The following is a 65,245-nucleotide window of genomic DNA, read 5'->3' as shown; positions in this document are numbered from 1 at the left end:
ATCCTAGAAAATCCGGGCCGGGCTGGTATGGTCGCTGAGGGCGCCCTGCTTTGCTATACATATATGCAGTCTATTTTGTAGTACTTTACATTGGATAGCTCGTATGCTCTTTTAAGCAGAGAATCGAAACCAGAACGTCACTATGAGTGTAATGACAAGAACCAGTCGACAGACTTTGAATGCGATGCGTTATATTCTGGTAAATGTAGACCGTAAATTTGGCCATACTAAAACAAAATTTTAAAACTGACTGTCCCTTCTCGCCAGGAAATAATATATTTAAAAAACATATATTTAAAATAATTTTCTCCGTTCATTATTTGTATCGTAATTTTCCACAAGAAATTATAGTTTCTTGCACAACCGCACACTTTATATTTTTGTCTATCAATGCCTTTACTAATATTTTTATAATCAACTATCAGTTACTTCACACGTTTCACACGCAGTTTTCAAAATCAAAGGCCTTATCATTCTTAATGAAATCACTTGTGATGTAAAATTTTGGAGCTCTTTGATAGCTTTCAAACAGAAGAAAGCATATTGGGAGATATCTGGTCTTTATTGTTTCAGTGTTCATGGTAAAGAGTTTCAAAGGTTAAATATAAGCTTTGCTGGTTGACATTTCAAGTTTTGCGCGTGTAAGAGCATACATTTTTGGTTCGAATCAATTACGTTTCTGGCGCCACAGCTGAGGTTGTCTGACCTAATGACACGATAAAGAAAACCAGAGATCTACACAAAGAGGTCTCGGAAACCTACTTCGGTCAAAAAATGTCTGTTATATTTCCAGTCCCATACGTTGACTTTAATATGAGCGTTGAGTTTAGCTCCAGTTTACCTTCCTCCGGAATCTGATGCAGTTACAGACTTGACTCCTGGAATCTGGAGCTATGTTCGTCTGAAGAGATTGAAAAAAAGTCGACGACGAAGAATGTCAAAACGAACAATTTAGATTGTTTCGACTTCAGAGACACCTAGATTACAAAGTTTAAAACTATAGCGTAATCCAGGTGAATTGGCATTCTCATTGTCTCATCAGGACACAATTGAGTGCAGACGATATTAATGCCACGATCCCTAATCACGGTGGAGTAGGGGTCTTCTACACACAAGACGAACGTGGCTCCAGATTCCAGGAGTCAACTGTGTAACAGTATCAGATTCCAGACGCTGCAATAACAGGAAGCTGAACTGGAGGTATACTCAACATTCATATTAAATCAACCCTTCCCACCATGGCTACGTTGTGTGAAGTTACCTTTGTTTTATTGTCCACATGAAGAAAGTATAATGTACACACGTAGGCCTGAGAAACCACGGCCTTTTTACCAACATGGTTTAAAAGTGTCTACTTCCACTATTTGAATTTACTTCCAGTCTAATGTATTTACGGTACCACAATTAGTTGAGTTTGTATTGATGTCCTGATGAAGAAAAAATACACATATGTTCGTTTTCAACACCTACTTCAGTCAAAAAGCGTCTACTACCGAAAAGCGTCGTATTTCAAGGTTGTTGAGTTTGCCTATTTATAAGTATGAGAAAACACATATACTTATGTACTAAAAATTAGACAGTTACTTCGTCTTGACAATCTGCATTACTCTGCTGATCAAGGACTAATATTTTCTAAAATTTAAATATAAACAAACGTTCTGCCTCTTTGGAAATTTCAGCTGAAAGTGTCAACAGCTGTTTACTGTCAGTTAATTGATTTTGGTTTTGTTTTGTAAATATTAACGTAGGCCTATTTATTATATTTTTCCGAATTCTGAAATGTTCCGAGAAACCTTTCCAATTTTTCTCTCAGCGAATATATTTTTCTTTCCTTTCTTATCTCAAAATTAACGCTTAATAACATATTTAGTGATTCTTTTATATTTATAACACTTACTTTTTCAATGTTTTACTGATTAATATTATTGAATTTATTAGTTTTTTTTTACATTCTCCTGTATTCCGTATGACCTTGATTTTAGAACACAGCAATAATATCAATTGAATAAACTATTAATAATAATTCTCTTTAACGTAGTCTGCATCGATTATGTATTAATGGCCTAGTGAAATAGATAAGTGACACTGGGATTGACCTCGTTTAGTAAAATAATCCTGCAATGTGACCTTACACATTGGCAATCAATTCTGTGATTTCTACCTAATCAACTAGTTTGCTCTATTTTTAATATGAGGATAATCCAAACACATAATCTAACAGTGAACAAAGATAGCGTGATTCAATAGTACCATTTAAATGCTATGCCATTATGGACTTCAGGTTTTATAATTGTAATAAGCAGATATAATTGTATCACTTACAGGAAAAATGTGCATGACATTAAAGTTGCTTTTATCATTAGCCTACATGATATAGTCCTATCTCTAATGGTGTTGAGATTGATAACACCAAGGCTAAGATTAACCATGAGATAGGATAGTCGTGCTAACAATGATATATGACCTAACGAACGCTTCTAATTACCTGGAAAACTGAAGTGAGAAATTAGACAAGCAACGGTTGGTAATAATGAGAGGTTCTTATAAAAAGTAAAGTAGTCTTATTTTACCAAGCGAAGTTAGGGCTAAGAAGCCATCTCTAACACTTAACCTGGGGACCAACGGCTTAAAGGTGACTTCCAAACCACCACCAACGGCCCGGCAGGCGAGCTGCTTGCAAGGACAGGATCGCTCAGCGGTCACTCATCCAAGCAGCAGCCATGCTCGACGTTGCTTGATCCGGTTATCATGCGATAATAGTATACTAAGCCATTGGCTTCCTTGCAAAGAAGTGCCTACCCTTGCCTTGGTAAAAGTACTACCTTGAATAACGGGTAATTTGGAGTTTACTGAGATAAATTCTTGAAAACGTAGATACTTTTATAGTAGTGTCCTCAAAACTGTATAACCTCACCGATGAGGGAATTTTATTTAACTATTTTAGCAATTATGCCAGCTGACGGAACTATATCTCATAAATAATCTATCACAGTTTAATTATTGGTAACTCTTCTAAATATCTATAAATCTTCACAGTTTTAAGACTAAGGCAGTTTTGACCAACATGCCACTTTAAACATTGTTGTGACATTCCAATGAATTCATTATTAAAACTACCGACATTTCACAACCATAAGCTGCATTTTGTTATATACTTTGAGGACTATCATGGGCCTATGTTACTTTCCTTGATAAATGTGCCCGTAATAGAACATTTACGTTGGAATAAAATTTTAATTGCGGTTGAAATATCACATGCATACAATTGAAGTTGTTCTTCATTCAGTTAAAGCATCAGTTCACTGAAGTTTCATAAACATTATTTAAGACAATGGGCAACGGTCAGGTAAAAAAAAGGTGGGTGTGAGAGAGAGAGCGCGCAATTAAAAGACAAGGAGGCATGCCCATTTTACCGAATAGGCACGGTAGACACGTGCCTAGGGCGCTAGGCAATTGTCATTTTTGGGGGAGCGCAAAAAATGGAAAAACACATTGTCGTGGTTATATCTGCATGCATAATCATCAAACGGACTTTTTCTAGGCTGTCTTGAGCTGATAAGTGAATTTGATCTATATCTCGCGAAACTCATAGCAACAGAGGCAAAGGTAGTGTATTATACCTTTCGTCTGACATTTGCAGTGAATTTATTGAGATTATGAGCAAAGAAGTACTGAATCAAATCTTAAATGAAATCAAGCAAGCTCGCTATCTCTCTTTAATCATAGACTCCACACCGTGTCGCACACAGATCAATTGGCTGTAGTACTGCGGTATGTTTCATTGCCCAATGCGTGCGCCAACGAACGCCTGATACAACTCTTACCAAGTGTATGCCACAAATCTGGAAGTTTGTAATAAGCAACCCTCAGTTTACTAGAGAAACTTGAGCTGGATGTCGATAACTGTCGTGGACAAACTTACGACAATGCATCAAACATGTCGGGCATATACTCAGGTCTTCAGGCAAGGAATAACAGCAAAAATGATCTTCCTGACTATGTACCATGTGCAGCTCATTCACTAAACCTTGCTGGGTGTTTTGCTGCCGATAAGGTGTTTCCAGATAACACACAATATTTTTTATATTCGTACAAGGGCTGTATGCTTTCCAAGGGCATCCACTTACAGGTGGAACATCTTAAAAAGTCACATTGAAAAGAGTTACGAAGGAAAATCAAAGAAAGATTAGAGAAAGCTAATGGTAAAACCTCTGAGTGACACAAGATGGTCTGCTAGGGTAGACGCTCTTCGAGCTTTAACAATAAGTCGACATGAATTAATAAATGCTCTTGAAGAGCTAAATAAAGCCGTTACTCAGACAATATAAACACAATGCACAGCCGCTGAGTATCTAAAAACATTTGGAAATTCCTAAACCACATTATTAACTGTGATCTGGGACGAAATTCTCGAGACAGTGTTGATAAAACAAGTAACAAGTTTGACTCTTCAAAATAAAGATTTAAACATATTTGGTTCTACAAAGGAACTTGAAACACTATCCTCGTTTTTGAGGGAAAAGAGAGATTTATTTGATGATGTCGAGTCCAAAGCATTGAAATTTGCAGAAAAAGAAGAAGCTGTAGCCTATATGACAAAGTAAGAGAAAGAAAGCTATTTCCCGATGAAAAGAAGGACAGAAGCATGGAAGAAACATTTCCTCGAGAAAGATTTCGCACTGGGGTGTTTATTGCCATTGTTCACAACATAGCTTCGCAGCTCAACAAAAGAAGGGAGGTCAATAAAATCTCGACACAAGATTTAAGATCTTACAAAATCTACAGGAGAAAAATTCCAAAGAGGTGGCTTGTGAAGTTAAACTGTTAGGAGAAGTATACAAGAACGATATTGATGAACAAGACTTTGCCCAGGAATGTAACCATTTCAAACAATGCATGGTCTTGGAGGACCTTTCTAAGATCAAAGATATGTACGCCTACATAAAATCAAACGGATTGGAGTACACGTTCCCCAATTTGGAGGTCGCTCTCAAGGTATTTCTAATCTTACCTGTGAGGAACTGCACAGCTGAACGTAGCTTTTCAGCTTTGAAAAGAGTGAAGTCATAAATTAGTCCATCAATGGTTGATGAAAAGATTAATGGCTTATCGTTGCTGTGCACCCAAAACGACATTACTTTAAAATTAGACTAACAAACATTATTGACGACTTCGCAATACGGAAAACCAGAAAAAAAGCTATTGCATGAATCTCTAGTCAGTCTAGTGGTAAGCCAACAAACCAAAAAAATCCAAAGAAAATGTGATTAAACGAATACTATAAATAATGTAAATACTTCAAATGTAAAGAAGGGAGAATGGGTGTAACAGGTATGTTACACACATTCCCACCAGAGGCCAGTAGAAACGTCACGGCTACCGTTGCCAGTCCGGGACATGGCGGGTCCATAAGTGGTGGATAATGGGAAGGCTCTCGAAAAGAATCAGGATAATTTGTAAAGGAAAGTTAAGGGACATTAAGTCTAAAGTCCCTCCCGAACCAAAACTGGCATTTCAGGCTAAATCTAAATTTACAGGGTATAGGCATTATGGTAGGGCTGGTGGGAGGGGGGGGGCGTAGTCAGCTGTCAGGGGTATAAAAAGGGGCGCTGGCAGGGTGTAAAACGGGCCTGCAAGGAGGGAATGACATTCGATAACGCTCGCCCCCATTTAGCACTGTGTTGGCGGCCGATCTTTACCGTCTTCTTGTTGTTGGTTATTCCTGTTGACTACAAGCACGGGAGTAGCTACCTTAGGTGGCACCCGGGGCGGAAGTTGGTGGTGTCACCCCAACGAAAGTAAAAAGCAATAAATGTTATATGATAAAGGTCATGGATATAATATATTATTTTCTTTTTATTATCTATTATTATAGAATAATACACGTTTAACAATCCACGCCAACCAAACACAACACACTTCACGAAACAAATGAGAAATATTTCAACTGAAACGTCAAAGATAGCGAGTATGGGACGGGGAATCCCCCACGACACCGTCAGGCTTTTTTGCGGGAATCCCCGAATTATACATAGAGCTGAGCTAGTGCTAGTAGAGGAACGCCCGAAAAAGAAATATATTTTGTGCTTGCGATTTGTTTTTTGTTTGTTTGTACATTGTTCTTAAAGTTGAGAGACCGGGTGGGTGTCACCCCAAAAAAGGTGACACCCGGTGCGGCCCGCCCCCACCGCCCCCCTTTGCTACGCCACTGAGTGACTGCAAGTAATCAAAATATAAAATATGGTTTAGTTTCGTCTTATAACCAGATCGAATGAAAATCTGATGATGATAAACATGTTTTTTTTTACAATACGTGCCTGAAAGTTGGCTGGAGCTTTGTTTCTTTATAAAATGTCTTAAATTGTATTTTATTATTAAAAATGCCATTTTTAAGTTTTATTTCATTTCAAAAACATGTCAATTTCCCAATTAAATAATTATTATATATCGTGTCCTTTCTTTAAATTATAACTTATGTACATCCTGTAAAAATTCACATTTTTGTCTTAATCTGTTTTCATTTGGACCTGATTACACAATTGCCAAAATGTTGTACTTTGAATGTACCTAAATCTAAAAAAAAATTTAAATTGCTCTATTTGTATTTATCATCAACTTATTTCGTTATGCCTTATATAGAAGTAGTATGTGAAAAGATCACTGTTGTATCATATGTTAATGTAGAGTAGCCTATAAAGAGACCTCGGTTTTACCATCTGTCGATGCAAAATATGAATATAATTGAGCCTTCTATGACTTTACATTATGCTGTACGGAAATATCTCTGATGTGCAATATCTAATGGTTTCATGATGAAATATTTCCTCCCTTCTACAGTAACTTTTAATTAGTATTCACTGATTTCTTGCAGTCATGCCAAAAATACAACTAAAATTTACTGAAAGAAACTCTGTATGATCATCATAAATATTACAGCCACACACAGAAAGGACTAAATTAATTAAAGACTAACATAGAATATTACAGTAGATATTTAATCTTTAAAGGGCCGTACAAAAATTAAAGAATTGCACATTGACATCCCGTAGAACTGAAATGGTTTTAAAGATCTAACTTCCAAGAAAATAAGGCGAATTCGATAAAAAAAAAAGATAACACTTACGTCAATTTATTTGTACGCGAATGTTGAGTTCAGTTCTAGTTCACTTTCATCTTTCGTGCAGCATCTGAAATTTGATGCTGTTGCAGACTTGACTCCTGAAATCTGGAGTCGTGTTTGTCTGAAGGGATCCAAAAACAGTTGGCGACGAAGAACGAGGAAGCTCGAAACGAACTCCTCGCATCGTTTCGCTATGAGAGACACCCAGACTACAAAAACTGGTGCAATCTAAGTGAAGAGATATTCTCATTGTCTCATCAGGCGCACGATTGAGTCAGGTGCAGCACGTAAGAGGAAGGTGTACTGGAGCTAAACCCAACATTCGCATTGAATCAACCCTTCCCACCATAATTTATTTGTGTAAAATTTAAGAAGAACGTAATAAATTGTCAAATTGAAAAATTCACAATTTAGGACAGTTAGTATGAGAACCTGCGCAGTTTTAGAAGGTTAGCTAAGGGTTTTGTAAATAAAATGTTAAATGATAAAACCCAATTTGTATTAACTTGGTGTAATGTTCTTATTTATCTCCTAGTGAAATTTCAAGATATCTTTTACCCTAAGCTATAGTTACTCTTGCGACCTCGTGGCGTCGCGACCGGAAGGTGGGACCTTATAGAGGAATAATCCGTGGATCCGCCACTAGATTCCGTCTATTCCAAAACCTAACCAGCTTTGATGACTAAATAAATACTAATAATTTGGGTATAGTTCCGAAAGGTTCCCTAACAAAATACTACTAAAATCTAGACCACCCACGCTAACTTCTCCCCGGTCCACCCTGCTCGAAAGCTGCAACAGACTCCCCGTGTGCACAACCTCCGGACACAGCCTGAAAACCTAGCAGGAACCATCCTACCAGAACTTGTCCGGGAGAATTCCGGATGGTAGGAGGCTCCTATGTTTTTGAGCTAAAGGCTAGAGGTCGGCGCAGCTGGCTTATAGCGTTCGCGGCAACAGACGGATAACGCGCGCCAATTCAAAACTGTAGCGGCACTCGCCGCATCCTCCCCTCCTTCTCCGAGGAGTTCGAAGGCTTAGCCATTAAGAGTGGTAGAAAGGGTGACAGGAAAGTTATTTGGAAGTGAACCAGTTAAAGTTAAATTGAGCCAAAAATCTTAAACTAGAACGCAGAGTTTACTAAAATAATTCAAATAACACTACCATGCAGAAAGGCGGTGCAGAAACCTGCGCCCATTTCTCGCTGAGCAGCTCCAGTCCCTCAACCAACAGACAACTTCAACCCATAAGTGGAAAGCAACTAAGATCTATCTATCACCAATATGTCACATACCTGCTAAATACTTCTAACTCTTCCAAGGTTAAGGTTGGGCTTCTTTAAAAAGTTTAATTCAATTATAGAAGGTGTTCTAGGTAAAAAGGAATCAGGAATCTGGAAACCGTGTTTGACTGAGAATCACAACCTTCATTCAGCCCCATCATCAGACTCAGAATTTCCCTCCAAAAATAGGCCAAGTAGGAAAGGAGAAGTTAAGGAAATTTATATTCTTGTGTAACTCATAGAATATTTCTTCCATCGTAGCTGGCCAATAATCCTAGTCCTGTTTCCCCTTACTTCCCTCCCCCCTCCCGCAGCGGGAGACAAGCCTGCTGCCAACAAGCCAATCTACCGGACGCAGAATGAGAGGAGTGAAAGGTCCCCATGACCTCTCTGGAAGAACATATACAATTCATTGTTTTGTTCATATTCTTTCAATATTTGAAATACAGGAAAGGTGGTGAAAAGATGAAATGGCCATTGGAGAAATAAATCCAAATCTAAATGATGAGGACTCCTAGTGACTACAGTCATAAGAGGCAAGGAAAGAGGAGAATTGGTCTGCTAACAAGTTCTTTAAACTTATCTACCCTATTAGTTTTTCAAGATTGTTTGGTGACATATGGCGAGTAGTATACCCTAAATGGAGTGTTCAGATCGAGAAGGAATGGGCCAAAAAACAATAACTCAAAGAGAAAAAAAACTCCTGTTGGCTCAGAGTTAGTAGGCCAGGAAAAGATTGGTAATAACCATTAATATGTGGATAGGATAAACCACTCTGTATAACTAACACATACAAATAAATATACATATAACTGACCATTATAAGGTCGTAACACGCATGCTCGAAAATACAAAGTAATATCTATCACGAAAAACCATACACGAACACTAAATTACACAGAGATAAACATTTATAGCAATAAATAAGGTTTGACTAACTGGCGTGAGTGCTTCGCTATAAGCTTTAGCCTAGTTGTAATATAGGAGAAAACTTTGTTGAACAGTAGACTATAAGTGGAAATGCTAAATAATGTCGGTTCTAAAGCATTTATCGATACAAATTATTCTCTATCCCTAAATGCCTTAAGTTTATAACTTAACAAAAAAAAAATTAATTAATAGGATAGAGATAGTTAAAGATGTGTTAATGAAGTGTGTTTGGGGTTGCGCATAGGAGGCAAATGAGACTGTCGCTGCTCCCAATATTGATTACAGAAAAAATATATAAATAAATGCTAAATCATGGAAGCTGTAAATACTTCAAACAAACAAAATCTAAACGGCAGATCTCATAACCACCCATCCCCGTGTAAGTGTTATAGTAGACAGTTTTGGGACCAAACATCAGAATTGCCAAACCCAACACCAGGTAAGCAAGAGGAGAGTACACGCAGGTGAACTCCTTAGCCAAATCCACCTCAAGTGTCAGGCAGAGCCACCAATGCAGGGTCCCAAAGAAGAGTAGAAAAAGAAAAGGAAATGTATTTGTAAGGTGTAAAAATGAAAGAAGAATGAAAAATAACTCAAATTAAAACCTAATATCACAATGGCTTTTTCGAATAGAGGAAATATCTAGTGGCAGATCATTGTCGTGGAGTTGGGAGAATGCACTTTTTAAATATGGGATACATGTGCTGACCTCACAAATTTCTTGGTTTTTGGTCACGCAAGGCAACTGTTACAGGGGAAGTAAAGGTCTCAATTTCCCAAAGGTTTAGACCACATAGGCTGCAACTTGGCTGAGGATGTGTTTGGTGCATTACTCAGGTTAAATAGTCGATACATAACTGTATCACCCACTCTAAAGGGAACCTGTGCTCGACCTTTATTATACTGTTTGGATACTTTATCCTTAGCACGGATCAGATTGTCTAGAGCTTTACTCCATCTCTGTTCCAATGTTTCTTGGTTCAGAATTAGGTTCTAGAAGTTGGTCAAGATTCCATTTATTTTCCAAAGGAGTGCGGATAGTGTATCCCAAAAATATTTCAGAGGGTGAAGTGCCAGTGCTCTCGTGTTTAGAAGAATTAAAGGCGGTTTGAAAATAATGTAGGTTTTCATCCCACTGAGTATTGTCTTTGTGGTGGAAAATTCGCAAGGCAACTCCGATGTTTTTGTTCACACGTTCAGCGTGCGAACTTTTCGGGTAATAAGGAGAAGTCCTAATGTGTTTAATCCCGAGCTCATCGCACATGTTTTTGAACTGATGAGATTTGAAACAACTGCCAGAATCAGAGACAATAGACTGGGGAAACCCAAAGTAGGAAAATAGGCCTCGTTTAAGGGCATTTACTGTAGTTAGAGCTGTTGAATTCTTAGTAGGGATCATGACTGAATATTTGCTAAATGCGTCTACAATGGTTAGTAGCCACTGGTGACCACGTTTAGTTCTAGGGAGAGGACCAACATAGTCGATCATGATCTTTTCAAAAGGTCTTTGTGCTAAAACAGACGATATAATAACCATATTTTGTGTTTGGGGGCTTGCTTACAGCGCTGGCACTGCAAGCATGATTTAACCATGTTTAGTTATTGTTGTAGTAAGATCAGAACTGTAAAATATTCTTTTTAACCGATTTAGTGTTTTGGAGATTCCCAAATGTGCTCCAACTGGGGACGTGTGATACATGGCAAATAGCATGTGGTGTAGTTTTTTTGGGAACAACAACACGCGGTCTGCTCTGGAAGGGGTTTTATAAACTAAGACATTATCAATTATTTCATAGTTTGAGGAGGGTGTTTGTCCAGACTTAATTTGACTTAATTATATTTTTTAATTCTGGGTCTGGGGCTTGATGTTCTCTTATGTCTAGGAAGGCTTCTGGTAGAGAGAAAAGAACTAAACATTTTGAGGTAGGATTTTTTGGGTTTGTTTTGTTGAAAGTGTTGAACTTGTGTCATGTTGTTGGGGAGTTGTGGGGTCTTTCCTCGTACAAACGAGAGAGGCAGTCTGCAACAACGTTCTCTTTGCCCTTAATGTGACTGACTTGAAATTTAAATGTGTTTATTAAGGCAATCCATCGTGCTATTTTTCCAATTTGCCTGGGGTGGTTCAGCAAACCAGGAAAGAGCACTATTATCCACAAAAAAGAGAAAATTCTCTATGCTCTAAGTAAGTTCTGAAACTTTTCCAAGGCAAACACAAACAGCGAGAGCTCCAGTTCAAAGGTTGAGTAGTTCTTTTCATGGAGGTTCAGGGCACGACTGGCGTAAGCAACAGGTGCTAGGCTGCCATCCAAAGTTTCCTGGGACAAGACCGCAGCACCCACAGCCGTGCCAGAGGCATCGGTCTGCAACGTGAAGGGTTTTTCGAAGTCGGGTAGCCCTCAAAAACAGATGAAGATACTAAAATTGCTTTAAGTGTTTTGAATGCCTCCTCCTGAGAAGGTCCCCATAAGTATGGAACGCCCTTCCTTTTTAAAGAATTTAAAGGTTTCCGAAATCTGAGAAAAGCTTTTAATGAATCTCGAGTAATATGAGCACATTCCCAGAAACCTAGACAGTTGTTTTTAAATTCTTTGGTGTTGGGTAGGAGTCGATAGGTTTACTTCTGTCAGGATTTAGACTGATTTTACGATTATGAAATATGTGACCCAGGAATTCGATTCTAGGAGATGCCACAACAACCATTTTTTCAGGACTAACCGTCAGACCAGCATCTCTAAGCCTGTCTAAAACTATTTTAAGATGCTGTACATGCTCGTTGAAACTGTTACTGAAGACAACTAGGTCCATCAAAATAAACAAAAAGGAATTTGAATTTTATATCTCCAAAGACTTTGTCAAGTAGATTTGCCAAAACCATGCCACCGGAAGCTAAGCCGAAGGGCAGATAGTTATACTCGTAACAACCTGTGCTTGTGACAAAAGCCGTATATTTTTTGGAATTCTCATCAAGAGGAATTTGATTATAAGCACTTACAAGGTCCAGGTGGTAAAAATGAGAAGCCTTCCCTAAATACTGGAATGCTGACTCCACCGTTGGCATGGGAGTGTTCTCCAGCTCAACCATCTTATTTTATGAGAACGGTAGTCTACCACCATGCGACTTTATACCATTCTTTTTCGGGACTAAAAACGCCGGACTTGAATATGAGAGTCACTAGGACGAATAATACCCTTACTCAACAGGTCTTTAATATGGCTGTTTAGCTCTTTCAGTTTGGGAGGAGCATAATGAAAAGGTTTTTTGAGCGGACAATCTTATTAGTTGTTATACGGATGGTATAAGATATTAAGTTGGTTTTGCCAAGGCATGGTGTTATGGTATCCGGGTACTGCTGCAATAGTTTTTTAAAATGTGTTCAAGTTTTCTCCTAATGTTGGTGTGCTTGTATGAGTTGATTCTATGTTGGGTTGAGCTGACTGATCCTGGAATTGATTAATAATTAAGGTTGTGTCAAAGGAAAAAGTTATTTTACGCTGAGCCGCATTGATCACCATTTTACTGTGATCTACAAAGTCCAAACCCAAAACAACTGCCACCGGTAGGCTATCTGATACAAAGAAAGGAAAAGTCCAGGAAAGGTGTAAAATTTTAAAATGCAATTTAATCTGTTTTTTTTTGGAAATTCATGTAAGTACCATTCGCTGTCATGGCTTGAGTTCTGGTGTTAAGTGAGTTGACGTAAAACCCTTTACCTTTCTGTAGGTCCTTAAAGACTGACCCAGATAATATTGAGTATGTGGAGCCTGTATCAATTAGTGCTTCAAGTTTGATTTCCTTTATGGATAGCCAGATAGTAAGGGGATCTACTTTGGGTAAAGAAGGTGCCAAAGAGCGGACAGGGCGATTCACCTTCGGTTTAGGGGAGACAATTTCCCTGTCTAAAAATGCCTCCCTGGGAAGTTAAATGTTTCGGCCTGGAATTGGACTGACCAGAATAATTAGCTTGCCTATTCTGTTGACCGTTTTGGTAGTTACGCTGACTTGTGTTGTTTTTTGGTGTACTATGTTGGGCCTGAATGGTTATTCCCTGATTTCCAAGTGTGAATGACCGCCATTACGACTATTTTGAGGTTTATATTGATTAAAGTTACGTGACCGGTGATTTTGGTAGTGGTGTTGACCGTTTTAGTATGGTTAGAGTGGCCACTGCTTCGGTTGTAAAAACAATCTGTTGTTTTGTTGAAAACTTTGATTATATGGTATGGAACTATGAAGGATGTAGGTGGGGATACGTTGGTTGTTTGTGGAGTGTCGTAATATGTAAGACGTAAGTCATCTACTGTGGGGGCCAATTTTAAAAGATCATTAATGCAGTGTGGTGTTATAAGTCCTGATAAGCAGGCTCTAGTGGAGGGATTGAGACCTGCCATAATAGTAGTAAAGACAACTGCATTATCTACTGTAGGGTTTAAAAATGTAAACATGGCACTAATGCTGTGTACATAGTCAGCTAAGGACTCTGAGTTAGTTTGCTGGCGGTACAAGAACTGATTCTGAGCTTCCCTCAGTGTTCTATCAGTTAAGAGTGAAGTACGTATTGTCTGGACCAGTGAGAGCCAACTAAGATTAGACGTGATTAGCATTTAACCATATACCACGAAGTCTACCCTCAGTCCGCGGAATAGTATTCGTAATAAATAGATTTGTCACTTACAAGGTTCAAGTTGAATATTTCTGTAGCTTTAATTACAAATTGTACGAGGTCTGGGAGGGACGAACCTGAAGTCATAGGCAGGGCTCTAATCATTTCGCGAACAACAGAAGGAAATGTCGCATCACTATCTCTATTATGGCTTGAGAATAACTCGGCATTCTGTGAAGACACTACTTCTGTAGTGCGTTCAACTGTTGTTTGTGTAAGTTGTTGCATATCCACTATCAAATTTTGTATATTCGGATCTATTATTGTTATTGAAGGTGTGTATGTTATGTTGGACTGTACCTCAGATTGTTTGTGTGACTGTTGTTGTAACATCAGTCGAGGCTGCTGTAGCTTCTAATTTGGATTCATTAATATTTTCGTCTGAGTCGATATCACCTAATTTATATTTTTCTTTAATATAAGCACGAAGCTGAACTCTCCATTCCCTCAAGTGTACCTGCTGGTGTGATGCCCAATAGAGAGCATTGATCCCGGGCCTGAGTTGCTTTTTAACTCTTAATCCACGCTACAGTTTTGGGATATTGTCTGGTTTATACATATTTAAAGAGAGCGAAAATACAGAACACAATAAGCTATACAAGGGAAACTGGTACCAATATGTTCACTTTGTAATTATTAGACTAGAGGAGTCTGAAAACAATAACAGTAAAAAAACAAATATTTCAAACAACTTGGGCTGACCTAGCTTTGAGAAAAATACAGCAAACCAACACCTACTGGGAGGAAAAAAAAATCAGGTAGTTACTTTAATAAATTATAAATTAGTTTTATATTGATGTTAAAAAGTTTAAGTAGTTTAATTTTTATAAAATTTTTACTCTGTAAATTAGCTTGTATATATCTCTTTTGAATAAATAAAAGTTATATTCACATAGCATTGTTAGACTTATAATTATTGTAACAACTGTTAAAGTACCTGAAACAAACGCTCGTATCCAACATTAAACATATTTCCAAGCGAAGTGAAATTTAGAACACAAAGGTTAAGATTCTACCGAAAGTAAAATATTGGCTATAACAAAAATAACAAAGTCACCAACAACCTTACCTGTATTCGTAACTCAAGGTTAGTTACAAATGATCGTCGCAAGCTGTAATTTACACAAAACAAAAGCACCAGTTATTATTATGTGTTTAACACTAACTAATATAACCAACATCTAAACGTATATAAGGCTAAGTCGTAAAATAATTTAAAGAAATCATTCGGTTTACAATTTATTTAAGTGAAAACGAAAACAAATTACCGTTTACTTACAAGGATAACTTACGTAGTACCTTAAAACATTGACCGGAAATTATAAGATATTCGTACTTAACTGTAGTAGTTAAAATAATTAGACTTCGTTATCTACGGAGTGATACAAAAACCGGATCTGAGGAACTCTGCTTACGCAATTACGTGCTTGCACGGCAAACTGACTAAACTTGTGTCGAAAAAATATTACTGCAGTTCCAAAAATAAGAAGATCTAATTCGGATAAAAATATGAAGTAAAATAATTATAACAATTGCGAGCTTAGAACTATAAGTATAATTACAAGGAAAAATGACAAATTTAAAATTTTAAAACTGTCTTAAAACGAAACGAGAAATTCTTGTTTGAAACAGACAGACAGACGGAAATTACGAACTCCGTGATAATAAATTTTAAACGACTTAAGCCTTATGAAAAACTTGAAAAAGGAATTGTGGCTGTAATAAATAATAAATGGACAGTTATGTAAATTAAAGTCAACAAAGAAAAATACTGCATAAACACCTATAATTAGTGAAAAAAAATGGTGTTACAGTCTAATACAAAGTGTACTTCAGGTTACTAGTATAAAAGAAAACTATAGAACTTGGTTAAACAAGTCGTAACCTCTGCTTAGTTTAAAGCTTAAATGAGACTTTACTGTTATTAGTTATTAAAAAAAATACGATTTAAGAATTTATTTATATTTAAGAAATACTTTATAAAAAGGCAAAAAAAAGTACGGTATTTAATTATTAAGGTTGAACTATGAAATTCTATTTAAAGTTAAACTGAGAACAATAAAATAAATGTTTAAATTAATTCAAGTAAATAACGGTTTACACTTTAAGCTTATTTTAAATGACTAGAACTAATTTAGTTATCTGATTCTGTTGGTGAAGGCCGCTGCTTCCTCGTGGCGTCGGTCGCTGCCCTGGGGTGATTTACGCCATAGTTTGAGAAATTACCACTGTTAATACGAAAACTAAAAAAAAAAAAAATGGACGGAAAGCGTGAAATTAAAATTAATGCTGGTTAGGAATGGTGGTTGGGAATCCGAGGCGGACGGCTCGCGCTACAATATTTGCGACCTCGTGGCGTCGCGACCGGAAGGTGGGACCTTATAGAGGAATAATCCGTGGATCCGCCACTAGATTCCGTCTATTCCAAAACCTAACCAGCTTTGATGACTAAATAAATACTAATAATTTGGGTATAGTTCCGAAAGGTTCCCTAACAAAATACTACTAAAAATCTAGACCACCCACGCTAACTTCTCCCGGTCCACCCTGCTCGAAAGCTGCACAAAGACTCCCCCGTGTGCACAACCTCCGACACAGCCTGAAAACCTAGCAGGAACCATCCTACCAGAACTTGTCCGGGAGAATTCCGGATGGTAGGAGGCTCCTATGTTTGAGCTAAAGGCTAGAGGTCGGCGCAGCTGACTATAGCGTTCGCGGCAACAGACGGATAACGCGCGCCAAATTCAAAACTGTAGCGGCACTCGCCGCACTCTCAGCAACAAATACATTTAAGTTGCTCTGTCAGGCTCTTCATAAAATGCAGGACCTTTATTTATTAATTTAATGTCATATTATAAATTAATATAGAAATACTCATTGGAAAGTAATATGCAGCTGGTTTACATATAGTAAAATTGGTGGTTTGAAAGGTAGATACAATTAGTGTATCTATTTCTGATACCTGACCATATTCGAAAACTAATTTTTACCTTTACAGTCGTACTTTGTTTGAAATTCAACATTGATAGTTAGTGTTTTTGAAAGTAATGGGAATGTTGTGGACTTACTCAAGATTGTTTTGACGTGACAACGTCTTAAATTAGGTTGCGGCTCGGAGTCACTCATGAAAAAGTGTAACGCCCGGTAACGTTACGATGCCCGTCCAGTGGGTCCGCCGCACGGGATAAAGCAGATAACTGTGGGTCCGCCGCACGGGATAAAGCAGATAACTATGTTTATTCGTGAAAATGTGGAGTGCTTACAACAACTACAACAATAAAGGTAAATAATTGTACACTGATATTTCATTATCGTAAACTATGATTGATTGATTAATTGTTAGATTGACACAAAAGTTGAGAAACTGAGTTTATAGGTTATGTCATACTATTGACAAATGTTGATAGTGTTAAGTAAATTATTAGTTTAAATCACTCTGCAATCAATCGTAATTCAGTCGATTGAGAAGAAACAGCGCGTATTGCTAGTTAAACATTTAAAATAACAAATTATAACCTCTAACCTGTCATAACAGTGCGACCAAACAAACGAACTAAACCGACCAATCACCACGCGCGGAGTTAGAATTTACTGTGTTTAGCAAGAATTTCAAATTCCAATTTTAGTAAATGTTTTATTCAACTTTACCATTTACAATAACAAATTTTAATTAATTTCAAATTATGTACAATGTTTTAGTAAACAAAATATATTTCTATAGTTAAAATTTGTGCAATTCTTATTTTCATTCAATTCCTTGTTCCTATTGTGCAATTTAATAATATTCATATCAATAAATATATTCTACCGAGAAAAAGACGTTGTCACGTAAAATCTTCGCCCGTAAAACCGACTTTACAGGCAACCATAATTTTTTTTAACAATATTTATATTCTTTTAAACTAATACTTAGCTAATTTGCTGACCACACCGCTACTCAGCTATAATTGAGACGATTTATGCTGAGTGTTCTTCGGGTAAAAATTGGCCATTGCCAATATTTAAGTTAAATTCACTACATGAACTCGATCTCTTAACCAATTAAAAAAACTGTAGTATGATTAAGTACACAGCATGAATAGTTTGGTTCAACTCAGATTGAGTCATGCACATTACTATTTTTATTTATTAGTACACAATACATGGTGTAAAATAATAAATAGTATGTGGTAAAAATAATCTACACTGAAATTCTGTCAGACACAGCATTAAGTTCACATTTTGGTGCAGCATATTGTTTGTTTGGGTTATACATATTGACGCCATAAGCAAACGTCGAAGAAATCATGTAACCTTCACAAACGGTTATATTTTTTTTGTTTACTTAAAATTTAAGAAGAAAATCTGGAATTGGTTTTTTATTACTTGGTTCTTTACAAAATAGAGATAAAAGTTATCATCCAGTGTATAATTTACAATCAAGAAGGAGATGCAGGCCCCTTTTCTTCTTTCACACACCACTAACCTCGCAACCTCGCCATCTTCGGACCAACATTTGCTGCGTAGTCGTACAGTGTATAAAACAGTGCATGTGGCCAAAGGGTTTTATAAGCAACAAAATTAAATTTATAAAGCAAGTTACATAACATTAATACATGCTCAAATAAAATTCATAGGATGATTATTTTAAAGCTTCAATAAGAGGTTAAGTGGGCCAGAAAATGCTGCTGTTTAAAACATGACCAACAACAATGCCTTTTATCCGTAAATAAATAAATAACAATGCTGATACATTATCATAAATAAATCCCAATGAACATTCATAATTAATTGTTATGATTATTATTCAAGGATGCATCATGCGACCTTTCAAAGATTTTTGGAAGCTTAAAATAAATTAGCTAAATCTGTAGAGTAGTGTGTAAAACAAAACTTCTTATCTTAACGTTTATGAGAAATTGTCGTAATGCAAAACTTGGGTTAATTCACATAAGTTATCCGTAGCACAAACCGAGTTTAATTAATATAATTAACTGAACAGCACACATCAAACGCAATTAAATATATCGAATTTAATAAGATTGTTTAAAGTATAAAATTTATACATTAAAAAAATAATAAATATGCTCAAAAATATACAATTTTTAACTCTGTGTTTAATAAGATTTTGCAAAAAGAGTAAAGTGGTAAAAATATAGCACAACTTTCTTATTAAAAGGAACAATTTCCTTGAGATAAGAGGATTCCCTACTGAAAAATTACCAATTTTGAAAAAAATTTAAATTAATTTTTATATATTTTTTTTAATTCTATAGCTTATAAGAAACCATAAAACATAACATTTACTATAATATAACTTTTCATTACTGAGAAAAAACATTTGAAGAGGACCATGCACACCTGATTTTATAACCTAATTATGTCTTTGTGATCATTTACAAAATACCTACATTTTTAGTGATAATATAACAAATATAGCCTTTTCTCTTTCCTATTAGTGGTTTATTAGGCCTACATATGTCTTCAATATATAAATATACCATTCACCGACTACGAGTACCAGTATGGTAAGATACTTTCATCTATAGGTACTAAATAGCTTGAGTAAACTTCAAATGCTGATTCCCGAAGATTTTAAATTTTTATATTTTTCACACAAAAATTCTTATAATTTTTTAACTATTAAAACTAAAGCAGTGAAACTTTTACTAAATATTATTTATAATGCTGTAAAACTTTTTGTACAGGAATATTATTATATGTTAAACAAAAGTTTATATAAAAAAATAAAAATAATATTTATAAAAATAATTTAAAATATATTTGTAAAGCCTTAAATTTAAAACCATTTGTGAAATAAACTTGAACATGCACAAAAAGTTAGTACTTTTCATGTTCTTTAAAATGAGATAATAGACAATAATATTGGTTCATTAGTTACAAGGTTATAAGACATTCAAATTCCCATGTATTTTTCTAAAAAAAAACTAAAAAATTCCAAAAAGGAGGTGAATATATGTATTTTAAAAAATATAACAGTGGCAAACATTATTCTACGACCAAAGGAACCCAAATATATATATATATATATATATATATATATATATATATATATATATATATATATTATAATAATTACACATGTTTTAAAGAAAATCACTAGATTCAGTAGGGAATACCCTTTTTAAGTGATCGTTCTTAAGTTTTTTATGTTGGGTTAGGTCTTTGCACACCAATTAGCCATGTATCATATTTACTTATTAGGCACATTTTATTGAATAGATTGTAAATAATAAATAAATTCTATAAATAAACTTTCCTTATTTTAAAACCGCACAGATTTATAAAAAAGTCGTTGTTCACATTCAACCACGTCTTATATATGTTTGATTTCAGTATATAGCCTAGTATTAATTATTTTATTCGTTCTCTTATTTCCTTTAAAAAAAATGTTTTTTGGTAAATGGGAATCACAGTTTAATTATACGTAATTTTAAAGTTACTCACCCTTAAATAATGGCAATGTAAACGATAAGTAACACACCAACACTGACAGTGTTAATTAATGTTCACTGAACATGCCTACATGCTGGGTCGCCAAGGTGAATGCAACTGCAGTGTGGTGTGTGGTGTACTTGCACCGTACTGTGTACCGAATGCACAAAGTACGGGATCTAATGGTGAGGGGAGGGGTTGAGTATTTAAAAATTATAATGCAGTTAGATTTTTTATGTGATAATTCACCTCATGTTGTCAGTCTGGAAATGACAATTTTGGAGTTATAGCCTGGAAGTAAAATTGACGGGCAGAGTTTGTAGCATAAACGCTTTTTACATCAATAATTGCAAAAAAAAGAAAACGCCTTGACCAAAACTCCATTTCACATCATAAACACCTGCTACAAAAACTTCCAGGAGATTGTTCTCGTGTGTCTAATGGAAATACATGTTTTTCTTTTATAGTCCATGTTTTTGATCAAAATATACATACCGTATTGTATGTCTCATTTGTAAGGTTTTACTATTAAAAGCCATTGCAAACTCTGAAGACTTATTTACTTCAGTCAAAGATAAATAAGACATCGGTGGTGCAACAAACTGCTTACTGCAACGCGTACCTGCAGAAATCATGTTTGAACTTGATTATTTTTATAAATTAATATGTTCTTTTTACAGTTAGTCCCGTTCCATAATTAGTTTGACATGCACATTTCCATCAACAATCCCTTGTGCGACCGTAAAATGTCAAGGTTAAATGTAATTATAATAAAACTAGCCTAAAAGTGGTTCTGTGCACTACTAAATAAGTTTTACTAGGGGACATAACATACTCGTATTATACTCATTTATAGTGTAGCTACTATTTTCTTATTTGGTGCAAGTTGTTGGGAAGAAATTAGGACAACCTGGATGTGAGGATTTGTAACAGGATTGGGAAAAAGAAACTTGGTTTCGCTTGTCATACTGCAGCTGATACACTAAGATGTGTGTTTTTAAAACTTATTACCCGCACCCATGTCATTAAAATGTGTAATTCAGTAAGCAAGATCAAGACTAAAGAACCCGTTCCTTTTATTGAGTCTCTAGACTTGGAATATGGATATATAAATTAAAATTACATTTTGTATACGTCCAACACAATTGCTCTAAAATACGTGTAGATGGTTTTTGAAACAATATCGCATGTTATTCATACTACTGTGTGGAGCTCACCAGAGAAACTACTTTTCATTGTTCTCTTGAAGCAACAGGAGGGTTGTGCCCTCCATCTATCAGCGTTCATTGTCAATCACTTTTCATGCATTTCTAAAAACATTGTGCATGCCAGACTATGATTAATTTACTTGTTTTTGAATAAAATAACATATTGTATTTCATTTGTAATTACAGTACAATAAATAATTGAACTATATATTTTATTTACTTAGAAATGTTTTAAGTTTGCATAGTATTATTAATCACATTGTCTCAGGCATTATACTTATTTTATTTTTGTCTATTAGACTAATAATTGTTGGTAATTCTAATGTCTGAAATTATTTTAATAATATTTTTAAGTATTAATAATTGTATTGTTACTTTTGTAGTTCTCAATTTATTTCGTAGGGTACGTTTAAACTAGGTATGCGCATTCAAAAGTATAGATAAACACAAATACAGATAAAATACACAAGTATAGATAAAACGGGTCGGCCGGCTTCTAATAATTACCATAGATTAGGACATTTAGTTAAATAATAGGAATATATTTAAATATGAACTATGCATGTTCAACGAACGATAACTATCAACCAATTTCGATAATTCATAAATTACGAGTACTGGTTAAATAATGTACTGGGTTAACTACCTATACTGTTAACAACGATAAAAATGATACTTTTAATTTGAATAGGGCACATGTAAACAATGCGGTCAATGAGGTGATCCTATGGTGGGCAGGCACTACGGTAGAGGGGTGGGATAAGTATATCGGCATATTTTTGGAATGGCTAGTTCGAGGAATTCGCTCGAATCCGTCCCGTTCCCCCTTAACCCTCGCTACACCACACGTGAGGTCCTTGCAGTATCAGTGCTCATTAATGCATATCATTCCTTTAAATGACCACAATGAAGAAAATAAACATATTATAACGCTAAGACAAGTAAGGTTTTGTCAAATAATGTTTTAACTAGGTATAAAAACTATCTTGAAAATATTGCAGCTTCGCTTTGATCCCAATTTACATTTAATCAGTGCAATTTTGACGTGACAACGTCTTAAATTAGGTTGCGGCTCGGAGTCACTCATGAAAAAGTGTAACGCCCGGTAACGTTACGATGCCCGTCCAGTGGGGTCCGCCGCACGGATAAAGCAGATAACTGTGGGTCCGCCGCACGAGATAAAGCAGATAAACTATGTTTATTCGTGAAAATGTGGAGTGCTTAGATTCGTCATTTACAACAACTACAACAATAAAGGTAAATCATTGTACACTGATATTTCATTATCGTAAACTATGATCGATTGATTAATTGTTAGATTGACACAAAAGTTGAGAAACTGAGTTTATAGGTTATGTCATACTATTGACAAATGTTGATAGTGTTAAGTAAATTATTAGTTTCAATCACTCTGCAATCAATCGTAATTCAGTCGATTGAGAAGAAACAGCGTCGTATTGCTAGTCAAACATTTAAAATAACAAATTATAACCTCTAACCTGTCATAACAGTGCGACCAAACAAACGAACTAAACCGACCAATCACCACGCGCGAAGTTAGAATTTAACTGTGTTTAGCAAGAATTTCAAATTCCAATTTTAGTAAATGTTTTATTTAACTTTACCATTTACAATAACAAATTTTAATTAATTTCAAATTATGTACAATGTTTTAGTAAACAAAATATATTTCTATAGTTAAAATTTGTGCAATTCTTATTTTCATTCAATTCCTTGTTCCTATTGTGCAATTTAATAATATTCATATCAATAAATGACGACCAGAATTGCAAAGGGATCTAAGTGCCAAAAACAAAACTTTTTCAGGAAATGAAAAAAACTTTACATTTTCAAAAAAAAATGTGTATTTATATTTTTTAAACTATTGAGATACATTGTTTACATTATGTTTAAAATTATTATCAAGTTTTATAAAGCTATTTACTTGAATAAAAAGTTTATAAATTTCCTTTCGGCAGAAGGTCCTAAGTCCAAACTAGCTAACAGTGCAAAAGGATGTAAGTGCCTTAAAAAGAGTTCATTTTACTAACACAGCTCACGATAGAAGTTTCTGTTGTTTTTCATCCAAGTATGGAATCATTGTGCAATACATTTTCAATATTTGTTATTGTCTTGCCTTTCTTCCCATGGACATAGATCGTTAAATTTTTTTTATAACAAAAAACAGGTTCAATTTGATCCACTTTGATCACGGAAATCTGACTGATGCCTAGTTTTATTTTGTATCAATGCAACTAGAAGCTGCTTTGTCAAATTAAATTAAAAAAAAGTGGACAGCCATTTTCAAAACTTTGAAAGGCTTTGTGGGTCTAGCTTCCTCGATAACTTTCTGTAGATCTTCCATCACTTGCATCTAGCTGACCGACACTTTTTTTCGATAATAGCGGAAAGTCCTCTATCGGCAACAGAAAAACTGTGGCCGGAGAGCAAAAATTTGTTGTTGACAGACTCAAAAATACCCTTAACTACCATGTATAGGTATAGAAAAATAAGCATTCGATTTTTTAGTTGGCCGGCAACAGTTGTCGCTCCAAACAACCAATAATGTTTCTTGTGATATGGGAGTAAACCAGAGTTTATAGCCTGAGTAATGCAAGACGCTACCTGATTCCCTCCTCTACCTGACTGCCCCTCGTGCAACATACAAATTTATAGCATCATTAGCGTTGGTTGCTATGGACATTGAAATTGTAGCAGGTGAGTTGGCGTAAATAATACATATTGCAATGTGTCAATTTAGGCAAGGGAGTACTTTTTCTAATTCCATTACTACCGGTAAAGCTATCACACTTACCTCTACAGCAGGCGATGGTTTCGCTGCTATTTCCTTCCTAGTGTGTTGTTGTTTAGTGTCATATAAGACTTCCCACATAGTCTTGCTTTCTTCTGTTTTTCTCTCTAAACGCCAGCTTCTTTTCACTGACATCTTCACCAAAAGCACTGTTATTCAAATTGTTGGTGTCGTCAGCCATGATTGTAAGAAAACTTTATAACTTAAAATAAGCAATATGAAAAACACAGGCAAAGGCAATGACGGGTAGAGCACGCCTGTATCAACAGGAGTGGCGGGAATAGTGGTGGGGCGGACGACAACGTGACGGCACTTAGATCCCTATCAATGCAAGCCCGCCACGACATACTACCAGCGCATTCTGTTGCATCCTATAACAACTACTAGGAGTTTTTTATGTAACACCAGATCACATTGCAGGGCACTCAAGGCATGGACATAGATCGGTTTTGCAGTGAAAAACCCATTGCGCTAAAAGATGGCACTTAGATCCCTTTGCAATTCTGTCGTCAAATATTCTACCGAGAAAAAGACGTTGTCACGTAAAAATCTTCGCCCGTAAAACCGACTTTACAGGCAACCATAATTTTTTTATGATTTTAAATTCATTGGCAATTTAGGTGAGCGATTTTATTTTAACAGCAATAAAGATCTAGTGCAAGAAATGCGCGCCGTGCAAGTTACCCTCACTTGGTGCTGCATTCACTAACTCGTCTGTGACTACTAACTAATAATTCAAGTGTTTCATGTAATCACAATATTCTTCAGGGTTTACAGTGGGGTTTAAAACTAACACCACACTGTACAAAATTGGACAAAAGACTAATATTTTTCATTAAATTATTGATTACCTTACATTTTAATTGGATATATTATAATACTAAAATGGACCTTTTAGCCAACAATTATGACTCGAAGAAGTATAATCATGGCTTCATCTAATTTGATTGATATGTTATAAGCGTTCAATGATATTTTACCTTTCTCATCACATGTTGTGGACCACTTCCCAGAGACAACGTTAATTTTCTTTATAAATCTGGTGTATGGACTATTGGATTAATAACAATAACCGATAGTCAAACTGCGTTACGCTTTTCAGCATGCTCAACTCTCCTTAACACACATTCTAGTAGGTGTACACTACATATATGATACACTATATGATATATAAATATACACAATTCTTACTCTATGATATACATCAACTACGGCAGACAGAGTGGAGAGGTAGTACTAGTAGGTAAGGTACGAGAGAGAGAGAGAGAGAGAGAGAGAGAGATCTGATACTTTGTTTATCGCAAATAACAGTAAGTAATATAATTATTTGCCTGCAATTTTATTATGAAATATACATATTTGTCAAAGATATTTCAGCTGTACAAGTTTATTACAATATTTAATTTTATAAATGGTGCTTTCAGTACTTAATCTGGTACTATATATCTGAATAGAATTATTCTTGAACATTTTAAGGTTAGGCTAGTCAGTTATAAACTCTGAATTATTAGACCAAGCCCATTTAAGCAATTATCAGACGTGGTGTTATCAATACAGTCTATTTTTATGTTACTTTGGTTTTTGAAAATGACCACAACTACATACGTTTTTTATAGGCTCAAGATAAACAAATATTTTATTAGTTATATAATGGGAAATGGGCTAACCTCCAGAGTCTCTAACGATCTACACTTACACCCCAACATCTATACTTACACCCCAACATCGCAACATTTAGTTAGTGATGTGCTGGTCCTAGACATCCATAGGCCTAGGGTTGCCCATTTGGTAAATCTTAAGATCAGCGACTACCGCTCCAATCGCCGTAAATTTTTGCATACTAACACAGGTTAACGTAATTTAACCGAAAAAAATAGTCCCGATTATCGCTAACATATAAAAACCAGTTTTTCGGCAGTACAATGTTGGCAATACAAAACACAAATAACAAGATTTTCGATTATCAAACTAAAAACAATGGCAGACCCTGGTCGTCTTGATGAGTTGACAGTAGTCACGTGACAAACAGGAAAGTTTCCGATTGGCTGGGCGGATCACATGACCTATAGGACGGCTTCGATTGACCGCCAGACGTAAACAAACAAACCACATGGACAAGGAATAATTAGTGAAGTTATTGACATGGCGTGCGATGGTTCTTGTCACACGCTAAAAAGACCCTGGCTTGCCTATTCAAAAATCAGATCACACGATGCTTGCCCACTGCGCAGCGCTTTGCGCTGCTTGCTCTTTTAGAAAAAAATTAACTCCAGCTTGTAAAGTCCAAGCCCAGATCAGGCCATGACTGCTTACACACACAAAACTCAGACAGAACTAACTCAGGTTTCATTACAGGCAAAAGATAAGCGGCATGCATTTATCACTGATAAGATAAGACAAGTTTATACTAGAAGTAGTACCTGGACTATTGCCCTACAAACTAATAAGAAAAAAAAAAAAAAAACGAATAAATGCACTGTCAGTCAGGTTTTTTTTAATTTTATTTTTTTCAAATTTTTTTTTTGGGGGGAGTAAACGGCTACAGCAATAATCGGGACTATTTTTTTCGGTGAAATTACGTTAACCTGTGTTAGAATGCAAAAAATTACGGTGATAGGAGCAGTAGTCGCCGATCTTAAGATTTACCGCCAATTTATAAGTGAACATCGTTTTTGCTGTGGGCAGTGTAGGTTCAACTTGAAGTATAAACTAGCCAACGTGAACCCTACTGAATTCACTGCTGCATTTTGCTGGGGGTTCAATTGCTCGTTATTCAGTTGCTATTATCAAACAATTTCATATATTATTCAATTTCGGTTTGTAAAAATTGTACACAATAAGAGTTATAATACATTACCATCCAGGTATAATACAAGAAGAATCCCGTAACCAACAATGGCCTAAACTTAGACATCAAAGAAACCTTACAATATTTATAACTTGCCCAGCTTGATATCAGTGGGTAACCGCTTTTGTGAAATGGAGGAAAGAATTCTCTCCATGTGTTACCGGGAGGCAAACCCACATATTGAAGCCACTTAAACAAAATTTGGTCACTTATGAGAATTATCTCACATATTTTCCTCATATTCGACAAGGAATTGTTTGCTCAAACAGCAATGCAGGAACAAAGAGAAATCTGGAAATCCAAAGAAAGCATATTGCTACACCAGCTAAACAATATATACAGGGAATACAACATAAGTCACATCCAAAAAGACAATCTTAAATTACAAGAGCTTAGCAATAAAACACAAAACAAATATGCCATAATTAACCTAAAAAAAGTGAAGTTCCTCACGCAAAAGGAAACAATAAGCCCAACACCATTACCGTTTCGGCTTTGATGGAGCTCGTCTAGTACAAATTGAAATGGACAAAAGTGGAAAATACAAGACTGTCACGAATAACACAGCAATAAACCACAACATCTTAGTCTCAGCTGATACACTACTCCTGAACGAACTTTGCCTTTACAACAGCACAAAACACATCAACATCCAACACACATACAGTAAAAACCTTAACATAATACAAGGCGTACCAGGATGTTGAAAAACAACATTCTTACTTAACAACTACAACATTGGAGACCTCATTCTATTTCCCACAAGAGAATCAGCTATAGATTTCCGACAGCGCTTTAAAAGCAAACACCCAGACTATGCCCAATCAGCGTGTAATGACACATTCCGAACTGTACACTCATTCCTAATAATCAATACAACACCTAAAACGAGGAAACACCTACAAGAGACTTTACATCGATGAAGCTCTAATGCTGCACGCGGGAGAGATATTGTTTGCAGCTGTCCTATCAGGAGCTGATGAAGTGATGCTTATTGGCGATTGCAACCAAATACCATACATAAATCGAACAAAAAACATGGAAGTCAAATACCACAACATAACAGAGATAGCCAAGACCACGAAAACACTAAACACAACCTACAGATGTACAAAAAGTACTACAGCCATAATATCAAAGTACTACGAACAAGGAATTAAAACAACAAACAAAATAGAAAAAGAGCTTGAGTTATGGCAGTACAACGGACTGGAGGGCCTGAATCTCATCCCGGAAAAAAATGAATATAAATACCTAGTATTTAAACAGTCAGAAAAAAGGGAATTAAACAAGCTGGGATTTAAGGCATACACGATTTATGAATTCCAAGGCAGACAAGTCATAAACATAGCTGTCGTTCGAACATCCGCCAGACAGGAAGACATTTATGAATCGCTTGCACCACTGCATTGTTGCTGTCTCAAGACACACAAACTCATTTCTATACACAACACCGAATAGCAACGACAAACTGGGGCAATGGATAAAACAAATAAATCTACTCAGCCCACATGAGCTGTCAGAATTCTACATAAATACAGAAACGCCCAATACCCAAAGCAATGTAGAGGAGCCGCAGATAGTACTTCACACACATCCTTTTTTAGAACGAAGATCATAACCAAAAGAAAGACACAAATATCACTCAAATACACACACCATCCCCACAAAAACTACAACTCCAATCAAGACCCAAAAACCACCAAACACACCTTAAGATCCTTCACCAAAACATCAATTGGTTGTCAGGTAAGATAGATAGACTGGCGCACTACTTACAAGAAGAAACTCCTGACTTTGTGATAATAACAGAACCTGGCCTGTCAAAACAAAATCTACAAAACACATGTATAGAAGGCTACTCACTTGTCGGAGGGTTCTGCAGAAAAAATCATGTCAAATGGGGCTTGGCGGGATATGTAAGAAAAAGCGCAGAAAAACAAGTATCGCTATTATGCACAAGCAGAGAAGAGTCCGAAATGACTTGTGAAACCGCCCTCTTCGAGCTAAAATTTAACAAGAAATTGCTACTGGTGCTAGGAGTCTATAGACCCCCGAGTGCAAACCTTGATACAGCAACAGCCATCATCTCGGATCAACTCGAGAGACCACTTGCTGCCGACAGGCAAATAGTCATAATGGGTGACATAAACGTGGACAACTTAGCTGCTGACAACACCGAAAAGTCAAAAATAGAAGACCTACTAATACCATTTAACATTAAAAGACTTAACCTACCACCCACACGCATCACTAATAACACAGCAACATCAATAGACTGGATATGCTCTAACATAGAACCCCCAACATATGGAAACCTCAATAACACAATCAAGACTATCAGATCATACTGCACAAATAGCAAAAATAACTATAAAAAAAACCTATCAATAGCAATATTAAAGAAAACAAACGAACCATCAACAAGCAAACAATAGACCTTTTCAGAACACAACTACAGAAACAACACTGGGAAAATGTAAGCTCAGCTCAGGATACAAACGAAGCCTATAATAACTTCAACACCGCACTGCAGTCAATCCTAAACTTCACCTGTCCACTGAAAACAACCAGACCCAAACAACAGAGAAAGCCACAGATCTGGGATCAAGGGTCCACTAGGCTGAGAAGTATATATGTCAAAGACCTAAGAAAGGAACAACTAACGGGGCAACCTGAGGACAAAGCTAAAACAGCTGCAAGTAAAAAGGAATATGACCAACATCTCAAGCAGCTCCAGAAAGAACACTCCACTGCCTATATCAACAGGGTAGAAAACAAGTCTAGAGCTCTGTGGCAAACAATAAACCGAGAAAGAGAATCCAAACCAAACAAGGAAAACCACATCAACCTCCAAATAGACAATAAAATAATAGATGACCCAACAGAAGTTTCAAACCATTTCAATGATTTTTTTCAACAATTGCTGAAAGGACACTTAAAGATTTTGACAACACAATAAATAACACCATACCAGATTTCATACCAGCAAAAAATCATGTTTTTCAATTTAGGCAGGGTATACTGGACGAAGTTCAAACAACCATCCAGTAATTAAAGCCAAAAACCTCATCTTGAATTGACGAAATATCAGCTAAAATGATCAAACATTGTAAAAATGAAATATCACCACCCCTAACAGAACTGATAAATAAATCACTCTCACAAGGCATTTTTCCAGATAAATTAAAAATATCAAAAGTCTACCCGAAATATAAAAGTGGACCAACCACAGAAAGAAACAGTTACAGGCCAATATCCTTAATTTCAACATTCTCGAAAATAATAGAAAAAATAGCTCTCACCCAACTCATACACCATCTACAACAACATAACCTCCTCAACAGTCAGAAACATGGTTTCTGCAAAGGCAGATCGACAACCACTGCCATAATCCAACTTACTGAATATATCTTTGACCAACTTGAAGAAGGATGCACTGCCACAAGCCTCTTCCTCGACTTCAGTAAGGCGTTCGACTGCCTGAACCATGAACAACTTATCTCCAAACTACAAGGGCTGGGTGTAGGAGGAATGGCGGCGGAATGGTTCAAGAGCTACCTTTCCAATAGGACACAGCATGTGGAAATAGCCTACACAAAGGACAACACCAAACACAAGACACTTTCTAAAGCCACCAGTATAAGAAGAGGAGTGCCGCAGGGGTCAGTACTGGGGCCAGTCCTATTCATCCTCTTTGTTAATGACCTGCCTGGATGGATAGGTGAAGCAGGCCACAATATAATGTATGCTGACGACACAGTACTCACTTTCGCTCACAGAACAACAGAAAGGCTAGAACTAACAACCAGCATGCACTTCCACAGAACAAAACTCTACTGCTCCTCCAATGACCTGGTCCTAAATGAGAACAAAACCGTACAAATGACATTCACCACTAAAGCGCAACAACACAAATGTATCACTACCCAGACTACAGACACAAACCTCTACAAAATACCTAGGCATCATAATTGACTCCAAACTATCCTGGAAACCCCACGTCGATCAGCTTAACAAGAAATTATCCACTAGCCTGTACACCATAAGAAGAATTAAGCAAGTATGCAGTCCAGACGTGGCCAGAGTTGCTTACTATGCCCTTTAAGAATCGCACCTCAGATATGGTATTGCAGCATGGGGAGGGGCGTCAAAGGGCAATTTAGATAAATTATTTGTAAAGCAAAAAAGAGCAATTAGATGCCTAGCCAATTTAAACTACAGGGACAGCTGCAGGGATTCATTTAAGGACCTAAAAATACTCACAATAGTATCACTTTATATAAGGGAAGTCATCATTCACACAATTACAACAACACAGCCAACCTACATCAGCACAACACCAGACACGCAGCAAACTTCACCATTCTGCAGCATCGCCTGAGCCTGTTCGAGCAAAAACCATCTTACAAAGATGCCCTCTATTACAACAATCTTCCAGAGCACCTCAAGAGAGAACAGCCAAAAAACTTCAAGAGGCAACTCACAGCATGGCTTCTGGAACGGCCGTTCTACTCAGAGGATGAGTTTATGGACTTGCTCCAGTGAATTGCTGAAATTTATTATAATTTTATTTATTGACCATTTGACGTGTAACTGTTCTCAAAGAATATTTTAATAAAGAAATTGTCTAATTCACTGCCATTTTCAAAGTCTCTGAAATTAGTTACTTCTTGTTGTTTATTGTTTACATTAAAATTACTATAACTAATAAGTTGAAGTCATATGCTAGGTTAAATAAATTATAATATTGAATAATTCCTTCGGGTAAAAACAATCTAACCATTTGATAACAGCAATTGAATAACGTGTGTAGGCTGCTTATTAAAGTCTAACCAAATTGTTAAAATTGGTTTTGGTTGTTTTAGGTAACATGGCTAAAGAAAATATTATCCACACAATCATACAATTTTATTCATTTTTTGAGATTTTTTATTTATATTATATTTATAAATTACCTGTGACAAATACGATTTAAACAGTTTTAAATTCAAAAATTTAGTATGGATTTGTTTTGATTTTGTGGATACATCCGTAAATTGTCCATGAAGGATTTAATATTAAGCACATTTATCCATAAACCATCTGCAAAGGGTTATGTTATCAGTTCAGCTGCCTATGGTAAGGTAAAAGAAGATATAGTTTTGTTTTATATTTATTAACCTTGGAACTGGCAATCAACATTATAATGTTGATCTGACACACACCCATTTTGGCAGTTCATAACAGTGCATAAGTCAACAATCACTATTTCACCATTTCAAACAAAAATAATTCCTGATTTCAATTGTGAAATTTGTTTTGCTGTTTTAGCAACAGTAATGTCCCAGTGACATCATAAACTTTCTAGAACGAGTCTCTTTATCTAACCATTTTGAAGCAGGGGTCTGTCTGTTTTGGTCTTACAAATTACCTGCAGGAGAAGTGGTAGGCTAGGAGCTTGGAGAATCACGAATATAACATTCTGAGGAAGTCCTAACATTAGGTAAAACAAAGTCAAAATGAAAGCTAAAGTCAAAGGAAACACACATAATTAGAATCAAACATTTATTCACATAACATTACATAATGTAATATATAAAACATACAATGAACAGATTACATCAAGACTTAAAAATACTTATCCTAAAATTTAAACAATTTACAGATATTATTGATAATTAATGGATAAATAGTAATAATAATGCTTAAACAGCGATCCTATATGTATATCAGTTATACAGTTAGCCATTGACTTGTTATATTTTCCCCCTCTATTATACAGATATTCTTAGCCTACAATAAAATAATTTATGAAATAAAGTATAAATAGCATTTAAAAATAAATAGTGATTGATACAGTGGATTGATATACATGATGTAAAAAGTATGTCCTACTTCATGTAAGAAAAGAAATATCCATAATATATTGCCATTATCTGAAAACTAGTAATATTTTGAAAAACTTAAAGCAAACCCAAAGTATGTCCTATTTTATTTCAGAAAAGAGATATACATATTATATTGCCATTACCTGAAAACTAGTAACACAATTTTGCAAAACTTTTAAGGCAAACCTAGTGAACTCTACCTATTTTCTTCAATAGGATGTTTCCAGTTAATTTTTTCATCAATATATACTCCTAAAACCTACAGTGTATTGAAAATGCCCACCAATTTATCATTATAATTCACAGTTTAAAGAATAGGTTTATTTCTATGTTTTAAAATAAACAGTATGAGAATTTTTAATCTAAAATAAAACCATATGAGTAAAAAAAAAGAAAAAAGTAATGATGTTTTATAAAGCAAAGTGAGTGTTGGTCTTTAACGAATGCAGTTACAATAGTGTAGCATACAATATTAAACCTTTCTTTGCAATTACCTTAAGATATTTACAAAATATAGTCTATCAATTATTATTTTACCAGGTATCCATCCATCTCAAATATTAAAATTGGAGTTACCAATGTAGTGTGGGCACAATTATATCTATCCTCTCCACCTTTCATCTGTTTTACACATCTGTTTATACTGTTGGCAATGTGGAAAGAAAGGATAATTTCACTTATTTATGATATAACAATGAAACATGCAACTAAATGAATCTGTTTTGTATCAGGAATGACAACTAAGAAGTCTGCCCTGTTCATCTGCTTGGGTAACATCTGCAGATCACCCATCGCAGCAGCTGTTTTCCGGCAGGCAGTGAGGGACAGGGGTGAGGAGGACAAGTGGGTAGTGGAGAGTGCTGCTCTAGGCTCCTGGCATGTTGGCAATCCTGCAGACTATCGGGCTCAGGAGACCCTCAAATCACACAACGTCGACCACACACACTCTGCCAGGTATATATAATACAATCTAATATGTTCTCTATTCTCAAAACCTTCTTGAAACTATTTTTCATGAGCTTCAGTAAGCAAAACTATTGTTTCTTTTTTTAAATAAACAGCACTTAACATCAGTATGTGAGCTTCTCATTCAATAAAAATTCCTTTTGTCATTATTAAATTGTATTTCTATTTTGACATTGATTAACTTGAAGTTATTTTCCTAGACAAATAACGAAAGCCGACTTCAACACATTCGACTATATCTTCGGGATGGATGATGAGAACATGAAGGCGCTATCCAGGAAAGCACCGGAGGGCTGCAAGGCAAAGGTCTTACTGCTGATCTCCTTCGACCCAAAGGGCGACAAGACCATCCGGGACCCTTACTATGACTCCGATAGTGAAGGCTTTGAGACCTGCTACCAACAGTGTGTGCGAGCATGCAATGGGTTTCTGGACAGTTTATCTAAATAGTAAGTTTTATTTTTTCGATTGGTGACAGATCGGATACTGATGCTTTTTTTATGTTTATCAACTTGAATCAGCACATTTCCTTAGCTTATCTCAAAATTGGTTCCATTATTTTTAACTTTCTTCTAGCCATAATGTGATATGTATGGATTGTTTATACTTGGGCTTTTTCCTAGAATAATACAAAAGCATACAGAAGGACAAATTACAATACTAAATATACAAAACTAAATATTATTCGTCTTAAGTAAAATTAATGCAGTTACAAAGAAGAAGAATTCAATTACGTATAATATTATATGTAATATTGCATTTTCTTTATTAGTTTCATCTAGGATTACATTAACACTAGATTTCCCTGAAGATTTTAATTGTTTAACCCTTTCAGGGCCAGGAGCAAATATGAGATGTTGCAAAATTTGTTCACATTTCATATCCCCTTGTGACTAGTCAAAAGTGCCAGGCTAAAATTGGTGATTTTGCTGTCTCTTAGATTAAAATTTATAAGTTTTCATAAAAATTAGAGAATAACCTAAAAGTTGCACCAAATTACTTGTATAGATATATACTATCGACAAAAAATATATAGATGTAGTTTTAAATAATTTAAAATTAAAAAAATGTTTTAATAGATTACATAAAAAAAGTTTTTTGCAAATAACTAAAAAAGGAAAAATTTACTGTGCGAAGCTATTTTATTATATTATACATTTAGAAAGGAACAACCATACAAAATTATGTGTTATTTCTCTCATAAATACATTTTTTATGACACATTTTGTATAAACACGCATAATTGTACTTCGCAACATTTTATAAGTGTTAAAGCAACTGACTCTTACATTGCAAGAATCTTAAAATAAATATTTATATTATGGATATACCGGTAAACAGATGATTGTAGGATCCATAAACAGTTTTAATACAGTTAAAAAACACTATTTACTAAGAAATATTTACACAATTTTATTTGAAATTAATTTACACTTTTTCTATTTACAAATATGCTATTTACAATTTCACTCCCGTGAGATCGCAAATTGTCAGTCATTGTAACTACTACACATAATAGCTAAGCACATAACAACTAAAACTACTAATATTTACAACCACAAAATAAAATAATGAAGAAGAATCCAGTATATAATAATACGATTACACTAAAGCATAAAGAATTAACAACGAAAGATCGAGTCAGTTGATAATGTCATGTGACAATTACGAAATAAAAAATTAATATAATACCTCAAAAATAAAAATAATATTCATATTAATTATCTACAAATATACCAGGAAATTAAAAAAACATAAAACTTTAATCATTTGACGTCGTATTTATTTAAGAAAACGATGAATATCAAGGAGACAATATATTGCCGCCTGCCGCTTTTCGCGTAATATTTTGCCGCCTGGCACTTTTCAGATACAATCTGTGGCGGCAATATATTGCCTCCTAACCCGGAAAGGGTTAAGGGTAAAAATATAGCTCCATAAAATTATTCCCTAAAAAATCTCTATTTTGAAGTTTTTCACCAAAAATCTTTTATAATCATAACAGAAATTTAATTATGAAAACAAAAAGTATTTACACTTAAAACTTCATTATGCTTTGCAAGGGTTGCCTAAGCTAAACTCCCTCCATGTACAATATAATGTGTTTTATTTTTTTGCTCTTTGGTTTCGTTTTTTAGCAAACTTCATTAGCTTTTGCTTAAATTCAACATTGTCGTCAAACACGGAGGACAGGAAAATATATACCAGGCAGAGTGCATGAGTGAGCCATACCGGGAAGAATAAATCAGAAATAGAATCATCCTCTGTGCTGTTGTAGTCTGTATTGTAATGGGGGACTACAAAATTGTCTTCAAAACACGGGAACAGGCTTACTCTGTAAGAATTAGCATAACGTTTTCCATTTCCATAATGGATTTACTAAATTTTAATTACCATAATGTTTTCCGTGAACTAGTTGTGATAGTAAAAGATTGACAAAGAAAAAGGCAATGTACTGGCAGTTATGATTTTTTTTTAATTAGTACATTATATTATCTATTGCATTCCTAGCCACAAGCATCTTAATTGAGAGGGTGTTTTCTCATATGTTTGCTTAATATGCACAAAAGAAAGATATGACTAACTTTTGAGTTCATTAAATGCGGTTATTGCAAAACCCCAGGCTAAATTTAAATGTACATAAAATATTTAAAACATGCTTCTGTGATATATAAACTATAATTTCTGAAATCAATATGCAATTATGGATGAAATGTTTGTATATAATTTACTTTGTTATACAATTCAAGTTAATTTATATAAATTGGGATTCATGGACAGAGATAATTTTGGCAGTTATATAAAGTAATATTTTTAAATCATACAAAGAAAATATTTTTGAAATTAGCATAACATATAAAATAAAATTGGGGGATACAATTTCATTTTTATACTTTTACATACTTTTTTGAGTATTGTAAAATTAGAGTATGGTAGCTGTTTAGCGAATTAAAAATTGGTTTTCTGCGCTATATTATTAATTAAGTAATTTATAACATGTCAAGTTTGTAGCTTTGATTTTTGTAGAAATAAATGTTAAATGTGGAAATGAAAAATATATGGACATTTATGGAACAGTCAATACCATTCAGAAGGTTACTGATGAATTGTGTGTATTGGGTTATATTGGTGTAATGTATTGTGTATGTAATTTAAGTTTTGTTTCTAAAAAGACATTGTGATAAGAAAGCTATATGGGAATATTTATAAAGCAAAGTAGTGTTAATAGCAAAGAACCTTAATGTAAGAGAATCTTGATTTTGTTGTTGATTTTATAAAATACATGATATTAAAATTATTATAGTTCTCATTTATTTTATATTAACCCTTTGAACCCTAGATGACAGTATTATTATATGGTAAATTTTTATATTAACAACCTGGGCTTAGAGGATTAAAACATACAATTATTTAAGATTAAATCAAGAGGAATATTGCATGTCATTTGTTTTACTTATTACATGCTCTGTAGTCATTAAAAATAATATTGTGTGAATGGCGTTTGTGGTCATTAAATAATTTTGTTGTCCTTGGGATAACAAAAAATGTAAATCTTAATTAAATATGTCATATAAATGGTTTAGATGAGCTGTACATACTTGTAGTGTTCATTTGTGCACGCTCCTAGGTAGCATCTAAAAAACCATTTCAATTAAAGTGAAATGTTCAAGAAATACTAGTATGTACGCCATAGAAAAGATATGTTCATTTAAGTCCAGGAAAAGCCGATGAGATAATGAGAACACCTCTTCATCTAGATTTTACTAGATTCCTGCTGGGTAATACAAATGGAGCTCTTGAGATAAAGGATACTCAGGTTGGATAAGGTTGTGGGTAGAGGCTATCTCCTGTCGAGATTCCAACCGACACGAGGAACAGTGAGTTATGTCTCAGTAATGTCATCTTTGAAAAAGGAAAGGCCAGCTCTATTCCAGTCAAAGCAGGTAGGAACAGCACTCAATCGTGTCCAGAATAGCAACACCTTAAAAGACAAGTCAACTCCATCATCCTCCACTTTAGGCTTGATTTATTGATCCATCCCTCGATATTAGCAGTTAATGATGTGCTGCTTCTGGACATCCATAGTGTTGCCCAAATATAAATGGTACATCAACTCAAAAACTCTTGGGAAAAATCTGAAGAACAAAACTAAAAAAACAATACACAAACCTAAAGAATTGGATCTACATTATAAAATGTTCTTTTAATAGGTATAATATAGCATAGAGTAAAAGATAAAAAAAAAAACAGAGAGGAAATTCCATGTTAAAAGTCGGTTCTAAAATTTAGTTAACACATGTTCTTGTGTTGTGGTACCTTCCCTAGCTGATGGGAAATGTCACATCCTACTTCCTGTCATCTACCATGTGAACCAATTTCAAATTAATCAATATTGTACTTTTTTCTACTAAAAATTTATACATTTTACTAACTGGTTTATAAACATTTCGTTTTACAAATGGTTCTCATTTCTTTGTTTGAAGGTTATTTTTGACGATGGAAGGATTGTGAAGGAAACAGGATTTTTCCGGACATTTGCCTTCGTTCATTGAAACAAGAAATCAGTAACACTACGTTTCGTGTTCTCATTTACACTTTCATTCATTGCCAAATGATACAAACTAGCTGTTACCCATGGCTACGCACACGGTTTTTTTAATTCAGAGTCCGTAGCCTACATGAGATATCAAATCAAATCACTTATGATGTAATGTGATGGTTCTCTATGATATATTTTAAATGTAAATAGGTATACAATCATCAGATTCATATTATTTCAGTGTTCATGGTCTCTCAATAATACTGTAGCTTAAAGTATTCAGTCAAGTATAGCTTTGCACTGTCCAAGAGTTCATTCATTGCAAACAAATATCCAAGTACCACACTAATGTAGTTTAATAAAAACTCAAATTCCTGAAACTATGTAAAGTGCAGTATAAAAGGCATTTCCAGACAAAAAATTAATGTCAGTAACTTCAACAAAACAACTAAAATAAAAGTCAAATGATAATAAATCACGGACAGGTAGCAGGTTCACTGCTGTAAGTAAATACCACATGTGTCTGCTAAAAAAATAAGTGTTAGCACCATCTTCATATGCATTTGTCTTTTGAATAGAACCAAATTAAATTTCCTTTAAATTTATGTTCTTCAAGTATTCTCCCCTGTCTTTCTGGAAATCCTGGTTATGTGTTGCAGCAACTGTAAAGTTGTGTAAAGTGTATCTTACCGTAAGAAAGCTAGCAAAAAAATCATCTGAAAGTTCATTAACAGTTTTAGTAAAGCAATTGCAGCATATTTTGCTTGATGTAAATTTCTAGTAATCAAATTGAAAACCTTTTAAATGAATGTGAGATTTTTACTGATCATCTTCGTGTGGTTGTCTTTTTTTTCTTTTTTTTTGTAGACATGACAAGAAGGTAAGGAAACAATCTTTCATTGTTTTAGTCCGATGGAACCTTTGCACTTGCTTTTGGAGTGATAAGATTTTCAGGATGGGTAAGAGTAAACAATTTAAAACGCTCCATCAGCTTCTGAAATAGTTTTAGTAATTGTAGGACTGCAGTTTCATTAGAGATACCACTAAATCGTGATACAGTCCCAAGTCCTCTCACATCTACTAACATTTAACATTTGTTTAAATCCTCTTATTACAGCAAGAGAGAAAGAAGGGTAGAAAGTGTAAGAAGACCCTCGGGTCCATCATGTTGGGAGCGTACACATTTAACAAAGAACACCTGAGCTGTTAGTTCCCACTGTAGAAGTGTAATCCCAGTAGAGGGATGTAGAAGTGTAATCCCAGTAGAGGGATGTAGAAGTGTAATCCCATTAGAGGGATGTAGAAGTGTAATCCCAGTAGAGGGAAGTAGAAGTGTAATCCCATTAGAGGGATGTAGAAGTGTAATCCCAGTAGAGGGATGTAGAAGTGTAATCCCAGTAGAGGGATGTAGAAGTGTAATCCCAGTAGAGGGATGTAGAAGTGTAATCCCAGTAGAGGGATGTAGAAGTGTAATCCCAGTAGAGGGATGTAGAAGTGTAATCCCAGTAGAGGGATGTAGAAGTGTAATCCCATTAGAGGGAAGTGGTAATATGTTGTGAGCATCTGTCATTCATTGTCTACAAACCACTACATATAGTTAAAAAAAAAATACATATAGTTCTTATTGGTTTTAGAGTGGGATATTTTACTAGAGCAGTGAACACTAATATAGTCCGACGGTAGATGGTGTGTCTTAACTCCTACTCTACATCATCTGTTGAAATAAAAGAATATTAGTTGCTACAGTAAAAAATATACATAGGTTTGATTTCATTCATCTGTTTTGCAGATAGCATGTAAATCAAAGAGACAGTACTAATACTAAGGTTACCCTTAACCATGTCATAGAGGGTACCGCTGGAGGTCAGCATTGATATGATAACACTGTGTCATCGGACTATTTTGTTGAGTGCTGCTCTAGTCTTGTAATTCTTGACTAAATTAAAGTGGACAACAATTTAATAACTTTAAGTCTTCTACAAATTAAAATTACACAAATTTGCAACATCGCCTGGTCAATTAAGTGAGCAAATAGAATTAATAACATGAGATATAACTAAAACACAAAACTTGCGTTATGGAACAGGTGTGTTTAAGTGCCTTATTCAAAAGGTATGGCTGTATTAAAATAATTGTGAGGGGATGAGAAGTAAAGGAATAGTATATCCAAGGATGAGTTGAGGCCAAAAGGGACTATATACTGGGTATGCAAAGTTATTCTGATTTCATCTTCATACAATCCAATGATATTGATATAATATGATTCATTGTCTATCAGAGTAAGCTTTCTTGGCAATGCTTGGAATAAACAATCCAGTGTGACCTGGTGTTAATTTCAGAAGTTGGTAATTCAGTGAATATATGGTAAAGCACTTAATTATTTCTCCTAGCTTCAAGTGAGCATATGCAGTGCTTATGGCCGTGGTCATGATGCTGGATGAACACTCAGATTCCAAGAGGGTGATTATTCAGTACATAGATATGGTGATGGTGTGAATTAGCACTTGCTCTATGGCGTAAAAATTACATAATGCAAAAGAAGTTATACTCATGAGGATACAGTCAGGCACACAGCTGTCGCATGTCCCATTTTGTCTTTGTAGTGTAGGAAGCTACTTTGTAAATTCCAGAGTATGCTTGTTGATTCACACCTGACGATGGCATCTTTGTTGTCGGAAGGTCTCGTGTGAAAATAAAAAATTATTGGATAATTGTGAGTTTTCTTTTATAAAATAATAGAAAATACATTCCAGAGTTCACCAATTTGGGAGCAAATATCGTTTACGATAAGGACAAGACAAGCTGATTCCTAACTGACTAGATAACGATGCCTATTTTACTGTTTCAATTTTTTGGAATATTTAAAAATCCATAACTTGGAACTAAAAATGTGGATCATCAATCAATTTAAATCTATCTATTATGTTAGTCTGAGTCAAAAGCGATAATTAAAGTCAAATTAATTAATGGGTTGTACTAGGTCTAGTATATACTTAGTAGTATTGTTATGTACTACATTCTTCTATCTAATCTCATCCATTTTATTTGGTTGTGATTTCATTGTTAAATTGTTATAGTGTGAATGGCACAAAACACTTTGTTTTAAAACAATTGTTTTTCATGATGATTCAAGTAACTATCTGCATTCTCTACACTAAATTTAATTTAATTTCATTGAGAAGGGGTAGATTTAATGTATTTATCACACAAACAAAACGAATTTAAATTGAAAGTAATATATATCTTCTGTACATTGTATTCAGTATATAATTCATTTTTATCTATAAATGCCATCAAATATCACAAATATTTATAAGCTTCTAATTTAAAATGAGAGAAATAGAAACAAAAACTAATTATATCAAATGCAAAATCTGTCTGGCATCCTGCACAATTATTTTTAATTGTTAAAAGTTTGTTTTGTATAAATGCTACAAAGGTATTATGTGTACCAGAACCATTTTAATTTTTATGTTTATTCCCTGTTTTTAAAACCAAATAAAGCAAAAATATCTAGATAAATAAATTAAAAACTTTTACACAGATATACTCTTAATTGTAGATTTTAGTTAATGATAAATATGCAGTGCTTAGTTTGAACTGTAATGTTGATGTAAAAGACAAAGTTACTATCTAACTTTTACTATATACTTGAAATCTGTTATGAATCCCATCTTTGTCATCTTGTTGTCTTTTGACAGAAGTAGGCTTCTCTGTCCTTTTCATTTATACAGATTTTCTTGATCAGGAAACCAGGCAAAATCAACTACAGAACAAACATGCAAAGACCAGAGTAACTACGGCTACAAATATACCCTTTTTAACAGATTTTCTTGATCTTGGCAACAAGGCAAATACATCATTGGCTATGGAAGTATAATTCACTTGAAGTGCAGAAGTGCTCATACACTTGCAAAGCCTTCAAAATTGTGGGTGAAGCCACAGGTAACTGCTAGCGATTATTTAAAACCTATTGCGTCAATTAGTTCATTTAGTTAAAATTATTATGTCAATACAGATGAAATAAATATTTTAATTGGTGGTTTGAAATATTAATCTTATATGAACATTACCAAAATACACACAATAAAAATGAAGACATTGGATAACTAACTGACCAATTTATACAACAGCAATAAGCATCTATCTACTCCCTTTAATCTTAACTTTGAATAAAAAGTTGTCAATAGCGTAAGGTTTATTGGAATGTTTCAATTCTTTCTCTTATTATGTGGATAAATTTGGTAGCCAAACACATGGTTTGCTTTAGTGACACAGTAATGCATTTCTCCTAATGATATATTCCTTACCCGTAAACCAATTTGGAAACTTTGATTTTATAAACACACAATCTAGTTCAACGTGAAATAGATAGAGGAATTTTATTTAAGAAAGCAATCAACCATCAGCCTACTAGTTGGGGACCATGATCCTTATTAGTTGGGGACCATGAGCCTTATTAGCTGGAGACCATGAATCTTATTAGTTAGTGACCATGATCCTTATTAGTTGGTGACCATGAACCTTATTAGCTGGGGACCATGAGCCTTATTAGCTGGGACCATGAATCTTATTAGCTGGGGACCATGAGCCTTATTAGCTGGGGACCATGAGCCTTATTAGCTGGGACCATGAGCCTTATTAGTTGGGGACCATGAGCCTTATTAGCTGGGGACCATGAATCTTATTAGCTGGGGACCATGAATCTTATTAGCTGGGGACCATGAGCCTTATTAGCTGGGGACCATGAGCCTTATTAGCTGGGGACCATGAGCCTTATTAGCTGGGGACCATGAGCCTTATTAGTTGGGGACCATGAGCCTTATTAGTTGGGGACCATGAGCCTTATTAGCTGGGGACCATGAATCTTATTAGCTGGGGACCATGAATCTTATTAGCTGGGGACCATGAATCTTATTAGCTGGGGACCATGACCCTTATTAGCTGGGGACCATGAGCCTTATTAGTTGGGGGCCATGAGCCTATTATTTGGAGGCCATGAGCCTTATTAGTTGGAAACCATTAGCCTTAATAGTTGGGGACCATGAGCCTTATTAGTTGGGGAAGTTATTGAAAAGACTAAAAATATCTAATGCCAATTTTACATTCTGACCATAATTTTTAGTCTGTCACCAACCTATGAAGTAAATCAAAGTTAAATTAACATCAGACAGCCATATGAAAACTGAGTATTCAGTTGAAAATTGTGACTCAGTTACTCTTTCTCGTTGATTAAAGATTATGGAACTAATATTTACATATGTGAAAGTAAAGAACTATAATTTGAGAAAAAGATTATCGTTTGGTAATTTTAACCCTTTTCATATCCCACCAAAAACAGCATGGCTAAAGATCAGTATTTTTAGTGAAGGGAATTCCTTTTTTAATTTGAATTGACTTTAATGTGGCTGGGAAGCACTGATCCTGGGGAAGGAGTGTAATGTCCATTTGCCAAATACTGCCAAGCACCCCCTGCATTCCTTGGAGTTTAGTTTATAACTCAGTATTATATGCTAGGAAATAGTGTTACATATACAATACTGATTTCAATGAGATAATGCAAAGTGTAAATTCAAATGGGTTAGATGTACAAGCTGGATGAGTACAATCGTTCAGGGGTGATATGATGCTCAAATTGAGGGGGGGAAGGAAATATTATTAGTATAAGTGTAAGATATGCAATTACAATATACATTTCAATTATTGTGTTTGAAAATAAACGCAATAACTTTTAAAGCGCTGCTATAATTGTATATAATAATTGTCTTAAAAATGTTGGTTCCTTCACCTTGTCGTTATAAAATGTTGTAACCTCAACGACCCCACGGCTTGCCCCCTTCTAATTTTCATTCTAGGTACGCCCGTGGTGCTCAGTTCGGGGAATTGAACACTGATAGTGCAGATAAGGCTTGTCCTGTAGCTAGATAACAGTGGGTGACGTAAGGTACAGGGTAAGGTTACCTGCTGCGAGAAACTAGTTACCGGGGTGGGGGAGGGGGATGCAAGATATTTCATGCTGGGATTGTATGCTCCTGTTCATGTATGGACCTGGAGGATATGTGCTTCTTGGACCGTCCAAATGGTGATGTATTCTATTTTATATATTGAAATGGCACATTAAACTTTTATAACATTAGGAAGGAAATGCAGGGCTGTTAGTTTTAGTATTACATTTTAAAATTATGAATTATGAGAAGGATTTGGGGGTCTAAATTTGGATAATTCAGAACCCGTTCATGTAGACAGTAGTTGTTGTGTAGTTTTAACGTTCCACTATGTTTAAATTTATCTTGTGTTATATTTATGTTAATATTTAATCGTTCATAAAGCTCAGAAATGAACGATTGGTTGGTGGATGCAGCCAAATAACTTCGGCTATCTGCAGAGCGGTGTTGCCGTGGTGCAGTGGCGTAGCGAAGGGGGGGGTCCAGGGGGTCCGGACCCCCCCCGAAATTTTAAGACATATTAAAAAAAGCATGGAGTAGGAGAAAAAAGGAGACGTTCATATCATTTACTCTTGTCTACAAACATTAAATTGATTGATTTAATTGATTAAAGTGACCGTTGTTAAAATATATATTGTCCTTTCGTTTAAATCATAAAGTATCAAGGCTCGGCCTTTCGGATAGTGTAGTCTAATCACGGTATTGCTATAGAGCGCGGTTACGTGACGTCGCAAAGCAACCTAAATTGTAATACGGCGAACATTCGACATCAAGCGCTCGTTGTGTCAACAACTCCTGGAACAACATGAGTGAAAATCTTCAAGAAGATGGGTCAGCGTGCCTTTGGAAGCCCCGGGCAGCCAGCTAAGAGGCCTAGCTCTCCACCTGCCAGCTCGGCGCCTAAGAAGGTCGCTGCTCCAGCAAAGGGCCTTTTTAAAGGCCACAACGTCACCCACTGCTACTGGTGACATCTGACCAACCTACGGCTTCGGTTTTCTACGCCCAGGATACCCTTGCTATTCCTGGACAGTGTTCCGGACTGGCCTACCTACACCAAGAAGTTGGAGGAGTAGTTGGCGCGGGACGGCCTGACGACAACGTTCCGCGGTGTTCACTATCGCTTGAAAGTGACCACCGTGGAGGACTTCAGGGACATTCAGCGGTACCTATGTTCCAAGAAGCTGCCCTTCTACACTCACAACCTTGGGCGTGAAAGATCGCTTAAGGTTGTGATCAGCGGACTGCCCGACACCGATGATGTGGAGCTCTTCGATGTCTTAACTGACGAGGGCTTCGCCGTCGACGAGGTTGCACGACTTCGGACAGCCCGGGGACCTACCAGGAGCTGGCTGATCACGCTGAGCAGGGAAAGTGAGCGAGAGAACCCTGACACCAAGATGTAGATTTGACAAGCCCGCTCCATGTCAGGGTCTCAGTCACTGTCTACAAGAAGCCGGTTGGCCCGCCGCAGTGCTACCGGTGCCAAGGTTTTGGCCACGGCTCCGGAAACTGCGGGAGGCCGAGAAAATGCGTCCGCTGCGGGGAAAATCATCTGAAGATGAACTGCCCCAAAGTCTCGACGAAGAAGGGTCACTGCTGCAATTGTTGGCGGCGATCACAACGCCAACTATCGTGGGTGTCCAGCCTACAAGGAGGCCAGAGCGGCAGCTGTCCAGTTAGGGCGCAAGTCCCGGCCAACCAAACCAGCGGCGAGGCGACCAACGGCCCAGCCGCCCAAGCAAACCAGCGCGGGACGAGTCACCAGCGGACTCCGTATCGGAGAGTGAAGCTGAGGACGACATGCCGCAGAAGAAGAAGCGCCGGAGGAAACCCCAGAACCCAGCCAACCGACTTCCTCGCCCGCCGGCATCTGTGGCTGACCTTCCGGTCACACAGAGGCCCAGGGCGACTCCCAGGCAGAAACTAGAATGGCCACATACACCAGGCCACTCCGCCGCAACAAACGGAGGCGCCAGCAGCTGATGCAGCAGCAGAAGCAGCCGCCCCCGCCCAGCGCAGCCTACAAGCCGTGTTGAAATAGCTGCACAGCTGACCGCCCTCACCCGGCTCTTCAATGAAGCAGTGGCCCTCAGTGGCACACCGACCAGCTGCTAGACTGCTGCAGGAGCAAATTATTCCAGTTTGACAGGCAAGTCATTGAGCTCAACTGCTCAGATACTGCACACAGACCAGGAGGAGCGCCCAGGAGGCCATCCTAGCGACCCGACTTGGACTTGGACAGTTTAAATTAGCGACCACTTCGTTCAAATTCGTCTTGAGGACGTAAAATGGCTGCTTAGAATTGTCATGACGTTGATTTTAGTGTCATTAAACTGTAGACGTGTATATAATTATCGAAAAATATAAAAAATCACTGTCGGTTGGAAAATACACTTTAAACGCTCTACTGATAAGAAGTTTCCGACTACTTTGGATTTCACTGACTGAGGTATTATTAATTTTCCTTAGTATATTCCGATCGGGAAGTGATTATTTTTGTTTTTTTTTTTTCTCGATAGTTATATATGTATTAGTCGGCGTTTGAATTAATACCTAAAATCAATGTCCTAACAAAATTATAAAATACCACTCTTACCTCAACCACTCAACCAGTGAAATCCAAAATCGTCAAAACTTGAATCTGTAGAGCTTTTCTTCGGTATTTACCGACCGGAAGTGATTTTTCGTCGATAATTATATAGGTAGTCGAGTACAGTTTATTGATAACAAAAAAAAATCGTCGTCCTAACTCAATCAAAAATACCACGTTTACCTCATTAACTGAAGTCCGAAGTAGTTGAAGATCTAATCATTAGAGTTTTTCAGGTGTATTTTATTTCCGACCGAAAGTGATTTTTTTGGTTTTTTTTCCGATAATTTATATACTACTCGTCTACAGTGTAATGATACAAAAAATTGTTATTTATAACTCATTCATAAATACCTCAATCGGCTTACCAAAGTAGCCGAACTTCTAATCAGTAGAGTTTTTTCGGTGCATTTTTCCGACCGTTAGTTTTGATCTGTACCCGAGCAACGCTCGAAAATTGCCCTCCTTTTCTAAAGGGTTTCGGCCGTCAGTGGCCCCAATGTCCCCGAAGGGGTATTTAATTTTTTCCACAGAATATAGTTGTATCAATTATACGCTTGAGCGAAGCTCTGTTTTGTTCTTTTTCTTTCTTATCCAGTGAATCCAACATCACTTTGGTGCCTTATACTCGCCAGAATCGAACTTTGTAAAGTTTCTGTAGCTATACAAGAAAATTTGTGGTACTAGAGTTGCTGTGAGAGTTAAATTTGCCTATTACATCTTTACACTTTCTATAAGGCGTAGTTACTAAAGCCCATATTTTTGGTATTTACCTTTTACCAGTGAACTCATTGGCAAATAACACACAAAACTTCCCCCGGATCCCCCGGTTTCGGACCCCCCCCGAACGAAATTTCTGGCTACGCTACTGGCCGTGGTGCGCTGCATTAAAATAAATTAGTAGCAGATCATTTCCCGTTTACTTGAATAAAACTTCGTTAAAGAGTTTTCCAGCTCTACGCGTTTTTAAATGTCATACTATAAATATGTATATAATGTAATAACTGAACCTTTTTTCCATAACGATGTGCAGGAAATTACATGATCAAATGTATGAACGTGTTACTGCAAGCTCATGAACTAGACGTCACGCAATCATCAAGTACATTAATATATTTCAATACTTAATTACCATTCATTAACATGTATAGCAACGAATAAAACAATAACTAAGAATATTATAATTTTAAATATTATTGTTTGATGTAGTACATATAAAAATGACTGATTCTAAAAAATATAACACAAAAATTTGTGTTCAACCAGTTATTAGACTATGATCGGCTATAGTATTTTTAAGTAAATAATGATAATTATAAAAACAATCAATTTAAGGCGTTTGAAAATAATCCTTCGCTCTAGGCACGGATTAATTATTTGTTTAAAAATTGCAGTTATATAGTTACTTAAATTTAAAGTTTTGTACTAACTAATATAAATGTTATAACTAGTAAATCTTCCAAGTTGCAATACTATTAATATTATACATGCGAAAATTTGTCAAGATGTTTGTATGTTTTAAACTCAATCACATAAAAACTGGTGGGTAGATTTGGACGAAATTTGGTTTGTACATTACTTATATTTAAGAATGAAACACAGGCATATTTTTATTCCAAAATACCACCTTCGTAATGTTAAAAGTAATTTAACCCTTTGCACTCCTCAGTCCCTAAGAGGTGGACATGGTGCTTTACCTGTTGCACTCTGTGAATTCTCGGCGCAGCTGTGTCCGTACACTCCTCAGTCCACTTCTTATGGCCCAAGGTCATGTTCTCTACTACACTGAATATAGATGGTGCCAGATGTCTGTTCCACTCTGACATGTTATTCACAATCACAACAACAGGTGATTTTAAAGGGGCATTTTAAAAGGACAATTTCAAATGATCTTTTTATGCTAAAGCGTTGCTTTCATTTTTTTCTTATTGATTATTTAATATATTTTGCATGGATTTAAAAATCAAAGTCTTAGATATATTTCTTTAAAGGTAAAAAGCAAAATTACTACAAGCAAATCCACAGATATAAGTAGTTAATTCTAAGGCAAATTTTAATATATATATATATAGGTGTTTGAAAAGTCTGGGTACGGCTTAATATTTTACAAACCATAGCAGATAACATCTATAAACTTTGCACAGTGTCATATGGCTATGTAAACTATTTTTCCTTGCTATTACCATGACATGCCAACCATGGGGGGACGGGGGACGACCCACAGAAGAAAACATGGAAACCTTAAATTATTTAGAACTACGTCATCAAACTGTGACAAAATATCTGAACGAAAATAACATACAAGCAAAAACAAGAATCTCATTGGTTGTCACAACAACGATAGCTCACTGGAAGGTAATTGTTTGGGTTTGTTTAAATAGTCATGAGACACCCAGCTGATAATTGCCAACTGAGTTTCAGCGGGCAATCATCTTACAAAACAGACTTCAAAAATATTATTTCATATTTATTACTGCTGTTTTACATTAAATAAGTGGCATAAAAATTAATAAAACTATTTAAAAAATATTTTATTCATCTATAGTCTAGTCATCAATAGAAAGGGTTATTTTATTTTGTATTTTAAGAAACAGATAAATAACATTTCCCCCAAAAAATTGTACAATCTTGTTGATTATATAGTTTAGAATCAGCCAAGATATGGCAGAACATTATATATATAACAGAATTATTTACAAAAAATGTAATATAGTTAAATGTCACTGTCCATAAGAGGTGGCCAGAGGAGTTTAGGAGCATTTTAGCATCGGCCACTACATATGGACAGAGGAGTGCAACGACACGGCTCACAACAAAATATTCAGAGTTGTAGAGGATATGACCTTGGGCCATAAGAGGTGGCCAGAGGAGTGCAAATCACAAGTACTGTCATGCGGACGGGGAGTGCAAAGGGTTAAAGTAAATGTGTTTACTTTAAAAATATGCAACATTACAACGTGCTACACAGTCTCATGGTAATTTTAATTTGTATGAATAAATATCAGCTGTTGTAATGTCATGCAAATAGCCTATCACATGAGAAGTCACAATATTATCTCATTTTTATTAGGGACTAGCAGTTACCCGCGGCTTCGCACGCAAGTTAGTAGACGTAGTAGATTTATGACGACTGCTGGGGGTAGGGTACGATAAGCGGACCCGGTTTTTATATCGAAATTGTCAAACGATATTACTTAATCATAACCATCGATATAGTCAATCGATACTGATTAGTTATTTTGAACAATTAACTTAAATAATATATATCAACAACTGTAAACACTTTCAAATAATACTCGTAATGTAATATTTCAATTTTATATAAGTAGCCTAACATTTGATTATTAAAAATGGCAGACAATTTTTTTTTTTTTTAATCTCTTGCCTCACCTTCTGCTATGTAGGCTGCGATGTTCACTATTATTATTTTTTTCAAAGTACACTGTTTCGTGTCTATACATGATTTGCTACTTTGAAAGATGATAAGACATGTTTTTCGTGACTTCAACATGTTGGACTCGTACCGAAAAACCCACTATGTGATCATCTTTGGGAAAAAACAGAGGCGCAAATATGGTCGTCTTCAGTTTTTCTAATTTTGGTTATAATAATTTGTTTGATCACTGTAAATATTAAATTCATATTTTAATATTTAAAACATAATTATTGATTGTTATTGAGGTTTTATATCGATTGGTAGTCTGGGATATGAGATGCGAATATTAGGTATCGATGTTTACATTCTTCGATATAAAAAACCGGGCCGCTTATCGTACCCTACCCACTGCTGGTTCGAGTGAATTATATTTCCGACGCCAATGTTGAGTTTGCCTTCTTCCCGAGCAAGAAAGTATGTAAAAAAAGTGTATATTTATGGTCATTTTCAACTTATGGTCTTAGTATTTTTCGTTCCAAAGAATTTTTGTTTCATATATACAGACACAGCTCTGAGAGACCTACTTTTCTCAAAAGAAAACTTAAATATGTCTCATAATAGTCTTTACGTGTATAGTTAAAGTTAGACTACATTGTATCTTATATTTGGACTGCTAGCAGTTACCCGCATCTTTGCACGCAATTTAGTAGGCGTTGCACGTTTATGACGACGCTGGTTCGAGTAAATTATATTTGCGACGCCAATGTTGAGTTTGCGCTGTTGCCGCGATCAAGAAAATACGTAAACTATTTTATAATTTACTTCGTTCTTAGTATTTTTTAATCCATAGTTGATTTTATTTTGTTTTCCGATAAAGAAAATATATAGTCTATCACAGTTCAGAGAAGCCTGCATCTGTCAAAAGAAAACTAAGATGGGTTTTATGTCAGTCTTTAAATTTATAGTTAGTCTTTTAATGTTTTTTGAACATTTAAAGCTGGAGTTGGTAAATTATTTCGAAAGAGCAGTCGAGCGTAATTTCATCCAGCATAGTTCTTGGCGACTGCTTCAAAGGAAGTCTTCGAAGTCAATTTCTGACCTTATGTTTTAGTACATTTTCTAGGGTAGATTAGTACTTACCTAATCGCTGAAATCCAAATCGTTGTTAAAAATTATGATTATCTGTTAGAAAATTTTGTTACTATGAATGTAAACAAATAATAAACAATGTTTACACAAAACAGTTGATTGCATTTGACAGGCTCATTCAATTAATATTACACAACTTTAGAGACCAAAATGGAAGTTCTCGTTACTTTAAAAACCAGTGGGGCGTAGCCCGGAGGGATTATCGAAATAAGAGTAGGCCTATAATCATACTAGGAACCGCCGGAATGTCCATGTAAAACTTCAGTACAATCGGTTGAGTAGTTTACGCGTGAAAACAAAATAAACAAACAAAGGCACTGTCACATTTATAATATTATTTAGGATAAGGGTTAGGATGGCAGTAATGACAAGTTCAAAGTAATTAATGAATTTTTTGTTACTCTTTTGTAACACGATTCTACGAACCATTCGCTCCGTAACTAAAATTTGAGGAAAAGATCGTGTGCATTACAATAACAAGACTAAGGTAAAAGATCTGGACTCTCAACTATAGATCTCTAAGTTCCCAACTTTTGTATGCGCTTGATGTCAACAATCTGATCATCAAAGACTCCAGATTCTGCTTCATACTCTTGGATGATGAACATCGGCGTTTCGTCCGGATGAAAATGTCCAGAGATTAATAATCTAACACGGTATTCTTCAGTGTCGTCCACTGAAGATATAGAAGCGTCTTCTGACTCTTTCTCATCTCTACCGCTGTCTTCGTACCCTTTGTAACCATTACCGTTGCCATGTGGTGGTAGCGGCGGTTTTCTTTCTCCATCCTTCTCTGGAGGTGTCTCTCAACTGCCCGATTCACCCGGTTTACTTCTTCCATTCTCTCTTGCTGGAGGTCTAAGTGCATTCCTCTCTAAGTGCAATTAAAATATTTTAAGAGTAGGCGCCTTATGAAAACTTAAACGGGTCTTACTAAGCAAAACATCATATTTATTATCAAAATATCACAATTTAAATGACCACGATATTTATTAACTTTGTTTGTGGACTTACACTTTTTATAAAAGTTTGATTAAATGGGGTTTTCGATAACCTCAGATATATCTGAAGTTCACCACCTTAACTTGAACGTTCATTATTTTATTTTTATAGGTAAGTCAAGTATAAAACACGTTTTGATAAGGATCTAATCTTGTATACGTCTTAGACAATTTGGGTTGAACAAATACCGGAGAAGTGTACAAATAACAGCAAGTAACATTTAACCACTTTTAAGAATTATAATGATTCTAAATGCTAAAATCCGCAATCAAAAAGGTTTTGTACTTTTACTTTATTTCTGTTAATATTACCGCTATCGGTATTCATTAATAACAAAAGTCAGGAATACATGACTAGCAAAAGCTAAACTAAAGTACCTACCTACGTTAAGACTATTACAGATTAGCCGTTGAAAAAAATGACTGCTAAGCGGCCATGGCCATTGGTTGCTGTCTCTCGCCCGAAGCGCGGGAAGTGAGGTTTGTATTACTTTGTCAAACCCCACGGGTCGCAGACAGACTCGTCATGTCGAAGAATTACAAAACATGAGTGTTTTACTATGTGTTAGCTGTTATAAAAAATGTCAATACAAATTCAAACGAAACGGAACTATTATACATTGCTCGACTACGAGTATACTTTCAGTTAAACGCAAGTTAAAATATACCTTGAATATTTGTATCAATGGAAGGTTACAACCCCAAACTCCCCCCCCCCCCGTATACGCCTATGGGCTGAGTCAGGGAACTCTTTTAAGAATCTGACCTGCAGTTATATTCAAATAAAAATGGAACAAATCTAAATGGCAGAAACACTGGTACCTAAAGGGATTCCCGTTGCTACCAAGTTACTGAAAAGATCTGTTCTGTCGGGCCCTTCTATCAGTCAAATCCACAACATTTGCACTCGGATATATTTATAACTGCGCTCAATATGTAATACATGGGTACTTTGGTAGGTCACAAGAAATGATCAACAAACCATTTTTCTCTCATACATCTTTATTTTCATACTCAACAAATGTATTACATACATATTATATCATATTTACTGTCAGTTTATTTTAACATGCTTCATAAAAGTATCACACCTAGCTACAAAAGAACCAGTTGGTTAGGTCCAATATGTGTAAATAAAAACAAAATGATGTTCGTTTGTAAGCGCATCACTTGAGAACAGCAGAAATAATTAGTTTTTTTTTGTATGTTCATAATATGCCATACTACGCTTTCATTGAAAGGGAATTTGGAAGAGTGCTACGTATCACTGAAAAGAGCATACAAACTCTGCAAAATGACACCTCTACCATCTCTCTAGGTCAATTAAGAAAGCTCTTGGAGAAAGCTGAATTAGATGTCAATTTCAGGAACGTTAGTGTCTTTTTGGAAACTTTACATAGCCGAATTTTGGAAACGGTTTGTGATAAAAATTTAAAATGAGGTGTTTTTTACAATCTCAGCACTCACTAAGAGCATACAAAATTTTAGCAAAACCTAAAATGGTGAGGTACCTAAATTAAAAGTGTTGTGTGCCCTTATTATCAAATGAAATGTTTGACAACGTATTAAGTAAATCAGTTAATTCGTGTTGAATTAACATTTTGGTAGTTATAGAACAATAAGAGTTGTACAGTAATACTGTTCTATTACAACATAAATACAATGAACACATTTTACAACATTAACAATTAGCTTAAATTAAAGCTATAACATAAATTTGTGTAATACAGTGCTACAACACACAACCAGCAAAGAAGGCATCATTTATTCATTCCACAAAAGAACTTACAGTCTAGGGTAAATAGACAGGGTTTTGCTGCCCCTGTCAACAAAAATAAGTTTTAACGTGTACATAAGTAAAGCGCAGTAAAGTAATTAGGTTGCTTAACATTAGATTTCTTAGGAACTAAATTTTGACTGGCGCTTTTACTAAAATACGATACAAAAGATGAAATTGAAAGCCACACCACCATCGCAAAAAATGTAAATTGTACTTCATATAATTGTACTTTAAACAGCTTCCTTACAATTACAGGAACAATGAATAGTGAAAATACGTTATCATTTTAGGGAAAAATTCCTATATATAAAAAAGGAATTAATGTCTGCTTTACTTAGTCACCAGAAATTTAAATTGTACTTCATATACTTGTTCTTTAATCATCTTCCTTGAATATTACATTCACAGGAATAATTAATAGAGAAAATGTGTAATCATTTTAGGGCAAAAATAAAATATAAAAACTGTAATTATGTCTGCTCCAACTTCGTTACCAGAAATGTAAATTGTACTTCATATACTTGTCCTTTAATCATCTTCCTTGAATACTACATTCACAGGAATTAATAAAGAAAATTTGTAATTGTTTTAGTGCAAAATTCCGATATAAAAAATGGAATTAAGTTCTGCTCCAACTTCGTCACAGGAAATTTAAATGGTACTTCATATAATTGTTCTTTAAACATCTCACTTACATAGTACATTTACAGGAATAATTAATAGAGAAAATGCTTTTAGCCGTTGAGGGCAAAATTCCAACACAGAAGATGAAATTCACCTTCTTCACCTTCATCGCCAGAAATTTAAATTGTACTTCATATACTTGTTCTTTTAAACATTTTCATTACATACTACATTTACAGGAATAATTATAGAGAAAACGTTTTTAGCCTTTTAGGACAAAAATACGATACAAAAGGTTGTCTTAATACGACTTCACTTCCTTCAACAGATATTTAAATTGTACTTCATATAATTGTTATTTTTTTGAAACTCCCTTACATGTTCAGGAATAATTTATAGAGAAAATGCTTTTAGTGGAGTTGAATAATATTCCGATACAAGGCAGACTATTTAAATAATCATGTCTCAAAAAATTGTAAATGAATATTTACCAGAAATGTAATGTATAACTGCAAAAATGTACAAAAACCACACAAAATAGAGAATAAATAACAATATATAAACCATTTTCCATAGTAATTGGTCGTCCAATGAAATATAAGAATGGGGAAAAAACAAGCAAGATTCCATAAGTATTATAATTTAAATACAAATGTTATAATAATCAAAGCTAAGATATACAACTTACAATAATTATCTAATCTAAATATATTATAATTTAAATTATTATAGTTTTATATGGAGTACTTGGGCTGAAGATTCCACTGTCGATTGCTACCAGCATCTAATAAAGCCTTGGACATCTTGTATAAGTATGTATAACATATATATATATATATATATATATATATATATATATATATATATATATATATATTGCTAGTTCTACTCTCTTTTAGAAGAATGTGTCTTTATCATTAACAAAAGCTTAAAATTAACAAAAGTTTTATTGCAGAATTTTAACATTGAAAATTAATGGTTTGATAAATAAAAATGGTTAATCCACATTGACTCGTCCATTTAATGCTTCTACCCAGAATTCACGTAGCTCCACCCTCGATAATGTTTTGGGATTGGCTGTTTCTCTATAGAGTATGAAATCTTATACAAACAGTAATCACCGTCAGCATTCTACCTCCCAATGACTTGTATATTTTACGCATCTACCCAGAATCCTCTTAGCTCCACCTTGGGTAGTGTATAAAGAATAGGTGTTGGTCAAGAGGGTCTGATCTATTATACCAGCATATAATAGTGTCTTGGACATCTCGTATAAGAATGTATAACATATATATATATATATTGTTAGTTCCACATCGTAAAGTATGGGGTAGGGTTACATCTACAAAAAAACACAGTAAATAACATTTGTTTCTATTTTATAAGAATATCTCTTTATCATTAAAAAAACCTTAATATTAACAAAAGTGTTATTGCAGAATTTTAACATTGAAAATTAATGGTTTGATAAATTTAAATGGTTAATCCACATTAACTCGTCCATTTAATGCTTCTACCCAGAATTCACGTAGCTCCACCCTCGATAATGTTTTGGGATTGGCTGTTTCTCTATAGAGTATGAAATCTTATACAAACAGTAATCACCGTCAGCATTCTACCTCCCAATGACTTGTATATTTTACGCATCTACCCAGAATCCTCTTAGCTCCACCTTGGGTAGTGTATAAAGAATAGGTGTTGGTCAAGAGGGTCTGATCTATTATACCAGCATATAATAGTGTCTTGGACATCTCGTATAAGAATGTATAACATATATATATATATATTGTTAGTTCCACATCGTAAAGTATGGGGTAGGGTTACATCTACAAAAAAACACAGTAAATAACATTTGTTTCTATTTTATAAGAATATCTCTTTATCATTAAAAAAACCTTAATATTAACAAAAGTGTTATTGCAGAATTTTAACATTGAAAATTAATGGTTTGATAAATTTAAATGGTTAATCCACATTAACTCGTCCATTTAATGCTTCTACCCAGAATTCACGTAGCTCCACCCTCGATAATGTTTTGGGATTGGCTGTTTCTCTATAGAGTATGAAATCTTATACAAACAGTAATCACCCTCAGCATTCTACCTCCCAAAATTGAGTCATCTATTTTACGACTCTACCTAGAATCCACTTAGCTCCACCCTCGATAGTGTATTGGGGTTAGATTTTTCTATATAGACTATGAAATCTTATACAAACAGTAATCACCCTCAGCATTCTACCTCCCAAAATTGAGTCATCTATTTTACGACTCTACCTAGAATCCACTTAGCTCCACCCTCGATAGTGTATTGGGGGTAGATTTTTCTATATAGACTATGAAATCTTATACAAACAGAAATCACCTTCAGCATTCTACCTCCCAAAATTGAGTCATCTATTTTACGACTCTACCTAGAATCCACTTAGCTCCACCCTCAATAGTGTATCGGGGGTAGATTTTTCTATATAGACTATGAAATCTTATACAAACAGTAATCACCCTCAGCATTCTACCTCCCAAAATTGAGTCATCTATTTTACGACTCTACCTAGAATCCACTTAGCTCCACCCTCGATAGTGTATTGGGGGTAGATTTTTCTATATAGACTATGAAATCTTATACAAACAGAAATCACCTTCAGCATTCTACCTCCCAACATTGACTTGTATATTTTACGCCTCTACCCTGAATCCTCTTAGCTTTACCTTGGGTAGTGTATGTAAGAGTAGGTGTTGGTCAAGAGGGTCTGAAATCTTATACAAAACAGTAATCACTCTCCTCCTTATTCTGCCTACCAACATTGAGTCGTCCATTTTATGCTTCTACCCAGAATGCATGTAGCTCCAACCTCGATATTGTATTGGGAGTAGCTGTTTGTCTAGAAAGTGTAAATCTTAAACAATCATTAATCACCCACCTCCAAATTCTAACTCTTAACGGCCACTTCTGACTTATGACACAGGATTCACACAATATTTGGAGTATAGTATAAGCTGTTATAAATTACAGAGTGATTAGTTACTTTCCTAATTCTTTTCCCTAACAGTGACACTTCCATTTTGAGCCTCCATCCACAATCCAAGCAGCGCAGGCCTCAGTAGTATATTGACGATGACTGCTAGCATGGAGCATATCCCCGGCGGATTTTTGTAACTGGTTATTGCTTACCCAGCGTGACCTGGTAAATAAACCAGAAAAAATTAGAAAATTTATTTAAATTCCAACACTTTTTGGACATTTAAGCGATAAAATAATTTTTGCACATTAACCTCTAATAATTAATTCTTATGTGATTTTTTGCAAATAGATCACATTTTTATTGGAAAATACTTAGTTAACATTTATTTTTTTAATTTGTCAATATTTCTTTGTTGCAGGATTATAGTATTTACGAGATTTAAAACAAACATCTATGAATATATACTTGTAAATAATACCGTACATTTTGTCTACGGTTCTGCTGGTACATCCTACCTGTGATAAACCAAGCTCTGGTCGTGAAAGGACCAGTGCTGATGCCAAAGTATGCGACATGGAATAGCGAAAGGACATAATGTTGCAGTCTTATAAATTTAGGTGTCTCAATGTATCTCAGTGATATCAAATATTTTCACAAATATTTTAAACAAAAAATAGATATTGTCCACATAAATCCACAAATTTTAACTGAACTAATTGAAGTTAAGAGCTCTCATTTAATATTTGATCGTTTTAGAAATGTCATTCAATGATTCCAAGTTTTTTTGAGTTGGTACGTTTGCGAATAGACTTTCCACGTCAAAACTTAGTAGCATGATGGTTTCAATCAACTTTAGGGATTTTGACTTTGAGTATAATACAGCAGTAAGTTCGGTCTTGAAAGTACAAACTCTTTTAAATTACAGTAATTACTCACCACATTCTCCCTCCCTACAGCAATGCATCCACTCTGAGCCTCCACCCAGAATCCACGCATATCCATCCTCGATAATATATTAGGGGTGGATGTTGACCATTTTTTGTAGCCCCGGCTTATTGAGGTCCACAGGATGTTTTTACCTCCCAGTGTAATCTAGTACACAAACCAGTAACTTAGGAACATTTTTTAAATACCACTAAAAATATATCTAACTATAAAATAGCAGTTATTTAAACTATGATCCTTGAAGTATTTTTAATGGCAAAACACGACAAAAATGTCTTTCAACTTGGTCAAATAGAAAAAACAATTGTATTGTAGGACGTAAGCTGTTTTGAATCGAAATAGGAGTCATATTCCAAAAAATTTGATTTTTAATGACATTAGCGCAATAGTGTAATATATAACCGAAAAATGTCATATTGAAATGCAAAATCCCCTAGAGAACACTAATTTATGGATCCTAGGAAGACGTTTTTGTTAGTTCATGGTTTAATTAATAGGTACCTAATGGAGAAATCCAAGGACAATGGTTTATTGTAAATTAGATTACATAAACAACTTAACAATACAATGTAACTAACCACAATGTCCGGGTCGCAGTCATGGGTTGGCTTGCTCAAGAGGAGAGTATGTGTGCTATGCTCTGCAGCAAGTAAAATTACAAGCGCCATTTGTCCTGGGGGAAGCAGTTGGCCAGATAAGCATAGCTCTGGTCTGCCACTGTCCTAAGTTCTGTAACAAATAAATATATCTGGTTCATTTCGCTGATTAGTAAAAAACTGCAGATACATAACAATGTGTACCATTTGCTCCACCAAACTCCAGAAGGTTACACAATTCCAGTAGGGTTTCTCTCTACCCACGATGTCTTTTTTTAACTCTGGGGTTGGTGTGTCCAAAAGAAGAATGTGTGCACTGTGCTCCACCAATAGGTGAAACTATAGAATGGTACGTGTGTCCAGTAGGGTCTGTCTCTAAGTACATTGTCCTAGTTGAACTCTTGGGTTGGTCTGTCCAAAAGAAGAATATGCGGCCTGTGCTTCACCAATAGATGAAACTATAGTGGTTAATAGTGGCACACTACTCAACCTTATATGATTATATGATACCACGCGCGCACACACGCACGCGTAACTATTATTTTTGTTCTAGTAAAATATCAAATTTTAGTTCTTGAACAATTACACAGTTGTTATGTTTATAGGTTAATATTGTGTAATGATGAATATCCTTTAGAATTATTACACCCATTTAGCCTTATATAAATATAAAACAACACGAATTTAGATGTGTGTACATTACCTGATCAATAACTCATGTCTAATAGACAGAGAGGAAGATCAACGATCTATGCAGTCGTCGAGAACTTCAACAATGTCCTTCGACTCGTAATCTATAACAAATATTTTGTATGTTAATGTCCGTATATCATAAATCCGGCATAAATATATAACATGTTTCTTGGAAAAATACTTAATCAACTCCTTTTATTTTTGATTTTCTTTAAATATTTACATATAGTTGAATATAATATTTACCTGATGTAGTAAAAATTAAAACTATTAATACATTATTAATACATTATTTGATTAAACATCTAAATGCTTTTTTTCTATGGTTCTGCTATTTTTGCTTACCTTTGATAAACCAAGATCCGGTCGTGCCAGGACCAGTGCTGATGCCGAAGTATTCGACTTGGTATGTCGAAGGGACATGCCACGTCAGTATCGGCTCTTCCTGCAGCACAAACAGTAGAGTTATACACTGATAGTAGCTATGGCTACAATAATGTTGCTGTCATTTAAATGTTGGTTTCTCACAATCCATTGCTCAAAAATGATACCATATATTTAGTTTTGAACAATCTACTTTACTGTAATAATCACACTCAATAATACAGGATATGTAAGCGTAATCCATACCATAAAACATTCTCAGTTATGGCCAATACTTAAAAACACTATTCGTTGACTATAGCAAAATTAAGAAAAGTCTTGGGGAAATTAGTACTAAAGTAATCTGCATTAAAACATTCCGATGACATTTCAGACAGTGTTGCCATATCGCTGTTGGTTCCCACTACGACGTGGCTATTGTTACTACTGTCTATTTGATTTACACTTTATCTGCAAAACAAATTATTGAAAACAATCATAATTATTATTTTGTACCTTTATGACTGATAATGTTTGTTTATTTCAACAGATGGTGAGACTGGTTAGTAAATTTTCCTACACAAAAAACTAGCAACAGTGTTGGGCACCGGGTGTACAGGGGAGAATCGGAAGTATTATCATCCGTCGGACAAATTTGGCGTGGGATGCTCTAGTTGTCTGTATAACTGATGCAATTTATTATTTATTTGTCTTTGACATTTTCAACAACATAACGTGATCAGACAGGAAAAAGGAATGTAAAATTAACTATAAGACTGTAAAAGTCATTTTAGTTTGTGTACAGAACTGAAAGGTGCTGGTTAAAAGAGCAACCTTTAAGTTATAAAGGGGTTTACGGGTTTAATTTTATACCAGTGACATTGTAATTAAGAAGATTAAACATGGAAATAGATATCGTCCAAACCCTTTTACAAATTTTAATAGACCTCTTCGAGAAATTAACCATTTTTGCTATCCGGTTTGATGGCCCTAGTCTACTGCGAAGGGTTTTAATGTTATCACAACAAATAAGTTACTCATCATTTAGCATTTGTCGCCTTGGATTAAAATACCTATTACTAGAGTATAATACAGCAATTCGGTCTTGACAGTTCAGTCTTGAAAGTACAAACTCTTTTATATTACAGTAATTACTCACCACATTCTCCCTCCCTACAGCAACACATTCACTCTGAGCCTCCACCCAGAATCCACGCATTTCCACCCTTGATAATATATTAGGAGTGGATGTTGACCATTCTGAGTAGCCCTGGCGTATTGAGGTCCTCAGGTTGTATATACCTCCCAGTGTAACCTGGTACACAAACCAGTAACTTAGGAACATTGTTTAAATACCACTAAAAATATATCTAATTACAAAATAGCAGTTATTTAAACTATGATCCTTGAAGTATTTTTAATTGGAAACGCGACAAAAATATATTTCATTTTGGTCAAATAGAGAAAACAATTTGTATTGTAGCACGTAAGGTGTTTAGAATCCAAACAAATCCAAAGGTGTTTAGCAGTCGTATTCCAAAAAATGTGGTTTTTAATATTAGCGTAATAGTGTAAAATATAACCAAGAAATGTCGTGTTGAAATGTAAAATCTCCTAGAGACTAACTACTAGAAATAACTACTAGACCAACTAGAAACTACTTATCAATACAATGTAACTAACCACGATGTCACGGTCACAGTCTTGGGTTGGCTTGTTGATGAGGCGAATGTGTGCGCTATGCTCTGCTAACACGCAGAATTCCAAGCGCCATTTGTCCTGGGGGAAGCAGTTGACCAGATAAACACAGCTCTGGTCTGCCGCTGTCCAAAGTTCTGTAACATACAAAGATATCTGGTTCATTTCAACGATTAGTAAAATATTGCAAATATTTGCAAGACGTGTACTATTTGCTCCACCAAACTGCAGAAGAGTACACAATTCCAGTAGGGCTTCTCTCTAACCACGATGTCTTTTTGAACTCTCGGTTTGGTCTGTCCATAAGAAGAATGTGTGCACTGTGCTCCACCAATAGGTGAAACTATAGAATGGTGCCTGATACCAGTAGGGCCTGTCCCTAAGCACATTGTCCTGCTTGAGCTCTTGGGTTGGTGTGTCCAAAAGAAGAATGTGTGCACTGTGCTCCACCAATAGGTGAAACTATAGAATGGTGCCTGACACCAGTAGGGCCTGTCTCTAAGCACATTGTCCTGCTTGAGCTCTTGGGTTGGTGTGTCCAAAAGAAGAATGTGTGCACTGTGCTCCACCAACAGGTGAAACTATAGAATGGTGCCTGACACCAGTAGGAGAAAGTTTCAAACAACAAATTATCGATGACAACTGCATGGATAGGATTAGTCCTTTAGGGGATGATTAAGATAGGTTTGGAATATAAAACTGAGAAATAATTAGTAATATTTAATTTTCTTAACGGGAAATGTCTTTGAGTCATTTAATATTAACGGAGTACAATGAAAGTGTAAGCCCGCATCAGCCCAATGTCTGCAGTAGTGCTATATAGTAGCTAGAACCAGCGGAACTTACCTTCCCGCCATCTCGCCCCACCCATTCCCCTCCACGCCCTCACCACCACATGGGCGAACCGTTTCACGTCTAAATAATCCACCTGTACTCGCTATGCAAATACAATAAGCATAATTATGTTGTTTTATAAATATTTAAAACTATATTTTTGCCTTAATAATTCTCCATTTGGTTGATGAAACTTGAAGTAGAGGTCGGCTAAATAAAAACCATAAAGCACTCGCTACCCAACAACTAGAACCAGACTGAGGTGATCCTTATTGTTACTGTTCGTCTAAGTACCTCCACTTCTTCAAGATATTTACACTATTAATTATCAATAAAACTATTTGAAAATCCTACAATCAGCATAATTATATTGTTTTATAATTATTTAAAACTATATTTACCACAATAATTCTCCATTTGGTTGATGAAACTTGAAGTAGAGGTCAGCTAAATAAAAACCATAAAGCACTCGCTACCCAACAACTAGAACCAGACTGAGGTGATCCTTATTGTTACTGTTCGTCTAAGTACCTCCACTTCTTCAAGATATTTACACTATTAATTATCAATAAAACTATTTGAAAATCCTACAATCAGCATAATTATATTGTTTTATAATTATTTAAAACTATATTTACCACAATAATTCTCCATTTGGTTGATGAAACTTGAAGTAGAGGTCGGCTAAATAAAAACCATAAAGCACTCGCTACCCAACAACTAGAACCAGACTGACTGAGGTGATCCTTATTGTTACTGTTCGTCTAAGTACCTCCACTTCTTCAAGATATTTACACTATTAATTATCAATAAAACTATTTGAAAATCCTACAATCAGCATAATTATATTGTTTTATAATTATTTAAAACTATATTTACCACAATAATTCTCCATTTGGTTTATGAAGCTTGCAGTAGAGATCGGCTGAATGAAAACGATAAAGTACTCGACCACAACTAGATTTAGACTGAGTTAATCCTTGTTACTCTTTTTCTAAATACCTCATCTTCTTAAGATATTTACACTATAATTCTCAATAAAACTATTTAAAAATCCTACAATAAGTATAATTATATTGTTTTATAATTATTTAAAAATATATTTACCATAATAATTCTCCATTTGGTTGATGAAGCTTGAAGTAGAGATCGGCTAAATAGAAACGATGCACCACTGGCTAGGCTACAGCTCGCACTGGCCTCTGACGCGGCCTGCCCTCCTCTTATACCGAGACGAGGGTTGAAGTTCCGTGATAAATGTGTCAAACAGTTTACACGCCTGTTTGGTAACCAAACAACAAACTGAAATACACAAACACCGATAAATGTTCTCAGGAAGGAGTGGCTTCGTCAACAATATACTACCCACTGCTGGAGTATAGGGTAGCCAAGAGGGCAAGACAGTTCCGTAGTGAAAGTGGCAAATTTTCGCCACTTTCTTCTGTCCATCCCCGGTCGCCAACTATGGCCCGGATATAACGGAACTCTATTCTCAGAACTGTAATTAGGTTTGTTTTCTGGTGTCGACTAACCTAACAAATTGGAACTATTTGGACATTTTAATTTAGCGTACTTCATGTTTGGAAAAAGATTCAATAAACGGATAAAAAACTTTATTCTTTGTTCAAAAAATAACGGTTGGAATAAAAAGTTACAAGATTGTTTATGTGTATCGCGACATCGCCTTGACGTCTTACGACTCTGAAATCATTTACCATAAAGAAATTAATTACATATATACGTTTTCGTGGTTTTGGCAGAATGCATTGTCAGAATAAGCTAAAGTTTATATGTTAAATATCTACAAGATAAGCATTTGTAAAACAGGTAACTAATTAAGTAAGCACTAAGATTGTAGGCAAATTTCCCTTCTATCTGTTCGCACGATATCTCGAAAACAAATTAAGGTACAGGCTTGAAATTTTGTCTTCTGTCCATATGTTTTTTTTTTTTTTCTGTTTGCCTGTCTTTTTATTCACAGGATATCTCGAGAACGCGTTGAGCTACGGAATTGAAAT

General features: G+C 35.3%; 2 protein-coding genes across 2 annotated transcripts; one reads left to right on the top strand and one right to left on the bottom strand.

The window, feature by feature from the left end:
* The first annotated feature begins 25,678 nt into the window (after window positions 1-25,678).
* Window positions 25,679-34,984, top strand: LOC124360034 (low molecular weight phosphotyrosine protein phosphatase-like). Its single transcript, XM_046813284.1, has 3 exons — window positions 25,679-25,758; window positions 33,898-34,120; window positions 34,333-34,984. The coding sequence occupies exons 2-3, from the start codon at window positions 33,900-33,902 to the stop codon at window positions 34,580-34,582; spliced, it is 471 nt and encodes a 156-aa protein (XP_046669240.1). The 5' UTR covers window positions 25,679-25,758; window positions 33,898-33,899; the 3' UTR covers window positions 34,583-34,984.
* A 17,266-nt stretch (window positions 34,985-52,250) lies between these two features.
* LOC124361171 lies at window positions 52,251-63,264 on the bottom strand. Its single transcript, XM_046815211.1, has 5 exons — window positions 63,240-63,264; window positions 62,379-62,530; window positions 61,855-62,010; window positions 60,678-60,777; window positions 52,251-52,525 (listed from the first exon to the last, which is right to left on the bottom strand). The coding sequence occupies exons 1-5, from the start codon at window positions 63,262-63,264 to the stop codon at window positions 52,251-52,253; spliced, it is 708 nt and encodes a 235-aa protein (XP_046671167.1).
* Between the last annotated feature and the right edge of the window lie 1,981 nt (window positions 63,265-65,245).

This window comes from Homalodisca vitripennis, chromosome 4, assembly GCF_021130785.1.
Source record: "Homalodisca vitripennis isolate AUS2020 chromosome 4, UT_GWSS_2.1, whole genome shotgun sequence".
Classification (NCBI taxonomy): domain Eukaryota; kingdom Metazoa; phylum Arthropoda; class Insecta; order Hemiptera; family Cicadellidae; genus Homalodisca; species Homalodisca vitripennis.
The sequence above is the reverse complement of the archived record's forward strand: the minus strand, read 5'-3'. Positions and strand labels throughout refer to the sequence as shown.

Coding starts and splice junctions, on each gene's coding strand:
- LOC124360034 (XM_046813284.1), top strand. CDS start 33,900: ATGACAACTAAGAAGTCTGCCCTGTTCATCTGCTTGGGTAACATCTGC. Junction 34,121..34,332: donor GACCACACACACTCTGCCAG/GTATATATAATA, acceptor TTATTTTCCTAG/ACAAATAACGAAAGCCGACT.
- LOC124361171 (XM_046815211.1), bottom strand. CDS start 63,264: ATGGGTGGGGCGAGATGGCGGGAAG. Junction 62,011..62,378: donor ACTGTGACCGTGACATCGTG/GTTAGTTACATT, acceptor TTTGTGTACCAG/GTTACACTGGGAGGTATATA. Junction 60,778..61,854: donor CTGTAGGGAGGGAGAATGTG/GTGAGTAATTAC, acceptor TTTGTGCTGCAG/GAAGAGCCGATACTGACGTG.